We start from the raw sequence: 60,948 nt of genomic DNA on the forward strand, positions 1-60,948 counted from the left end.
ATACCTATCCCCTTTGTTGCTCTGCAAAAAGAAAATCCTAGTTAAATTTGATTCCTTATCTACTAAGGACCCATAATGGTTCAGTTGAAAACAGGGGCACATCAATTTCCTGGGTCAGGGCACTGAAGGAGGCCCTTTATCGTCTGCCTCACAGAGTTAGTCATTACCGTGTAGCCATTTATTTATATGAATTACTAGATTGCAAAGTCATCCTTTTAAGAGTAAAGATATTACTTATATATTAACGTAATTGAAAAACTTTTTGAACATACAAATGAACCAAATATATGTTCCGATATTCTATATTCTTTTTACAAATTACAGAAAACATCTGTGTTATATAAATATGGTAATGAATTGGCTCCAGGAATGAGCTTTGATCTCAGCTCAGTTGTCAGAAAGCCATTTAACATACAATTAGTTACCTAACTTCTTTAGATCTCAGTTTATAACTTTGTAAAATGAGAGAGATGGAATGGATGGAGTGGCTTTTTGAAGCCTGGCATTCTGTGACTATATGAGAAAGCTCTCATGCTTTTCTTGCTTTTTCATGATTGTTCTCAAACAAGTTGATATGGGAAAGAGCTTTCCAGAAGCTGACCTAAAGGCGTGATTTTTCTCAGACAGGGGCTATTCACATGGGCTGGGTACCTGTGGGAAGTAGGAGGCTGGAACCTTTTGCTAACAGCCCAGCTCCAGTTTATGCAAAGTCTCAGGCACCACTGGAGTCTTTCAGGAGTAGCCTGATCAGTGTGTCTGGTTTCCTTTCCCGGGTTGGCTCACTATTATGAATCAGAGAGCTTGATGCTAAGATGATGCCATCTCCTTTTCCAAACTGCAGTCTCTCCAGGTTAACTTGTTCATGATTTGAGCACCTTTTTCTACACTCTGCCTCTGTTCAAACTTCCTGGATATTGGTTCATCTTTCCTCTAACTGTGATACCTGTTTAAATTCAGGATTCATATGACTGCTCAGCCTCTTTCATATAAGAAATGATACCTCAGATATCATTTTAAACAGTTGTTCTTTTCCATGGGAGCTGGCCCATTCTGACATTTCTGCTCCCTTTCATCATGTCTTTGGCTCAGAAGATACAGTTACTGGGTCCCTCATACCATCTAGTGGCTGTCTCTAGGATGTGCTCATGTGAGTCTATTCCTTACAGACCACCTAAACTAATTATATAAGGCAAATGTGACTTGAATGTGTTAAGTTGAAAAAAAAAAAGATTTTTCTGAGTATTCCTGGCCTTCTATCAATGCACATTTATATTTTTAAGCCTTATGCAAGGTATTGTGTGTGAAAATATTTTCCCCAAACATTTACATGTGAGTGTGTATGATGGGATTTTTTTATTATATAGCTTTTGTAAAAAATATGCAGATTATACTATTTTGTTCTTTTCTAATATCCACTTGTTTTTCTTTCAGTGGATATCATTCTCAGAATAGATGGGGACTGGAAACTACACAACTGTAACAGAGTTCATTGTTTTGGGGTTAGCAGAGGATACTACAGCTTGTGCCATTTTATTTATTGTGTTTCTGGGAATCCACGTGGTCACCTTAATGGGCAATGTCAGCAAGAAGCAGCCCTCAGCTTCATACCCCAAAGTACCTTTTCCTCTGCCATTTGGCCTTTGTAGACATTGGGTGCTCCATCAGTCACACCTGTCATGCTCATGGGCTTCCTCAGGGAAGGAACCTCTATCCGTGTTGCTGGTTGTGTTGCTCAGCTCTGTTCTACGGTCACATTTGGGACGGCTGAGTGCTTCTTGCTGGCTGCCATGGCCTATGACTGCCATGTGGCCATCTGCTTGCCCCTGCTCTACTCCACCCACATGTCCCCCAGAGCCTGCATTCTCTTAGTGGGGGCTTCCTATTAAGGTGGGTGTGTGAATGCTTGGACATTTACTGGCTGTTTGTTAAGCCTGTCCTTCTGTGGACCATATAAAGTCAATCACTTTTTCTGTGATTATTCACCACTTCTGAAACTTTCTTGTTCTCATGATTTTACTTCTGAAATAATTCCCGCCATTCTTCTGGCTCCATCATTGTAGTTACTGTGTTTATCATCGCTTTCTCTTACATCTACATCCTTTTCTCAATCCTGAAGATGTGCTCTACTGAGGGGCGGCATAAAGCCTTCTCCGCTTGCACCTCCCACCTCACAGCAGTCACTCTGTTCTATGGGACCATTACCATCATTTATGTGATGCCCAAGTCCAGCTACTCAACTGAACAAAACAAAGTGGTGTCTGTGATCCCCTGTTGAGCCCCCTCATCTACAGTCTCAGGAACAAGGAGGTTAAAGAGGCCACGAGAAAATGAATGGCTAGAACACACTGGTAGTCCTACTAAAGTAATCTGATTTTTAATAATAAGCACTGTGGAATGAAGGCCTCTCCTGCAGATGAATAAATCACGTACTAAGTAAATTTCAGTGTATATTCATAGTATTCTAGACTCACAAATTTCATTTCTTTTTATTCTCAAGAAAATTTTCAGTGTAAAAAAACAAATGTGCATTCACCAAGATAGGAACATTAGCAAAAAAAAAATTTTATTCTCAGTTTACCCACCATTTCTTGCATCTACAAGTACAAATCTTTTCAAATAAGTTCTGTGCTCTTTGAACGCAGTCTTTGGAAATAACTGCTGGAAGCACCTGAAACTCCTTGAGTGGGAAATAGAGTAGTGTTGCCATCCATGATCTTGTCATCTGACAGAGATGGTGTCCATGATGTACAGATAATCTAAGGATTGAAATCACTGATGCTGGTAGTTGTAAAGCTTCTGCTGCTTTGTGGTCTGAGGCTGAGCAACAGGATTCCTTCCTCCCACAGTACTTCTGCAGGTGAGCCTCAGCAAGCCAAATCAGAAGATATCTGAAAGCTCCATTTATCTTGGCTCTTCCCTTTCAGGGATCTATTCTACAAAATACGTTCAAGAGTTTCCAGAAGAAAGACTATTGGGGGCTAATTGGCATGACCTGGCTCCTTTCTAGATAAAAAGAAGTAATTTTTGCGGTACATGGGCCTCTCACTGTTGTGGCCTCTCCCGTTGCGGAGCACAGGCTCCGGATGTGCGGGCTCAGCGGCCATGGCTCACGGGCCCAGCCGCTCCGCGGCATGTGGGATCTTCCCGGACCAGGGCACGAACCCATGTCCCCTCCATCGGCAGGCGGACTCTCAACCACTGCACCACCAGGGAAGCCCAGTAAGGTTCCTTTTTTAAAGGTTATTTCAATCTTATCAAATATGCGCTACATACTTCTGTAATGTGTGTTAAACCATTTCTTTCCCTCCTGTTCCTGTTGCCTCTGATACTGAAATTCTCAGATTTCTTGCACATAATTTCACTGGAACTTCTGTATTAGCCCTGAAAACTCTCTCTTTAAACCAGACGGTTTCACTTACAGAATTTAAAATTCTTTGTATTCTTATAGACCCCTTTGTGTTTTTCTCCCAGTTGTTTTATTCTGAGTGGATATTTTTTAATAAAAAGGGATAATATTTTTAAGGATCTCATTTTTCCTTTAATAAATGTAAATACCAGATTAATCTTAATATAATTATATCATGTGATTTTTCTATTTCGTCATCAGCAATGATTCTACTGTCCACAATATTAAGTCCAGAGTGAGATTAACTTCATGGCAGTGTGAGACATCTCTCCTTTCTGTTCCCGCTTTTAAACAACTAATTAGGCATCCATACATGAACAAAAGTGCCTCAGTGGGAATTGTGGGATCCAGACCATACACTAAGGGATCCAGGAGGAGTCTTGCCTACCTGTGCATCTAGTAATAGGCAGAAAGACCTTAGTATGGGCATCAAAATCAGCAGGAACCAGTGAACCTGCCCCAGTTCCTCTCGGCCCTGGCCAAGGAAGACCTGGAGAGTGCATACTTGGGCAGAAACCTATGGATTAGAGAGACTTTGTAGAAATTCAACCTTCCAGAGAAGTGATTCCAGCATGCTGTTGGAGCAAAATAATAATAGTAATAATAATAGTAATAATAGTAATAATAAAACATGAGTTTGGAAGACTGTAACTTTGCCAGTGCCATTGCTTCCCCAAGGAAACACTGCCTGGGGCAGAACTAGCAGGTGGTGTCCTCTCCTGCATAGGAAAAGGATAGCAGTGAGTGAGTGCTTGGGTCCCCTGGCATTTCAAGACACTGCTGGAGAAGCCCATTTAAAGAAGTGTTACTGAGGCAGGACCTTCATGATGGGCAGGGGAGGGAAAAGATCAGAAAAGAAGCAGATAAGAATGTTAAAGGGCATTAAAGGGATGCAATTAAGCTGGCTGTAATTCAGCAAGAAGTTCACCCATCAGCCTCTGGGAGCAGGTGTGTCCATACAAGGTCAGGGAAAAATCCCAGATATAATAGGACCAATGAAGACTATACCCCACTTAAAGGCAAATAGTAAAGGTGTGGGGGGGAGGTGTCTGCTACTTCAAATGCAAAACTATCACTGTAAAATTACAAGGAATGTGAAGAATCAAGAAAATATACCATCGCCAAAAGATAACAATAATCCTCCAGTAACTGAACTCAATGGCACAAAATATTGCAATCTGACAAAGAATTTAAAATAGCTGTTTTGGGGAAACTCAACAAGCTACAAGAAAACACAGAAGGACAATATATGAAAAGATGAGAAATTTAACAAAGAGATAGAAATTATAAAAAAAAAGGAATCCAACAGAAATTCTGGAGCTGAAGAATGCAATAAATGAAATGAAAAATGCTATAGAGGGCATCTGTAGTAGAGTAGACCAAATGAGAGCTAGAATAAGTGATCTAGATAACAGAACTTTGAAATAACCCATTCAGAGGAGAAGAAAGAGAAAAGCATGAAAAAGAACAAAGAAAGACTATATGATCTTTGGGATGTCATCAAATGTACAAATATTAAAATAATTGGTGTTCCAGAAGGAGAACAGAGGGAGAAGGGGGCAGAAGGTTAGCTAAGAACTTCCCAAATCTGAGGAGAGACATGGACATCCAAGTTGACAAAGCTAATAGATCACCCTATTATCTCAATGCAAAAAGACCTTGTCCAAGGCATATTATAATGAAACTGTCAAAAATCAAAGATAAAAAGAGAATGCTAAAAACAGAGAAAAAAGATTGTAACCTACAAAGGAACCTTCATTCCAATAGATTTCTCGGCAGAAACCGTACAGTCCAGGAGAGAATGGAATGATATATTCAAGGTGTTGAAAAAATTGGCAGTCAAGAATACTCTATCCACTGAAGTTATCCTTCAGAAATGAAGGAGAGGGACTTCCCTCGTGGCACAGTGGTTAAGTATCTGCCTGTCAATGCAAGGGACATGGGTTCGAGCCCTGGTCTGGTAAGATTCCACATGCCACGGAGCAACTAAACCCGCCGTACCATACGACTGAGCCTGCGCTCTAGAGCCTGCAAGCCACAACTACTGAGCCCGTGTGCCACAGCTACTGAAACCCATGTGCCTGAGCCTGTGCTCTGCAACAAAGAGAAGCCACCGCAATGAGAAGCCCGTGCACCGCAACAAAGAGTAGCGCCTGCTCGCAGCAACTAGAGAAAGCCCGCGTGCAGTAACAAAGACCCACACAGCCAAAAAAAACCAAAAAAACAAAACTGTTCTGAGATTAAAAGTTTATTTAAAAAACAAGAAAGAAATGAAGGAGAGACGATTTCCCAAACAGAAGATGAACGAGTTCATAACCACTAGATGTGCCTTGCAAGTAATGCCAAGAGGAGTTCTTCAAGCTAAAATGAAAAAGTATTAACCAATGACATGAAAACATATGGAAATATACAAAGGTAAATATACAGTCATATTTAGAAAACTCTAACTCTGTAATATGATAGTGTGTTAACCATTCAACTATAGGATAAAGGAAAAGAGTATTAAAAATAAATAGAGTACTACCACCAACCCCATTCTCTTGATTGGCTCCTGGGTTTCTGGAAGCCAGGCCTCTGCCTAACACCCTGGTAGGAGATTGGAAAGTTCCTTTCAAGGGAAACTGACCTAAGAGAAAAGACCTAAATATTTGGATATTTGGGGTATTTTCTAGTGGAAGAGCAGACCTGCATCATCCTGTAGGGATGCCCGTGGTGGATGAGCACTACACATGCACGCAGACATTCATTCAGTAGTAAGGCACCTCACTGTAGAAAGCTTTAAGCTGTAGTGTTGCTGAAACTGGATCTTTCCTTGTTATCAAACAAGCATATGCTAAATATATTCTTATGTATGACATGATTATAATGGAATTCACCTATAAAGATATAACTATTTACAGGTGAGATCTATTATAAGCTTCTCCATTTCTGTTCTATTGGTACATGTGCCCAACAAAGAATGTGTCACTTTTCCTTAGGAATAAAATCATATTATTTGTAAAAAAAATAATAAATATAGCACTATAATTTGTTAGTGAATACACAATATAAAAAGAGGTAAACTGTAACATCAAACAAGGAGGGAATAAATGATGGAGCTTATGTATGTGAAAAAATTTAAGTTGCTAACAGCTTAAAAAGGATTGTTATATCTATAAGATGTTTTATTAAGCCTCATGATAACCTAAAAAGCAGAAACCTAGAGTAGGTTCACAAAAGGTAAAGAAAGGGGGAATAGAGCATACCACCATGGAAAACCACCAATTTATAAATGAAAGCAGAAACAAAGGAAAAAAGTAATAACTGAACTACAAGACTGCCAGTAAACAATAAGATGGCATTACTAAGTCCTTATGTATCAATAATTGCTCTAAATGTAAATGGATTGAATTCACCAACGAAAGGCACAGAGTGACTAGATGGATTAAAAAAATAAACAAGAGCCAACTATATGCTGCCTATAAGAGACATTACAGATTTAAGGACACACATAGGCTCAAAGTGAAGGGATGAAAAAAAATACTCCATGCAAGAAGAAGCAGGGGTAGCTATGCTTATATCAGACAAAATAGACTTCCAGCCAAAATGGTAACAAGAGACAAAGTCATTATATAGTGATAGTGGGGTCAATTCATCAAGAAGATATAACAATCATAAGTATATATGTATCCAACATTGTAGCACCTAAATATATTAAGCAAGTACTAACCGATCTGAAGGGAGAAATAGACAACCATACAATACTAGTACAAGACAAGTACTCCACTTAAGCAATGGATGGATCATTCAGACAGAAAATCAACAAGGAAACATTGGACTTGAACCATATGTTAGACCAAACATATATAGACCAACAGACATATATAGAATATTCCATCCTACAGTAGCAGAATAACATTCTTCTCAAATGCACACAGAATAATTTCCAGGATAGATAATTTGGTGGGCCACAAAACAATTCTCAGTATCTTTTCTGACTACAATGGTGTAAAACTAGAAATCAACAAGAGGAAAGCTAGAAAATCTATACGCATATGAAAACTAAATAACATACTCCAGAACAAACAATGGCTCAAAGAAGAAATTCAAAGAGAAATTTTAAAATCTCATAACAAATGAAAATAGAAACACAACCCACCCAAACCAATGGGATACTGCAAAAGCAGTTCTGAGAGGAAATTTTACAGCAATATATGCATTTTTAAGAAAATAGAAAGCTCTCTATAAAATAGATAACTAATAAGAACCTGCTGTATAGCACAGGGAACTCTACTTCTCTTCGCTGTACAGTAGAAACTAACACAACATTGTAAAACAACTATACCTCAATAAAAAAATTTTTTAAAAAAGAAAGAAAATAGGAAGCTCTCAAATAAAAAACTTAACATTAAACCTCAAGGAACTAGCAAAGGAAGAGCAAACTAAACCAAAAGTTAATAGAATAAAGGAAATAACAAAGATCAGACTGGAATAAATGAAATAGAGAACAGGAAAGCAATACAAAATATTAACAAAACTAAGAGCTGATTTTACAAAAAGGTAAACAAAATTGACAAACCTTTAGCTAGACCAACAAAGAAAAAGGAGAGAAGGCTCAAATAAATAAAATCGGAAATTAAAGGGGAAACATTACAACTGATACCACAGAAATACATAGGATCATGAGAAACTTACTAGAAACAATTATATGCCAACGAATTGGATAACCTAGAAGAAATGGATAAATTCCTAGAAAAGCCCAACATGCTAAGACTTAATCAGGGAGATATATTAAATCTGAATAGACCAAAAACAAGTGTAAGGAGATTGAATCAGTAATCAAAAGCCTGCCAACAAAGAAAAGCCCAGGACCAGATGACTTCATTTGTGAATTCTACTGAATATTTAAAGGCGATTTAGGATTTTCTATATAATCATGTCATCTGAAAACAGTGAGTGTTTTACTTCTTCTCCTTCCAATTTGGATGCCTCCCCCCTCTTCTTTTTCTTGTCAGATTGCTGTGGCTAGTACTTCTAATGCTATGTTAAATAGAAGTGGCAAGAGTGGGCATCACTGTGTTGCTCCTGAGTATGATGTTAGCTGTGGGTTTGTCATAAATGGCCTTTATGTTTTTAGGTATGTTCCCTCTATAACAAATTTGTTGGGAGTTTTAATCATGAATGGATGTTGAATCTTGTCAAATGCTTTTTCTACATCTGAGACGATCGTGTGATTTTTATCCTTCATTTTGTTAATGTGGTGTATTATGTTGTTTGATTTGCAGATACTGAGCCAATCTTGTATCCCTGGATAAATCCTACTTGATCGTGAAGCATGATCCTTTTTATGTATTGTTGAATTCATTTTGCTAATATTTTGTTGTGAATTTTTGCATCTATCTTCATCAGAGATATTGGCCTGTAACTTTCTTTCTTTGTAATATCATTGTCTGGTTTTGGTGTCAGGGCAATCTTGGCCTTGTAGAATGAATTTAGAAATGTTCCCTTTTCAATTTTTTGGAATAGTTTGAATAAGATTGGTATTAACTCTTCATTGTTTAGTAGAATTCCTCTGTTAAGTTGTCTGGTCCTGGATGTTCGATTGTTGGGAGTTTTTTGATTACTGATTCAATTTCATTACTAGTAATCATTCTTTTTGGATTTTCTGTTTCTTCCTGATTCACTCTTAGAAGATTGTATGTTTCTAGGAATTTATCCATTTCTCCTAGGTTGTCCAATTTTGGGTGTATAAATGTTTGTAGTATTCTATTATGAGTGTATTTCTGTAATATTGGTTGTAACTTCTTTATCAAATCCAATTTTATTTATTTTGGCTCTTTTGTTTCTTGATGAGCCTGGCTAAATTAGGTTTATCAATTTAGTTTATCTTTTCAAAAACCAACTCTTAGTTTCATTGATCTTTTCTGTTTTTTGTCTCTATTTTATTTCCAATTGTTTCCTTCCTTCCATTTACTTTGAGCTTTGTTTCTTCTGCTTTTTCTAATTTCTTTAGGCAGAAAGTTTGTTCATTTGAGGTTTTTTTTGTTTCTTGAAGTATGCCTGTATCGCTATAAATTCCCTCTTAGAACTGCTTTTACTGTGTCCCATAGATTTTGGAAAGTTGTGTTTCTATTTTCAGTTGTCTCAGGGTATTTTTTGATGTCCTCTTTGATTTCTTCATTGACCCATTGGTTTTTCAGTAGTATGTTGTTTAACCTTCACTTGTTCATGTTTTTTGCAGTTTTGTTCTTATAGTTGATTTCTAATCTCATAGTGTCATTGTTGGAAAAGATGCTTGATGATGATTTCAGTCTTCTAAAATATTGAGACTCGTTTTGTAGCCTAGCATGTGATCTATTCTGGAGAAAGTTCCATGTGCACTTGAGAAGAATGCTATTTTTGGATGAAGTGTTCTGTAGGTATCTATCAAGTCCATCTGATCCAGCCTATCATTTGGCCACTCTTTTCCGATTGATTTTCTGTCTGGATGATCTATCCATTGATGTAAGTGGGGTATTAAAGTCCTCTACTACTATTGTATTACTGTCAACTTCTTTCTTTATGTCATGTCTCTTAATACTTGCTTTGTATGTTTAGGTGTTCCTCTATTAGGTGCATATATGTTTATGAATGTTGTATCTTTGTCTTTTGCTATAGACTTTATTTTAAAGCCTATTTTGTCTGATATAAGTATTGCTCCCCCAGTTTTTTTTTCATTTTTATTTGCATAGACTCTCTTTTTCCATCCTTTCACTTTCAACCTTTGCGTGTCTTCAGCTGTAAAGTTTTGAAAAGTTTTTTCCTTTTTTGTTCTGATTGGCTGATTCCAACCATTCTGTCTTCCAGGTTGTTTATGTGTTCTGTATCACCTAATCTGCCATTAATTCCTTCTAGTGTATTTTTCATTTCAGTTATTGTATTCTTCAACTTTCAACAGTTCTTTTTATATTTTCTAGTCCTTTGTTGAAATTCTCACTATGTTCCCCTATTCTTTTCAAAGTTCAGTGATTATTTTAATAACCATTGCTTTGAACTCTTTATCAGGTAAGTTACTTACCCGCATTTCATTAAGTTTTTTTTCTGGTGTTTTATCTCATTCTCTCATTTGGAGCATATTCCTCTGTCTTCTCATTTTGTCTGACTTTCTCTCTTTGTCTATGAAATTAGGTGAAACAGTTACCTATCCTGGTCTTGAAGGTGTGTGTGCTTGTGGGGAAGCATCCCTTTGCAGTCTGTGTGTGCTCAGTGGCTTTGGTGGGAGATCTAGATCTGAAATGAGCAAGGGTCATGACTTCTCCTGGTTTGAGCTGGCAGCCACCACCTTAGTGGGGATTAGGGCTGGAGACAGAGTGGCTAGAGTCAGAGCCTGGTGTAAACTGTGGATTCTCCTGTGGCATGATGGCAGTTTCTGCCTTGGTGGGGGTATGGCTGGAGCCAGAGGGGCTTGAACTACAGCCTGGAGCAAGCTGCAGCTAGTCTTGAGACATGCTGGCAGTCACACCTTGGTGGGGCTTTGGCAGAGAGGCTGCAGCTGGCGACTGGTGCAGGCTGGGGTGGGGTGTTCTGGGGCAAGCCAGAAGGTTAGCCAGAGCACCAGAAACTTTTCAGTCTTCTGCCTCTGCACTGATATTGAGAGCAAGCAAGTCTGTGAGTGTGCTTTTGAAGAGCAGAGTCTGTTTCCTAGAGCCTTCTGGTAAGCCCCACTGGTTTTCAAAACCAGGAAATGGGGCTTATCTTCCTGGCGCTTGACCCCAGGGTTGGGGTGCCCAATGTGGGGCTGAAACCTCTCTCTTCTTAGGGAGTATCCCTGAGCCTGTGATTTCTCCTCCTCTGGGTTGCCCACTGACGGTGTGGGTCCCAACTCAATCACTTCTCCTCTGCTACTAGACTCCGTGTGGTTCTTTCTTTGGTTGTAGAAGAGTCATTTGTCTAGTTTTCAGGTTATCCTCAGAGAAAGTCGCTGTATATATATTTGTAATTTTGATGTGTTTGTAGGAGGCGAGCTCAGGGTCCTCCTAATCTGCTATCTTGATCGCACATTCTTCTAACATTTTATATTTGTAGTGTAGTCCTTAACCTGATGTATTAAACAGAACAAATGTTTAGCTATGAGATAATTTATTATATTCTACTTCCAATAATTATAAAATGGAAGTGCACAAACAAGTAGAAAAAGAAAGAAACTGGTCGCTTGAGAATTGACAGAATCCTTAAATATTAGTTATATTTGTGTGAGGTGCACTGCTCAATATTCACTTGAGAATGTGGTAACGACCCCTGGTGCTTTTTAATTCACATTTGAATCTCAAGAATCTTCAGAGATTTATCCTCAAAGGCAAACAATAAAATAGCACAGCTCTTATATTACAACAATGACTTCGAATTTATTACTGTAAGATGAATGAATTCTCATTTTTAGAAGATATTTGGCTTTTGTGAGTTAATCAGTTGTCCTGATTTTCAGTAACCATTTGAGAACACTTTACTCTCTAAAGTTGTATCTGTTCTCACAAGCCAGGAGAAACAGGGCAGATGCTATCCAGCAGTCAGCTAGCAAGTAACCTTAGCTGAATTAACCTGTTTCTATAGTCTACTTAGTGTATAAATAGGCATAATTCAAGTTACCATGATTCCTCATTTTTCCACCCATAAGACCAGAAACTCACATGGTCTTTCAACGATATTAAACTTGGTACTCAGCCAATAAGTATTATACTATAAAATTATTATACTATAAAATTCGCTACATTTAAGGTGCTTTGGGGACTTACTGTTTGTAAATATCTTGGAAAGACTTCCTTTGTTTATTGTTCTGAAGGCTTAGGCTTACAGGCAACCAGAGGCTTTTGGGCAAAGTTGAGAATACAAAGCCAGAAAACTTGGAGATGAGTTTCAACCTGGCAACTTGCTGGGTGAACCTGGGTACACTTCTTCACTTTTTAAGCTGGAACTTTATTCACCCGTATATTATGTTGAAACGAATACTATTTTGTTCTATATTACTCCAATTTGAAAACATAATTACATTAGGAAATGATCAGATTTGAGTGAATGTAGTTTAATTATGTCCTAGATATTAAACATGTGAGATTTTGCACAGTAATTATATTGATATTTCAAACTAATTGAGAAAACAATATTTAATTGTAAATGTTAAATAAACATAATACATTTATAATAGCTGACTTCATTTATAACCTTAATTCGAACTTTCTTTCCCTTTCTTCTTTGTCCAATTAAGAAAATTGTATTTCTCCTCTTAAAAATGGTCTTGTTTTATTGAGAGAATTTGTAACCTTTGTGATTAACTAGGCACCTCTTTTATACTTTAGCTGTCAGAAAGTAGCAATGTAATTTGTTATCCACCCATTTCCAAGAGACTTGACTTCATCATAAGTATTCTTTAATTTCATTTATAGCATAGTTACTAAAGGAATGGACTGTATTCAAACTACCTGAGATTCACATCGATTCTACAATTTGCTATGTAAACTTAGCTCAGTTACATTGTCTACAAATGAGATAAAATACTTAATATTATTTCATACAAATTAAAATAGAACTATATAGAAAATTCTTAACCCAAGGCTTGCCATTTAGTAAATATTCAATAACTGTTAGGTATTATATAATATAAAGAGGAAAAGATATACATTATTTGAAGCAGGTTTTCCCGTGTTTGTGCTGAAAACAATTTTTAAAATATAGAATACTCATTATATAAATAAATAAAATTTTCTACTCTAAAATATATATAAAAATAAAAGAATTTAAGTTTTTTACTCTAAAGTAAAAAAAAATTAGTCCAAACCTAACTTGAATAATTTACTTGTTTATAATAAACTCTATGTGTATTAATAAAAAGAAAACCATCAAATTCAAAACTTCTTTAATGTAATGTCTCATCACAGGTTCATTTTGGTAGCAGCTACCCGATCTCATGGATTCCCAGGGGCATTGGAACAATACTGCAATGACAGGGTTCATTTTACTGGGCTTAACAAATGATCCAATTCTTCGAGTCATCCTCTTCACGATCATCCTTTGTATCTACCTGGTGACCATATGTGGCAATCTCAGCACAGTCATTCTTATCAGAATCTCCTCTCAGCTCCATCATCCTATGTTTTTTTTTCTGAGCCACCTGGCCTTTGCTGACATAGGCTATTCATCTTCTGTTACACCCAATATGCTTGCAAATTTCCTGGTGGAGAGAAATACCATCTCCTATCTTGGATGTGCCATTCAACTTGGTTCAGTTGTTTTCTTTGGGTCAACTGAGTGCTTCCTTCTGGCTGCCATGGCATATGATCGCTTCGTGGCAATCTGCAGCCCACTGCTTTATTCCACCAGAATGTCCACACGAGTTTATGTTCAGTTACTCACAGTGGCTTATGTAGGTGGTTTTCTCAATGCTTGCTCTTTTACTATTTGCTTCTATTATTTACTTTTCTGTGGACCAAATCGAGTCAATCATTTTTTTCTGTGATTTTGCTCCTTTGGTTGAACTCTCCTGTTCTGATATCAGCATCCCCGCAGTTGTCCCCTCATTTACAGCTGGCTCCATCATTGTGGTCACGGTGATTGTCATAGCCATCTCCTACATCTACATCCTCATCACCATTCTGAAGATGCGCTCCACCGAGGGGCACCACAAGGCCTTCTCCACCTGCACGTCTCACCTCACAGCAGTCACTCTGTTCTATGGGACCATCACATTCATTTATGTGATGCCCAAGTCCAGCTTCTCAACTGATCAGAACAAGGTGGTGTCTGTGTTCTCTACACGGTGGTGATCCCCATGTTGAACCCCCTCATCTACAGCTTAAGAAACAGTGAGATTAATGAGGCTCTGAAGAGAGAGCTTTGTTAAAAACTTAACTTCTTGATCTGTGCATCCATTCTCCTCCTAAGTTCTTTGATCATCTTCACGACATTACTCTGAACTCTTTCTCAGGTAGATTGCCTATCTCCATACCTCTTAGTTCTTCTGGGGTTTTACCTTGTTCCTTTGTCTGGAACATGTTCCTCTGCAGCCTCGTTTTTTCTAAGTTGCTCTTTTTATTTTTATATCTGTGGTAGGTTAGTTATATTTCTCAACCTTGGAGAAGTGGCCCTCTGTAGAAGGCATCCTATGCGTCCCAGCAGTGCACTCCCCTCTCGTCACCCAAGCTATATGTTCTAGGGGTTCCCCCTAAGAGGGCTGCATGGGTCCTTCTGTTGTGGTGGGCATGTGGCTGGTCTGGTGGGCTTGGATGGCTCCTAGTCTGGTTGGTTGCCAGGCCCTCCCTCGTGCGGATGCTGCTGGCTGCTGCTTAGTGGGTCCTGGTCACGAGGTGGCTGGTTGCAGAACTCTAGGGGGTCCCGGGACTCATGCTGGCTAGTGGTGGGTGGAGTCAGGGCCCCAAAGATTCTGAGGCTGCTGCCCACCCACTGGCAGTTGAAGATAAGTCCTGGGGTTAGTGCCAGATACTGGCAGGAAGAGCTGATTCCTGGAGCTGGCTGCAGGGCTCAGAGATCCTGGAGCTCGTTTCAGATCATCGGTGTGGGGGCTGGTTCCTGACACAGTTGGGTATGGGGTCCGGGAGGTCCTGAAGGTTGCATTGGCCGGCTAGTGGGCGTGGCCAGGGCCCAGCTGGTCCCAGGGTAGGGTCTGGCCTCCGTTCTGGTGTCTACTTCTGGTGTTTCCCCCCTGGTGGGTGAGGTTGGTCTAGAGGCAGGCTTCCTGGTGGGACTTGCTGGTGTCTGCCCCCTGGTGGGTAGAGCTGGGGTTTGGCCCTCTGGTGGGCAGGGCATTGTCTAGGGCTGCGGCTAAAGGCAGCTGGGGGCTCTTTAGTCTTTAGGCAGCCTGTCTGCAGAAGGCTGGGGCTGTGTCCTCGCCCACTTAGTTGCTTGGCCTCAGGCGTCCCAGCGCCGGCACCTGCAGGCTGTTGGGCTAATGAGCTGGAGGAAGACTTTAAAAATGGCGCCCGCCAGCAGCGGCGTCCACGCAGCAGAAGTAGCTCCTAAGAAAAGCTGCTGCCAGTGACTTTGTCCCCAGGGCGAGCCGCAGCCATGCCCCCTGCCTCTCCGGGAGACTCTCCAAGACCGGCAGGTAGGTCTGGCCCAGGCTCCTATCAAATTATTGCTTTTGCCCAGGTGTGCGTGGGACTTCGTGTGCGCCCTCTAAGAGTGGAGTGTCTATTTCCCCCTGCAGAGGGGCTCCTGCAGTTAAGCCCCACTGGCCTTCAATGCCAAATGCTCGGGGGGTCGTCTTCCTGGTGCTGAACCCCCGCCTGGGCTGGGGGCCTGACGTGGGGCTCAGAACTTTTGCTCCTGTGGGAGGACCTCTGCACTATAATTATTCTCCAGTCTGAGGGTCGCCCACCCGGGGGTAATAGGGTTTGATTATATCGCGAGTCCGCCATTTTCACCTGTTTTGTTGTGGTTCCTTCTTTGTATATTTAGTTGTAGAAGATCTTTTCTGGTAGGTTCCAGCCTTTTTCATCGATGGTTGTTGTGCATATAGTTGTGATTTTGGTGTGCTCCCTAGAGGAGGTGAGCTCAGTGTCCTTGTACTCCGACGTCTTGGCCACTCTCCCTAATCTTGCAATGACCTTTAAAATCGCCTCTTCCTATTCGATGAAGACTGCTTTGTTTTTCCTTTGTGCTTAGTCTAGCTTCACTTGCTCACCTCAGCTTGGGGGTAAAGAGAGAGCTTGCTAGAAAAATATTTTCTTAATTCATTTGTAATTTTTTTAGTATTTGATCTAATGATAGACCATAAAATAACAATAAAAGGACAAAGAGTGTCTGTGGTCAAAATATATTGGTCTGTATGTTATTAGACAAAGGGAAGGCTCTTAGTAAAGGTCAGGGTTAGATTTTCTGATATGAGAAAGTAAATTAGAAGCCCATAGTGAGCTACCATTAATTAAATGAAATTTAATTATTAATTAGTAACACAAATTGGTTAACATGAAAAAATAATCTGCAGAAAATTCTATAAAATTTTATTCACATCTTTTCCAAAGTTGTACTCTGCTATAAGTTAAGGTTTTTGGACCTCCAAACTTTTGAGACTGTGTCCATTTCAACAGCAGCTTGTCCTGGAATGAGTGTGATAATTATAGTTATGACTGAGTACGTTCTGAGGGGAGATGACCAAGTGGAACCAGACAGTAAAATTACTGGACACCTTCTTTTTGCATGGTTGTCTGTAGATGATGGGCTTTTTGGACGCATAAATGCTGGCCTGTGTTCCTAGTCTGGCTCTAGCCTAGTTACAGGAGACTTCATAAAAGAACAGGATGAGATGCCCCTGACCAAACCAGCTGTGAATGCTTATGTCAGGTCAAAACTGGTGACTTCTCTGTGGAAATAAGCAGGGTTCCTGAATTCCTAGGGAGTGAGTAAACAAGCTCTTTAAGTGATTTTTCGTGGTCAGATGCAGCCTGTTAAGGAAGATTGAGGGAACTAGATTGTGTTTCCCCTTTGAAGTTTAATTTATCTGTATACACTGATGACTGCCATATTTATTTCTGTTTCCCTGTCCTGTATTTAGTGCCTTAGACAAAAATATTTTTGTCTATTGAGTCTCAAGCACAAATTGTCTAAAGTAATTATCTCCTTCCACGCCCAACTTGCTCCCCTCCAATGTTCCATAGCCTAATAAGAGGCACCGTCATTCAATCAACATATTGATTAGAAACCTGAGGGTAATTTATTTTTCTCCCTCCACATGTTTGCACTCAGTGACAAAGTCTTGTACATTCTGAGTACAATATTTATCTCCCATTGCTCTTCATTTTCATTGTCAGCACTTTTTTCCCCAGCTACCACCTTATATATTTCTTTTACAGTAGTACTCCTGTAATATTTGATTTTATGTGTCAATTTGGCTAGGCTACAGTGACCAGGTGTTTGGTCAAACATGAGTCTAGATGTTGCTGCAAAGGTGTTTTTTTAGATGTGATTAACATTTAAATCGGTAGACTTTGAATAAAGCAGATTACTGTCCATAATGTGGGTGGCCCTCATCCAATCAGTTGAAAGCCTTAGGAGAAAAGACTTAAGTCCCCTTAAAAAGAAGGATTCTGTCTCCAGGGTGCCTTTGGACTCAAAACTGTGACATCAGCTCTTACTGGAATTTCCAATCTCCTGGACCGCCCTGTGCATTTTGGAATTGCCGGCTCCCATAAATGTGTGAGCCAATTCCTTTAAAATAACAACAACAACAACATTATAGTGGTTCTGTTTCTCTGGAGAATCCTAGCTAATAGAACTCTAACCAGCTTTCCTCTCCCCTCTCTTACTGTCTTACAACTCATTCTCCATATACCAACCATGGCATAAATCTAAATACATTGCTTTCCGGGCGGCGGGGACGGAGGTGGGCCTGGCGGGTCCGCGCGGCCTCGGGGCCGGAGCCCGGGTCCCCGCCCACCCCAGCGCCCGCCGCCGGCCGAGCTCCGCGCCTCCGTCCTGGGTCGCGGTGGTCGGAGGTGCGCCCGGGTCCACGGGACAGGCGGGCGCAGAGTGGGAGGTTCCGACGCCTCCGCGGAGCATCGCGGGTCCGGGGCTGGGGGCGCCGCGGCTTGCCATGCTCTCCGCCCTTTCCCGGCTCTCAAGCCTCGAGAACAAGGCTAGGCAGCAGTAGTTTAATGGGGAGTTTGCCTGCTGGGAACTAGGGGCCTGCTGGGGTCTCAGTTCTTGGCTGGTCCCGGAACACGAGGTTGCTAGGCGCGTGAGGGCAGCAGGTAGGAGTGAGCCGCTGGTGCAGTGATGAGCAGGGAAGGAAGGACACTGGCTGTTGGCCTGTGAACGTAGGCAAGAAGGACCAGCCAACACAATCCAGACCAAGGTCCGTGGGCCCAGCTCGGTCCTGGGCGGCTGGTCAGTGGAATCGACCTGCAGGTTTGGCTCTTGTCACTCCTGGCTTCAGGACAGATCCTGCTTATGAGCCCAGGGCAGCGCCCTCAGTCCTCCAGGAGAGTGCGCCTGAGTGGAGCCGAGGGGTGTGCCCGACTCAGCATGGTGGCCACGCATGTCTAGTGTGCCTGAGAGGGCAGTGGGGAGCAGGGGGAAGTCATGGCCTTGGGAATGTCCTCTGATGAAAAAAGAACCCGCAGGCTTATAAAGTAACTTTTGTGTGGAACGTTGGTGTGTTGAAAAGCAGTTCTGTGTGCTTTTCCCCCTTGGTGTGGATCAGCAGTGCTGAGGCAGCAGGCGTGATACAGAAGTGTGAGCAGAGACCGTCTGGAATCACCAAACTCCAGGGAAACTAGAGGTGGCAGCAAGCCAGTGAAGAGGACAGGAGCTGGGGGCGGTGGCGCTGGCGGCAGCCCAGCAGGCGCCCCTCATCTCAGGGCCCTAATCCTGGCTCCAGCTGGGTGGTCAGGGCAGCTGCAAGGTCTTCTGCGCGAGCAGAGCTCACAGTCCTGAGCGGTTCTTCGCTGTGTTTCGGCCCTCTCCCCCCATCCAAGGGGAGAAATCTAGATGAGGTTTAAGAATTAGTGCTTTAGGGCTTCCCTGGTGCGCAGTGGTTGAGAGTCCGCCTGCCGATGCAGGGGACACGGGTTGGTGCTCCGGTCCGGGAAGATCCCACATTCTGTGGAGCGGCTAGGCCCGTGAGCCATGGCCGCTGAGCCTGTGCGTCCGGAGCCTGTGCTCTGCAATGGGAGAGGCCCGCGTACCGCAAAAAAAAAAAAAAAAAAAGAATTAGTGCTTTAAGAATGTGGATCTCATAGTTGAAACCTCGGAACACGTGTTTTCAGCACAAGGTGTTAAAGTGAAGGGACGCCTTTTCAAGGAGAGTGTCTCCATGTGGGCAGAACTAGAGAATAAATGGGTCTTGAATAAACAATACAAAACAAACAAAAAAATCTAAATAGATTAATTGCTTTGTTAATATCCCCCAGACTTTGAATAAAGGCAACAATTCTTAACATGTTTCAAAGTCCTGAATGTGTCCCTATTATGTTTCTATCTCTCAGCACTCTTCCCTCATTCCCCAAACATTCAGACTCTAGGTATCATTGGTATTCTTTTAAAACCACAAGTATGTCCATATTCTTTGCCACCTTAGGACACTGTCACATGCAGTACCTCTGCCTGAATGCATTTTCCCTCTCACCTTTGTAACACCAACTTATGCTATATGTATGCACTTAAATGTTGTTTCCCATCCTCTTGGAAGCCTTCTTCAGGCACCAGACCAAATTAAGTACACCTGTTATCCCCCGTAGACCACCCCCCCCCCCCCACACGCACACATTATTTTTCAGAATACTCAGTGCACTTGCAACTACAGATTCAGTATTTGTTTTCTCCAGAATGCTGGGCTCTTCACATTTAATGTCTTTCTTTTCCTGTGTGTCTAATTTTTACACACTTCCTGCAACACAGTAAGCATAAATGTATATTTAAAATGTATGAATGAAAAATTAATAAATGAGTGGATGTATGAAAGTTTTGCTCTAGCATGAACCCCTGACTTGGCGGCCTTTGAATCTGTTGAATGTCAGCCTGATTCAAGTGATGGAACGTTTGTGTCAGATCCTGCTACACCTGTGATAGGCTTTTACACAAACCCATGCTCACCACACTTACACCACTGCCATGACACTGTTTAACTCAGATTGGTAAATAGCATCTCAGCCTGGTTTAGTAAAAGCTATGTAATCGCTCTCTGCTGAATAATGGGTCCCTCACGCCTTGGAATGGTTGGAGAGCTAGAACACGTACAAGTCAAATGTTAGTAAGAGTAGTAGCAGCAGTAGCAAGAGAATTAGCAAAGGAGCTAACAATAGGAGATAGTTTACTACTTTCCAGTTACTGTTCCCAGTAATTACAAGTAGTGACCCAATGAATCCTCAGAATAACCCCCAAAGGTGTTTTTTAATTCATACTTTACAGAAGATGTAACTGAGGCATATAAAGGTTAAGCAAAAGTTCAAGGTCACAAGTATCCTCTTAATACTCGGACTTCTTTTAAGGCACATACTCTCTGTGGAGGGGCAGAATGAGGGGCTCTTTCATACTTCACCACTAGAGGACTTTCATTTGTCTGTGACACATTTCTTTCTAGCCAGCCCTTTCTGTTCAGAGTAAGTATGCAGACTCCTACATCTGGATATGTCAGGCAAACTTGTATTAGATCAACTTTCTGTCACAAAGTAAATAAGAAGCAGGAAAAATACTGTTAAATGTTTGAAGGCATAGACTTCTGGTTTCATTGAAGATGAAGTTGCTCCATACCTTTCAGGTCCTCCCTTTTACTACTAAAAACATTCCTAGATGAAGCAACAAACAAGCATAGGAAGATTCTAAACGGGACAGAGAAGAAGGCAAACCCCTAGGGACTTTGGACCTGAGGAAATCACATGGTGCTCAATCCCTGCATTTTCTTATTGCTTCCATATATCCTGTACAGATTGCTGCACGAACCTCCAACTCAGAACCATCAAGAGACACAGACCAAAAAAAGCTTTAAGAAAAGTCTGTTCTTGTTAGCCAAAGAACTGGGAAAAGGGTGACCTTAACAGAATAGAAAACATTTTTGCAATACCTGTCTTACTCCAGACAAATACCAGTGGAAAAATCGTACCTGTCTCCCACTGGCAGGATTCAATGGGGCCAAGCAGGGAGGTATTCTTCACCCCACCCACCCTTTGATTCCCCTGCCAGGGTATTGTCAGTGGGGTCCAGCAGGGAAATGAACCTCCTCTGTGATGTGGCAGCAATGAGACAATGAGGAAGTGTGAGGTGGTACTAGTTGGTACTCTGCTCCCCTGTAACCGCACCCCCCTTGTGAGTAGGGGTCCAGTGGGGACCTGAGTTTCCCCCTCCACCTGCAACAACAGAGCAGTGTGAGCCAGCTCTGCAGGTCCCCCCTCCCTAGTGGCAGTGGGGCCCAACAAGGAGCTGACCTTACTTGGAAGGAAGGAGGTGTGCAAATTGGCATCACACTATAACTGGGAAGGAGATGACAGGGTGGTGGCGGGAGCTGCATTTGCATCTCATTCATCTGCAAGGAGGCAGTGGGTGTCAGCGCTCCATTTTCCCAGAGCTGTGTCACTAGTGCTCAGCAGGAAGCTGAAGAGACACACATTCACCTAGTAGTTGCAGTGACAGGGGACATCCTCCTAAAAAAGGATTGAATCTGATCCAGAGTCTCATAATATCCTAAATGTCTCTGCTGCAGTAAAAATCACTGTCATACCAAGAACCAGAAAAATCACAATTCAATGAGAAAAGACAATATATGTGTACATCAAGATGGAAAGGATGTTAAAATTATCTGGTAAGGATTTTAAGGCAGCCATCAAATGCTTCAATAAGCAATCATTGAAATTCTATTTCTTTGAAACAGAAAAGTTTCAGCAAAGAAATAGAATTATGAAATATAACCAAGGGAAATTTCTAGATCTGAAAAATATAATCACTGACGTTAAAAAGAAACAATGGGATTAAGCAGAGGTGTTGGCACCGTACGTGTCACAGCCATCAGCATATCTTCAGGGAACGAGTCGCTGTGCTTGGGCCTCAAATAGACATAGCGAGCAAATCCAATAGTGTATGCACACTACAGTGAGGTGGAAGGAGCAAGTTGAGAAGGCCTCATACCTCCCCTGGGCAGAGGGTATCCTCATAACCATGAACCCATCGAAGACACAGGAAATCATAATGAAAATAAAGCTGCCCACCAACACAATGGCAGAGAACAGAAAAATAGCCGTTTCATGCTAGGGAGTATAGTCACAAGCAAGGCAGACCACAGGTGAGATGTCGCAAAAGAAGTGTTGGAAGGTGTTGGAGTCACAGAAAGACAAGTTGAATACTTTGAGGACAGTGCACACAGAAACCAGGAACCCAGCCACCCGAGCAGCCATCATCCACTGAAAGCAGATCTTATGGGTCATCAGGATGGAGTAGTGCAGTGGGTTGTGAATAGCAGTGTAACGGTCATAGGACATGGCAGCCATGATGAAGCAGTTATTGCCTGCCAAGCCAAAGAAGAAAAACATCTGTGTGGCACACTTGAGAAGAGAAATGGTCTTACTGTCTGATAGTAAGTCCACGAATACGTGGGGGATGATTACCATGGTGGTACAGGTTTCTGAAAAGGAGAGACCACAGAGGAAAAACTACATGGGGTTGTGAAGGTTGTGACTGAGGTTGATGGCCACCACTATGGACACATTTGCAGCTAGGATGGTAGCTTGGGAGAAGAAAATCTTCACAAAGAGGAGACTCTGTAGGTCTGGGAAACTGGAAAATCCCCACAGAAGGAATGTGCTCACTGTGGTATAATTGCCTATCTTCTTGGTGCACTTCTTGGTAGCAGCTCTCTTCCAAAGGTGCAGGGTTATTGAAGTCAAGACTCTGAGATGATTGTAAAATATCCTTGTGCACCAGTGTCACCTGGACTTTAATCAGGGGGACCTGAGCTACCAGGCACCTCTTCATGGGAGAGCCTGAGAAAGTGATGCTAAATGCATTTGACTGAACTAAAGTTCAGGAGTCCGAGTTATGAGAATAATTCTAGTATGAAAATCTGTATAAATAACATGGAGTGGGCCCAAGCATCTTCTTGGATTATACTCACAAAAGCATTCTTATCTCTCTCTTTTCCAACCTGGATCTGCATGTAAGAGGGAAATATGAATAAAATTGCTTTGTTCTCATCCACCAGATTTTGTGATGCTGCATTTTTCAAATGCTCTTTTAGATATAATGGTAACTTGGTACTCAGGAGTGCTTCATAAACTATTGACTGAATGAATAAAATAATCAAATAATTTAAATAAAATGAAAATAACATTTTTTTTTAAATTAGGGAGATCAGTAAAATTTTCCAAAAGAACTTTAACTTTCCTTCAATGAAATCCTCTCTCCATCAGTGTTTCACCATGTACTGGCTCTAAAAGTAATAATTGTGACAATGACCTGACCACATAAATGAATTTAACTTGTTGTAACTTCTACTGGGTTCCTATCCATGGTAATAATTAAAGCTTGAGATTTAAAATATCATTAGTTCTTAATATATGTCAATAATTTTAAGTTCTTAATAATTTCTCATTGAAGGTCTTTTCAGATGCCTAATATAATGTTAATGGATTAGCTTGGCGTCAAAATGATTTTGAAGGCACTGTCTCATTTAGAGTGGCATATTCTGGTCATGATGTTCTAATCAAATTTTGGACTTTTTAGCAAAACCTCCAGGACATTTTCTAGCAGGTATACTTGTTATGTGGTTTGCTTTGAAGTGCAGACCTGAATGGAATAAACTCCAATTCCTCAGATCAGTTTTGTAAATCATATTTTTATTTCAACTATTATTCCAATCTTGAAGAGGTAAGGGCAGAAAAATGACATGAAGACACTCCATGGAATTTTGATTTTAACTTCAGTCATTGTTAAAGGTGAAGGGGAAGAAAAATAGTAAGGAATCAGCAGTGGAAAATGAAGGAGTATGCAAGAGAAAGAAACATAGGCTGGAAATTATTCTGTAGGACTAACAAATATATTGTGATGTGAAGGGTTGCTGTTTTCTCTTTGCATTGTAGTTATGGGCAAAGAATACAAGAGGATTCAGGCCAGGTAACCAGCACCCACCTAATACCTATAATGTGCCAGACAATATGCTGGGGTTAGACAGAGATGTTTCATGTCATCCTCACAAGTCTATGTGCTTGGAATTTCATTTCGATTTTATAAAACATAAAGTGAGTTATAGAGTGCTTAAGTGACTATAAAAGTCGTGAATTTATTCAACACATACTGACTAAATGCATGTGATGGGCCAGGCAGTTTTATACATGGGAAACACAAAATGTGACCAGACACATAGGATCTCTGTGATGAAAGAGTGAATGACTACTTTGGTTTGTGGAGTCAAGGAAGCCCTCTCTGAGGAGGCAATGTGCTTAAATGGAAAACAATGGCAAAAGCAACCAACAGGTGAAGATTAGGGGAGAGGGCATTACTGGCATGTTTCACAGCTAACTCAAAGATGCTAAGGTGGGACAGTCATCTGCCTAAGCAATCTTCAGGCTAGACCCAAATGGCTTGTCTTTGAGACCACTCCACTCTCTTTCCTCTGGAGGTTTTCCAGTCTATTTCCTCTAAAGGAAACATTTTTCCATTCTTACTGCTTTAGCTATCACTCACCTTGTATAACTCTGCGATTCTAACCTCTACCGTAAAGGAATCTCCAATTTTCTTTGGCACATTTCCGGGCCAAAATGTCCTCCTAGTATTGAATGTAAGATTTTCAGAGCAGAATTGGTCATATTTCCCCCACATGTCAGACTTTTCTCCTGTACTTCCTATTTGATTTAGTTGCAGTCATTAGAGAGCTACCGTCAGACCCCAATTTTGATTTCTTCCTCGCCTTTATACACATAAATTCACTTCCAAAATTCCAGATGTCCTTTTGCCATCATCTTTTTTGTTGTTTGTTTTTTTCTCTCTGCCATTGTCCTTGACCTATCCAATAGGGTGAATACGGTGCCTCTGTAGTTTTCTATTAGTCACAAATCCGTTGCATTTTTATTCACTACATCGTAACCAGATATTGGATTCCTGAACAGAGGATATATTAAGTCACTAATAGTGTCAAAAACAGTGAATGACTATACACTGCTTATAGGAGGAAATCCAAATACCCCAGCATGATATTTGATGCTCATCGCAAATGGATCCCTAGATGCTGCTCCTGGCTCAGTTTCCACCACATCCCTCTAAGTAACCCTACACTCAAAGCAGACAGTAGTGCCCTCTCTTTTCCAAACACATCATGATCCTTCATGCTGCTGTGCCCTTGCATGTGGGGTTCCCTCTGCCCCAACTTCTCCTCCTCCATTTTGTTTCCTATAGACTTTTACTCATTTTTCAGGACCCAGCTTGGATTACTTTGATTCCTCATCCTCTCTTGTTGTCCACACTTTCTAGATTCCAGGATCCTGAATAAGAAATGTCTCCTGCATTCTACTTTCTCATTCGTGGGTTTTTGCCACAGCCTCTACTTTTTCCCTCTCCCAGTCCTTTCCTTCATCTGCTACCAGCTTTTCTACGTCCAATCTACAATCACTGTACATTCCATTTTAGATTTTTAGGTACCTTTTGCTTACAAAGTAGATAATTCTAATAATTTCTAGGCTTCGTTGCATGCTTCAGTTACACCATCTCATATCCTCATGGCTATCCCAAGAGATAAGTGCCATTATCACGACCATGTTTGTAGTGAGGAACCTATGGCCTAGAGAGTTACTTAGTCTGCCAGAAGTGATATAGCTGGTAAGTGTACATGTATAACATATACACAGCAAGGCAGTCAGAGTCTAGAGAGCCAGTTGCTTGGCTAGTTGATTATAAGGCTTCCCTCAGTGCAACTGCACTAACCGTATTTCCTGCCTCAAACCTCCCCTATATGGGGACCATCCCACTGTTTCCAAAAAACAGTTTATCCTTTGTGACTCTTCTACTTTGTACATGTTGTTTTCTATAAGTTGTAGCGTTCTTCTTCCCCTTTTATGACTGCTAAAAACAGCATTCTTAGAAAGACAATTCAACTGTCTTGTCCCTCGGAATTCTCCTCCAACCTCCCTACATGTGTTAGTCATTTCTTCTTTTAGGTTTACATCGTTTTATTGTGAGGAGGTTGGTTTTTTTTTTTTTTTTCCTGCCATGTGGCATGTGGGATGTTAGTTCCCAAACCACGGATCGAACCCTTGCCCCCTGCAGTGGAAGCGTGGAGTCCTAACCACTGGACTGCCAGGGAATTCCCAGGAGGTTGGGTTTTTGTTGTTTGGGTTGTTTTGTGTGTGTGTGTGTGTGTGGGTGTGCTTGACTCCTGGACTACACAGAGCAGAGACTTGTTTGAAAATTTTGTATGCCCCAACTTGCATCCTGAGCCTAGTGATTGTAGAATTTTCACTAAGGTTAGTTGAGAGGCTATAGGGAAAAAAATCCATATTCTCCAGAAAGCGTCCATGCTTATACTTCAGTGCATTTGTTAACCCCTCTTCAATATGCCACTTGTTCTCCTTAGTATTTATTTTGTTTGATGTAAACATAGTTGGTTTCTCTCTAAATAGTTTTAAGAATAATGTCATGTAGCATTGCCAACGCATATATAGATGCTTTCTACATTTTCTTTTTTTAATTTTTTTAATTTTATTTTTTTATACAGCAGGTTCTTATTAGTTATCCATTTTATACATATTAGTGTATACATGTCAATCCCAATCTCCCAATTCATCACACCACCACCACCCACCCCCCGCTGCTTTCCCCCCTTGGTGTCCATACGTTTGTTCTCTACATCTGTGTCTCAATTTCTCCCTGCAAACCGGTTCATCTGTACCATTTTTCTAGGTTCCACATATATGCGTTAATATACGATATTTGCTTTTCTCTTTCTGACTTACTTCACTCTGTATGACAGTCTCTAGATTCATCCACGTCTCAACAAATGACCCAATTTCATTCCTTTTTATGGCTGAGTAATATTCCATCATGTATATGTACCACAACTTCTTAATCCATTCGTCTGTCGATGAGCATTTAGGTTGCTTCCATGACCTGGCTATTGTAAATAGTGCTGCAATGAACATTGGGGTACATGTGTCTTTTTGAATTATGGTTCTCTCTGGGTATATGCCCAGTAGTGGGATTGCTGGGTCATATGGTAGTTCTATCTGTAGTTTTTTAAGGAACCTCCATACTGTTCTCCATAGTGGCTATATCAGTTTATGTTCCCACCAACAGTGCAAGAGGATTCCCTTTTCTCCACACCCACTCCAGCATTTGTTGTTTGTAGATTTTCTGATGGTGCCCATTCTAACTGGTGTGAGGTGACACCTCATTGTAGTTTTGATTTGCATTTCTCTAATAATCAGTGATGTTGAGCAGCTTTTCATGTGCTTCTTGGACATATGTATGTCTTTTTGGAGAAATGTCTACTTAGATCTTCTGCCCATTTTTGGATTGGGTTGTTTGTTTTTTATTTTATTTATTATTTTTTATACAGCAGGTTCTTATTAGTCATCAATTTTATACACATCAGTGTATACATGTCAATCCCAATTGCCCAATTAATCACACCCCCCGACACCCCGCCGTGGCTTTCACCCCTTGGTGTCTATACGTTTGTTCTCTACATCTGTGTCTCAATTTCTGCCCTGCAAACCGATTCATCTGTACCATTTATGCATTAACATACGATATTTGTTTTTCTCTTTTGGACTTATTTCACTCTGTATGACAAATTCTAGGTCCATCCACATCTCAACAAATGACTCAATTTTGTTCCTTTTTATGGCTGAGTAATATTCCATTGTATATATGTACCACAACTTCTTTATCTATTCGTCTGTCGATGGGCATTTAGGTTGCTTCCATGACCTGGCTATTGTAAATAGTGTTGCATTGAGCATTGGGGTGCATGTATCTTTTTGAATTATGGTTATCTCTGGGTACATGCCTAGTCGTGGGATTGCTGGATCATATAGTAATTCTATTTTTAGTTTTTTAAGGAACCTCCATACTGTTCTCCATAGTGGATGTATCAGTTTACATTCCCACCAGCAGTGCAAGAGGGTTCCCTTTGCTCCACACTCTCTCCAGCATTTGTTGTTTGTAGATTTTCTGATGATGCCCATTCTAACTGGTGTGAGGTGACACCTCATTGTAGTTTTGATTTGCATTTCTCTAATAATTAGTGATGTTGAGCAGCTTTTCATGTGCCTCTTGCCATCTGTATGTCTTCTTTGGAGAAATGTCTACTTAGGTCTTCTGCCCATTTTTGGATTGGGTTGTTTGTTTCTTTAATATCGAGCTGCATGAGCTGTTTATATATTTTGGAGATTAATCCTTTGTCCATTGATTCGTTCTCCCATTCTGAGGGTTGTCTTTTTGTCTTATTTATGGTTTCCTTTGCTCTGCAAAAGCTTTGAAGTTTCATTGGTCCCATTTGTTTATTTTTGTTTTTATTTCCATTACTCTAGGAGGCGGGTCAAAAAAGGTCTTGCTGTGATTTACGTCAAAGAGTGTTCTTCCTATGTTTTCCTCTAAGAGTTTTATAGTGTCTGGTCTTATATTTAGGTCTCGAATCCATGTTGAGTTTATTTTTGTGTATGGTGTTAGGGAGTGTTCTAACTTCATTCTTTTACATGTAGCTGTCCAGTTTTCCGAGCACCACTTATTGAAGAGACTGTCTTTTCTCCATTGTATATCTTTGCCTCCTTTGTCATAGATTAGTTGACCATAGGTGCGTGGGTTTACCTCTGGGCTTTCTGTCTTGTTCCATTGATCTATGTTTCTGTTTTTGTGCCAGTACCATATTGTCTTGATTACTGTAGCTTTATGGTATAGTCTGAAGTCAGGGAGTCTGATTCCTCCAGCTCTGTTTTTTTGCCTCAAGACTGCATTGGCCATTTGGGGTCTTTTGTGTCTCCATACAATTTTTAAGATTTTTTGTTCTAGTTCCGTAAAAAATGCCATTGGTAATTTGATAGGGATTGCATTGAATCTGTAGATTGCTTTGGGTAGTATAGTCATTTTCACAATGTTGATTCTTCCAATCCAAGAACATGGTGTATCTCTCCATCTGTTGATATCATCTTTAATTTCTTTCATCAGTGTCTCATAGTTTTCTGCATACAGGTCTTTTTTCTCCCTAGGTAGGTTTATTCCTAGGTATTGTATTCTTTTTGTTGCAGTGGTAAATGGGAGTGTTTCCTTAATTTCATTTTCAGATTTTTCATCATTAGTATATAGGAACGCAAGAGATTTCTGTGCATTAATTTTGTATCCTGTCACTTTACCAAATTCATTGATTAGCTCTAGTAGTGTTCTGGTGGCATCTTTAGGATTCTCTATGTATAGTATCATGTCATCTGCAAACAGTGACAGTTTTACTTCTCCTTTTCCAAATTGTATTCCTTTTCTTTTTCTTCTCTGATTGCCATGGCTAGGACTTCCAAAATTATGTTGAATAATAGTGGTGAGAGTGGACATCCTTGTCTTTTTCCTGATCTTAGAGGAAATGCTTTCAGTTTTTCACCATTGAGAATGATGTTTGCTGTGGGTTTGTCATATATGGCCTTTATTATGTTGACGTAGGTTCCCTCTATGTCCACTTTCTGGAGAGTTTTTATGATAAATGGGTGTTGAATTTTCTCAAAAGCTTTTTCTGCATCTATTAAGATGATCATATGGTTTTTATTCTTCAATTTGTTAATATGGTGTATCACATTGATTGATTTGCGTATATTGAAGGATCCCTGCATCCCTGGGATAAATCCCACTTGATCATGGTGTATGATCCTTTTAATGTGTTGTTGCATTCTGTTTGCTAGTATTGTGTTGAGGATTTTTGCATCTATATTCATGAGTGATAGTGGTCTGTAAATTTGTTTTTTTGTAGTATCTTTGTCTGGTTTTGGTATCAAGGTGATGGTGGCCTCATAGAATGAGTTTGGGAGTGTTCCTTCCTCTGCAAGTTTTTGGAAGAGTTTGAGAAGGATGGGTGTTAGCTCTTCTCTAAATGTTTGATAGAATTCACCTGTGAAGCCATCTGGTCCTAGACTTTTGTTTGTTGGAAGATTTTTTTTTTTTTTTTTTTTTTTGCGGTACACGGGCCTCTCACTGTTTTGGCCTCTCCTGTTGCGGAGCACAGGCTCCAGACACGCAGGTTCAGTTGCCATGGCTCACAGGCCTAGCCGCTCCGCAGCATGTGGGATCTTCCCATACTGGGGCACGAACCCGTGTCCCCTGCATTTGCAGGTGGACTCTCAACCACTGCGCCACCAGGGAAGCCCTGTTGGAAAATTTTTAATCACAGTTTCAATTTTATTACTTGTGATTGGTCTGTTCATATTTTCTGTTTCTTCATGGTTCAGTCTTTGGAGGTTATATCTTTCTAAGAATTTGTCCATTTCTTCCAGGTTGTCCATATTATTGGCATAGAGTTGCTTGTAGTAGTCTCTTATGATACTTTGTATTTCTGCGGTGTCTGTTATAACTTCTCCTTTTTCTTTTCTAATTTTATTGATTTGAGTCCTCTTTTTCTTCATGAGTTTGGCTAACGGTTTATCAATTTTGTTTATCTTCTGAAAGAACCAGCTTTTAGTTTTATTGATTTTGCTATTGTTTTCTTTGTTTCTATTTCAGTTATTTCTGCTCTGATCATTATGATTTCTTTCCTTCTGCTAACTTTGGGTTTTGTTTGTTGTTCTTTCTCTAGTTCCTTTAGATGTAAGGTTAGATTATTTATTTGAGGTTTTTCTTGTTTCTTGAGGCAGGCTTGTATAGCTGTAAACTTTCTTCTTAGAACTGCTTTTGCTGCATCCCATAGGTTTTGGATTGTCATGTTTTCATTGTCATTTGTCTCTAGGTATTTTTTGATGTCCTCTTTGATTTCTTCAGTGTTATCTTGGTTATTTAGTAACGTATTGTTTAGCCTCCATGTGTTTGTGTTTTTTATGTTTTTTTCCCTGTATTTCATTTTTAATCTCATAGCGTTGTGGTCAGAAAAGATGCTTGATATGATTTCAATTTTCTTAAATTTACTGAGGCTTGATTTGTGACCCAAGATTTGATCTATCCTGGAGAATGTTCCGTGCGCACTTGAGAAGAAAGTGTAATCTGCTGTTTTTGGATGGAATGTCCTATAAATATCAATTAAATCTGTGTCGTCTATTGTGTCTTTTAAAGCTTCTCTTTCCTTATTTATTTTCATTTTGGATGATCTGTCCATTGTTGTAAGTGAGGTGTTAAAGTCCCCCACTATTATTGTGTTACTGTCGATTTCCTCTTTTATAGCTGTTAGCAGTTGCCTTATGTATTGAGGTGCTCCTATGTTGGGTGCATATATATTTATAATTGCTATATCTTCTTCTTGGATTGATCCTTTGATCATTATGTAGTGTCCTTCCTTGTCTCTTGTAACATTCTTTCTTTTAAAGTCTATTTTATCTGATATGAGAATTGCTACTCCAGCTTTCTTTTGATTTCCATTTGCATGGAATATCTTTTTCCATCCCCTCATGTTCAGTCTGTATGTGTCCCTAGGTCTGAAGTGGGTCTCTTGTAGACAGCATATATATGGATCTTGTTTTTGTATCCATTCAGCAAGCCTGTGGCTTTTGGTTGAAGTGTTTAATCCATTCACATTTAAGGTAATTAACGATATGTATGTTCCTATGACCATTTTCTTAATTGTTTTGGGTTTGTTTTTATAGATCCTTTTCTTCTCTAGTGTTTCCCACTTAGAGAAGTTCCTTTAGCATTTGCTGTAGTGCTGGTTTGCTGGTGCTGGATTCTCTTAGCCTTTGCTTGTCTGTAAAGCTTCTTTTTTTTTTTTTTTTTCTGTAAAGCTTTTGATTTCTCCATCGAATCTGAATGAGATCCTTGCCGGGTAGAGTAATCTTGGTTGTAGGTTCTTCCCTTTCATCACTTTAATTATATCATGCCACTCCTTTCTGGCTTGTAGAGTTTCTGCTGAGAAATCAGCTGTTAACCTTATGGGAGTTCCCTTGTATGTTATTTTTCGTTTTTCCCTTGCTGCTTTCAATAATTTTTGTTTGTCTTTAATTTTTGCCAATTCGATTACTTTGTGTCTCGGCGTGTTTCTCCTTGGGTTTATCCTATATGGGACTCACTGCGCTTCCTGGACTTGTGTGGCTATTTCCTTTCCCATGTTAGGGAAGTTTTCGACTATAATCTCTTCACATATTTTCTCAGGTCCTTTCTCTGTCTCTTCTCCTTCCTTTATAATGCGAATCTTGTTGCGTTTAATGTTGTCCCAGAGGTCTCTTGGGCTGTCTTCATTTCTTTTCATTCTGTTTTCTTTATTCTGTTCCGCAGCAGTGAATTCCACCATTCTGTCTTCCAGGTCACTTATCAGTTCTTCTGCCTCAGTTATTCTGCTATTGATTCCTTCTAGTGTAGTTTTCATTTCATTTATTGTATTGTTCATCTCTGTTTGTTTGTTCTTTAATTCTTCTAGTTCTTTGTTAAACATTTCTTGCGTCTTCTCGATCTTTGCCTCCATTCTTTTTCCGAGGTCCTGGATCATCTTCACTATCATTATTCTGAATTCTTTTTCTGGAAGGTTGCCTATCTCCACTTCATTTAATTGTTTTTCTGCGGTTTATCTTGTTCCTTCATCTGGTACATGGCCCTCTGCCTTTTCATCTTGTCTGTCTTTCTGTGGATGTGGTTTTTGTTCCACAGGCTGCAGGATTGTAGCTCTTCTTGCTTCTGCTCTCTGCCCTCTGGTGGATGAGGCTATCTAAGAGGCTTGATGGGAGGGACTGGTGGTGGGTAGAGCTGACTGTTGCTCTGGTGGGCAGAGCTCAGTAAAACTTTAATCCACTTGACTGTTGATGGGTGGGGCTGGGTTCCCTCCCCATTGGTTGTTTGGCCTAGGCAACCCAACACTGGAGCCTATCTGGGCTCTTTGGTGGGGCTAATGACAGACTCTGGGAGTGCTTATGCCAAGGAGTACTTCCCAGAACTTCTGCTGCTGGTGTCCTTGTCCCCACGGTGAGCCACAGCGCCCCCCCCCTCTCTGCAGGAGATCCTCCAACACTAGTAGGTAGGTCTGTTTCAGTCTCTCCTGGGGTCACTGCTCCTTCCCCTGGGTCCCGATGCGCACACTACTTTGTGTGTGCCCTCCAAGAGTGGAGTCTCTGTTTTCCCCAGTCCCGTCAAAGTCCTGCAATCAATTCTCACTAGGCTTCAATGTTTGATTCTCTAGGAATTCCTCCTCCCGTTGCTGGACCCCCAGGTTGGGAAGCCTGATGTGGGGCTCAGAACCTTCACTCCAGTGGGTGGACTTCTGTGGTATAAGTGTTCTCCAGTTTGTGAGTCACCCACCCAGCAGTTATGGGATTTGATTTTACTGTGATTGCGCCCCTCCTACCGTCTCATTGTGGCTTCTCCTTTGTCTTTGGATGTGGGGTATCTTTTTTGGTGAGTTCCAGTGTCTTCCTGTAAATGATTGTCCAGCAGCTAGTTGTGATTCTGGTGTTCTTTCAAGAGGGAGTGAGAGCACGTCCTTCTACTCCGCCATCTTGGTTCCTTCTCTATGCTCCCTATTATAGCAGCAGTTATGGCAATTGTGTCTTATTTGATGCCACAGAAAGTGAAGCATATTGTCCAGGCCGGAAAGTAATAGTCCTCTTTTCTTTGTTCTAAGTTTAGAGGGGGAGAGGGGAAATACACTTTATTCATTAAACAAACATGTATTAAATACTGGTATGTATTTACTGTTTTTCTTTGCTGAGTCATGCATTTATTCATTTATTTTAAGTAATTTCATCCCTAGTTTCCTATTCTTTTGCCTGTCTTTTTTTATTGTTAAACTGTAGTTGATTTACAACATTGTATTAGTTTCAGGTGTACAGCTTCAGATTCTTTTCCATTATAGGTTATTACAAGATATTGAATATAGTTCCATGTGCTATAAGGTAAATCCTTGTTGTTTTCTATTTTATATATAGTAGTATGTATCTTTTAACCCCATACTCCTAATTTATCCCTTCCCTTCCCCTTTCCTCTTTGGTAACCATAAGTTTGATTTCTGTCTGTGAGTCTGCTTCTGTTTTGTAAATAAGTTGATGTGTATTTTTTTTAGATTCTACATATGTGATATCATATAATATTTGTCTTTCTCTTTCTGACTTACTTCACTTAGTATGATAATCTCTAGGTCCATCCATGTTGCTGCAAATGGCGTTATTTCTTTCTTTTTTAGGTCTGAATAATATTCCATTGTGTGTGTGTGTGTGTATAATATATATATATATACACACACACACACACACATATATATATATATATATATCACATCTTCCTTATCCATTCATCTGTCAGTGGACATTTAGGTTGCTTCCATGTCTTGGCTATTGTGAATAGTGCTGCTATGAACATAAGGGTGCATGTATCTTTTCGAATTAGAGTTTTCATCTTTTCCCAATATTGCGCAGGACTGGAATTGCTGGATCATATGGTAACTCAATTTTTACTTTTTTAAGGAACTTCCCAGCTATTTTCCATAGTGGCTGCACCAATTTACATTCCCACCAACAGTGTAGGAGGGTCCCCTTTTCTCCACCACCTCTCCAGTGTTTATTATTTGTGGACTTTTAAATGACAGCCATTCTGATTGCCGTGAGGTGATATCTCATTGTAGTTTTGATTTGCATTTCTTTAATAATTAGCTAATGTGGAGCTGTTTTTCATGTGCCTGTTGGCCATCTGTATGTCTTTGGAGAAATGTCTCTTTGGGTCTTCTATCCATTTTTGATTGGGTTATTTGGTTTTTTGATATTGAGTTGCATAAGCTGTCTGTATATTTTGGAAATTAAGCTCTTGTTGGTAGCATCATTTGCAAATATTTCCTCCCATTCCATAGGTTGTCTTTTCATTTTGTTTGGTTTCTTTTGCTGTACAAAAGCATAATTTTGTTTACATGCCATTTGTTTATTTTTGCTTTTATCTCTATTACCTTGGGAGACTGAACTAAGAAAATATTACTGCAATTTATGTTTCAGAATGCTTCACCTATGTTCTATCTAGGATTTTTATGGTGTCATGTCTTATATTTAAACCTTTAAGCCATTTTGAGTTTGTGTGTGTGTGTATGGTGTGAGAGAGTGTTCTAACTTCAGTGATTTACATGGGGCTACCCAGCTTTCCCAGTACCACTTGCTGAAGAGACTGTCTTTTCTCCATTGTACCATCTTGCCTCCTTTGTCAAAGATTAATTGATTGTAGGTGTGTGGGCTTATTTTTGGGCTGTCTATGTTTGTTCCATTGATCATATGGCTGTTTTTGTGCCCAAACCATGTGGTTTTGATTACTGTAGCTTTGTAGTATTGTCTAAAGTCTGCGAGGGATGTGCCTCCAGGTTTGTTCTTTTTCCTCAGAGTTGCTTTGTTAATTCTGGGTCTTTTGTGGTTCCATATAAATTTTATGATTATTTGTTCTAGCTCTGTGAAAAATGTCATGGGTAATTTGATAGGGATCACATTAAATCTGTAGATTGCCTTGGTAGTATGGCCATTTTAACAATATTAATTATTGCAATCCAAGAGCATGGGATATCTTTCCATTTCTTTGTATCATCTTCAATTTCCTTTATCAATGTTTTAGTTCTCAGCATATAGGTCTTTCATATCCTTGGTTAGGTTTATTCCTAATTATTTTTTTTTGCCGCAATTTTAAATGGGATTTTTTTTTTTACTTTCTGATATTTCATTGTTAGTATAAAGAAATGCAAGTTTTCTGCATATTAATCTTGTTCCTGCTACCTTGCTGAATTCATTTATTAGTTCTAATAGTTTTTATGTGGAGTCTTTAGGATTTCTATAGAGTATCATGTCATCTGCATACAATGACAGTTTTACCTCTTCCCTTCCAATTGGGGTACCTTTTATTTCTTTTTCTAATTGCTGTGGTTAGAACTTCCAATACTATGTTGAATAGAAGAGATGAGAGTGGGCATCGTTGTTTTGTTATAGAATTTAGTGGGAAGGCTTTCAGCTTTTCAGCCTTGAGTATTATATTAGCTGTGGGTTTGTTGTAAGTGCTGTTGGTATGTATTGATACTATCACATTGCTAGGTGATGTGGCTATATCTTAATGGGTCTTGAAATGTATTGAAAGAGACAGTGAACAACATTTAGTACATGTCCCATTTAACTAAATGACAGAGAAAACAATTTAATTGGAAATAATTAGTCAGTGCATCTAGAAAGAAGACAAGGGAAGCTTCCTGGGGGAAGATGGCACTCCATTTACTCACTGAACTCTCATGACATAAACCTTTATATTTACCATATTTTGCTGCAGGTAGGATACGAAATGGTAAAATAGCCCTCTGCTCTGACTAGTATAGAAGTCAGATAGATATGTTAAAATGTCATCCTAATACAATCAGATATGAACACAGAACTCATTAACTCAATCAGAGTGATTGAAGATGATTTTTTAGGAAGATGACTTTTTTTGGGTAGAATTTCATTTTAATAAAATTCAAAAGCAATCAAGATGAAACTGTATTTTTTCTGTAACATATATATGTGTAATGAAATTATTTTATTGAATGAAAGATTCTTTAAATTCTATAGTGCTTTTCAATTTTAAAAGTTTCACACACGTGATTTTGTATAATCCTATAATAAGCCTTTTTCCCCCCTTACCCCTTTATTGCCCCGCCTCCCTTCCCTCTCTGCACTGGTAACCACTAGTTTGTTCTCTATATCTGTAAGTCAGCTTCTTTTTTGTTTTATTCACTACTTTGTTGTATTTTCAGATTCCACATATAAGTAATATCATACAGTATTTGTCTTTCTCTGTCTGAATTATTTCAGTTAACATAACGTTCTCAAAATCCATCCATGTTGCTGCAGATGGCAAAATTTCATTCTTTTTTGGGATGAGTAGTATTCCATTTGTGTGTGTGTGTGTGTGTGTGTGTGTGTGTGTGTATATATATATATATATATATATGGTGTGTATACATGTGTGTTTCCATTCATCTGTTGACGGATACTTAGCTTTCTTCCATACCTTGGGAATAGTAAATAATACTATGAACACTGGAGTGCATGTGTCTTTTTGAATTAGCGTTTTTGAGGTTTTTTGGGTTTTATACCCAGGAGTGGAATTGTTGGGTCATATGGCTGTTCTATTTTTAGTCTTTTGAGAAACTTCTATACTGTTTTCCCCAGTGGTTGCACCAATTTACATTTAGGGAGGTGACATTTAAACTGGGTTTGAAACAAAGACTGTGGTTTAAGAAGCAGGGGGAAGAACACTGCAAATAGAGAAACAATGTGTGCACAGTAGGAGAGCCACCAAGGGGCATTCCATGCTTGGGAGATGATGGGATGCTTTCCATGTAGAGATTGGTGGCAGAAGATGAGATGGACAGGTAAACCTTGAATGCCATGCTAGGGCACTTGCAGGGACACTTTAACTTTACTAGTTAAGAAGGTCTTCTTCCAAGTGATTCTGCCTGGGTATAAATACCAGCTCCTCCTTTAACAAACTTTATCACCTTCACAAATTAAGTAACTCCCTAAGCCATAGTTTCCTTATTTCAAACATGAACACAATACTACTATTTATCTCATAAGGTATTTAAGAGAATAAATGAGAGAGATGGGCTGATTACAGTGGCTATCTTGATATTCTTTAAATATGTCAAGCTCATTCACACCATGGGGTCTTTGCAGTAGTGTTTCCTGCGAGTGTCATGTTTTACCCCTAGATCTTATATGGTGCATGCTTATCAATTCTAGTCGCAAAGTAAGTATCAGTTCCATAGAAAAGGCTTTCCTGACTCTACAGTTGGAAGTAGCCACCTAGTCCCACACTGCCATATCACTTTCCTTTAATTCTCTTCATGGCATTTTTCTCAGTCTGAGATAGGAGAGGTCATATGTGTCTTATCACATGTTATATTTCCCATCAGAGAATTGACTAATACATCATAGACATTAACTAAATATTTTTCGAATTAATTCATTGACTTTGCATAGTCAGTTAAGCAACCTGTACCTTGGTTTCAATTTTTGTAATATCAGGATTGAAATACCTACCACACAGAATTGTTGGGAGAAACCTAGTGAGAAAATTCTATCAAACACACAGCGTATTGTCCAGTATATTTCAGATTTTGAATAAATACTGGTTACCTGCATCACTGCCTTGTAAATTTTTTCCAGTATTTCAGTACATAAAGAACACACAGACTTTCCAGATAAAGGTATATTTTCTCTTTTCTTCAAGCTTTGTGGATCCTACAAAATACTTTCCAGTGTTGTCTTTACCAGTCTTTCCCCAACCTACAACTCCACACCAATGTCTTCTCACTGTTTTCCTTTCATTCCCTAGTGCCTGAAACCAAGTTATGTATTGTTTGGAAACTCTGTATGTTACTTTCATGCTGTCATCTCAAACACAGAGTGGATATTTTAACAATGGATGAAAATGACCTGAGGAAGTTGAGTTCTTAAAGAGCTGTGCTGCAAAGAAGTCTTGTCCACCAGTATATCAGCTAGATTTATCCTGGAAGTTTTCCTGAAAGCTCAGGAATTGATCATAACATCATGAACCAAATGAGCCATCCAGGATGAGAATAGTCTATCCATAACCATTTTGCTTCCAAGATCTGCCTGAATGACAGACAATTATTGAAAAACTCCACTTCAACTCATTGTTATGTACAGAAAATAGTACAAATTTCAAAATGGTAAATTCTCTTATTAAGTCATTGGCATAATTGTCAGCCAAGCAGCCACTGCCTTCTGGAGAGCACCTCTGAGGATAGAATTATTTTCCAAGAATGTTTGGAAGCCATTCGAAAAATTTTCCTTACTTCTCCTTAAGTTAGTATTGATTCAGTCAACATTGTTAAGTACTTATGTATGCCAGGCTGTGATTAGACCACACATAAACATTGTATACCCTTTACTCCTCATACTCCTGTAGGTGAGAAAATGAACTTTTTTTTTTCATATTTCCCTCATTCATTCATATTCTGACTGTAGAAGATAGAAAGGGGTGATAAATTAGGGGGTTCCCAGAATATATTGGGGGCTACTGTATGGCATTTACATACATTCTCCTATGAGCATCTTTTTCTTCATCACTCTTGAGTCCTGACCTGGAATTCAGCCAGGTACATTTAACTTTCATTTCTCAGGCTTTCTCATTAAGAGTTGTCTGTCAATGTCCTTGATTAAAGGCCAGGTGACATCAGTGCTTTCTACAATCTTATCAGAGTCTTGACCCCAAGAACCTCTGCACCTTTGGAGGAGACTTGTTATGTGCACCAGGAGGATGGACAGTCATACCACAGTGAGCACATTCCTTCTGTGGGGATTTTCCAGTTTCCCAGACGGGCAAGATCTCTCCTTCGTGATGATTTTCTTCTCCCATGTGACCATCCTAGTTGCAAATGTGTCCATAATGGTGGCCATCAAGCTCAATCACAATCTTCACACCCCCACGTACTTTTTCCTCTGTGGTTTGTCCTTTTCAGAAACCTGTACCACTATGGTAATCACCCCCCGCATGCTAGTGGACTTGCTATCAGAAAGCAAGACCATTTCTCTTCCTGAGCGTGCCACACAGATGTTTCTCTTCTTTGTCTTGGGAGCTAACAACTGCTTACTCTTGGCTGCCATGTCCTATGACCATTACACTGCTATTCACAGCCCGCTGCACTACACCATCTTGATGACCCAAAAGATCTGCTCTCAGCTCATGACAGCTTCTTGTGTTACTGGGATTGTGGTGTCACTGTGCATTGTCCTTGTAATATTCAACTTGTCGTTCTGTGATTCCAGCACCGTCAAGCACTTTTTTGGTGACATTACATCTGTAGTCTCCCTTGCCTGGGATTACACCTTTTTTCAGAAAATGGTTCTTCTTGCCTTCTCTGCCTTTGTTTTGGTGGGGAGCTTTATTTTCATTATGATTTCCTGTGTCTTCATTGGGTCCATAGTTATGAGGTTGCCATCTGCCCAGGGGAGGTATGAGGCCTTCTCAACTTGCTCCTTCCACCTCACTGTGGTGTGCATACACTATGGATTTGCTGGCTTTGTCTATCTGAGACCCAAGGACAGTGACTCATTCCGTGAAGATATGCTGATGGCTGTGACATATACAGTACTGACACCTCTGCTTAATCCCATTGTTTACAGTCTAAGAAACAAAGAAATGAAAATATCCCTAAAGAAAGTACTAGGCAATATATGTAGGTTTTCCCCTAGATGGTAAATAAAAGAGCTCTGAACACTTTTTAAAATTTTTACAGAGCATTGATAAAGTGGAGAAAGTAGAGTACTTCCAATAAAAATCATCACTTTGAAAAAAAAAAATCATCACTTTGTATACAAAGCAATTAAAGTGTGTTCTAACGGCCTGATATGCTCTGGTCTCACTTCTTTCTTACAATGAAACCAGATGTAGTTTTAAAATATTTTAAAACGAAATAAAATATTCTAAAATATTATTACATATATATGTACATATACAGATATACACATACATGCATACACACATGCACATATGTATGTAGTAAATGTATCAAAAATGTTTTAGAATACTCAATTTTCATAATTTTGGTTTCCTTTGGAGAAGGAAGAAAATTGTATTAAAAAGGAAAAGAAGAAAGAAGGAAAGAGAGAGAGGGAGAGAGAGAGAAAGAGAAGGAGGGGAAAGAGAAAGATCACTGTTTTACTTAATCAAAAAAAGAGAAAGCACAAACACAAATTTAGCATTGAAATGAGTGAAAGACCACAATGCAGAGAAATTTCAAAACGTTTTTTTTAATTTAAAAAAATTTTTTAACATCTTTATTGGAGTATAATTGCTTTACAATGGTGTGTTAGTTTCTGCTTTATAACAAAGTGAATCAGCTATACATATACATATGTTCCCATATCTCTTCCCTCTTGCGTCTCCCTCCCTCCCACCCTCCCTATCCCACCCTCAAAACATTTCAAGAAAATACCTGTTTAACTCTATTCAAAGAAACATGGAAACTAGATGGGAATGGATGAATTTCTGAAAAAAAAATGATGAAAGTTACTGCAGAAGAAATATGCATTTTTAACATACCAAATTCCAGGAATGATATAGATGTCTGTCAAAGAGCTATTCTTTCCAACCCCCAACAAAGGAGTAGACTAGATGGTTTCAAAATGAACTTCCACAAAAAGCAAATAATTCAAATGCTGTTTGAGTTACAGCATAGACAAAGATAAATAGCTTGGAATTTATGAAAACCACAGAGGTGGAAGGTGCTATAAATAACTGAATCTAATCGAGGCCATTGTCGTAAGGCTCTCACGTGGATACTTAGGGAGATGCTGTAGGGAGGGCTTGGCATTTTGAGGTCACATTGTCTAATGGCAAATCCATATGGTGAGTGATGTTACCAATGCTGTGGCAGGAGTGAGGGACCGAGATGGGAGAAAGAATCAAGGGGCTGGTGGCAAAGTCTTTAATAAATGAGAAGAAACTGGGTGGTCAGTAAAAGACTCTGAAAACAATAGTATATTGTTTCATATCTGGATAGTATTTGTGTCAATGAGTAAGATGTTTTGTCATGCAGATTGCCAGTAAATGATTTAGAAATATGGTAAGGAGCTAGGAGAATGTCGACATTGTGTGCAGATATCTGTAGAATAGAAGTGAGCAGCTTCTCTTCAATATTGCTGAGAAGCGTATGTGCCCTCCTCGGACAACTAGGTTTGGTTAAGATGGAGAGGTGGAGCATGTACTCTGGGAAAAGTTGATGGGTGGAATAGAAAGGAGATTTCCAGAATGAACATGAGATTTCCAGAATGAACATAAAACATATAGGAGAAACCCCAGCAAACAAAGAGTATTTCAAAGAGATGAAGCCGAGAGTTGTGAATAAGTGAGTACTGGTGAGGAGAGCTCCCAAAAGGCTTGCAGCTGAGACTCAAATCATAGCTCCATTGACTCTAGGTGGTGTCGGAGCCTATTGGGTCTACAGTTCTCATTCTTTGCTCAACATTGAATTAAAGTTGGGCTAGAGGTTCTCTGATCAACCATTTCATAAACTTCACCATTCCATTTTCACAAATGTCCTTGTTTAGTGTAAAAGTCTCTGCCTCCTCATGTAATTATCTAAACTTTTAATTTCATTCATTATTTTAAGACTCAAAATTTTGACCAAATGGTATTTATCCTTGCGATGCAAGGTTGGTTTAACATATGAAAATCAATCAGTGTGATACACCATATTAATAGAATGAAAAATAACAACCACATGATTGTGTCAATAGATGTAGAATATATACACTATGAAATATTATTCACCCATTAAGAAAGAAGGAACTCTTGCCATTTGTGACATCATAGGTGTACTTGGAGACATTGTGCTAAATGAAATAAGCCAGACACAGAAGGGAAAATACTGCATGAGCTCACTTATAAGTGAAATCTAAGAAAGTCAAATTCATAGAAGCAGAGAATAGAATGGTAGTTACCAGAGTTGGGGAAATGGAGGGAATGGGGAGATGCTGGTCAAAGGGTACAAAGTTAGTTATATAGGATGAATAAGTTCTAGAGATCAAATGTAGAGCATTATAACTGTAGTTAATAATACTGTATTTTATACTGGATATTTTCTAAGAGTAAACTTAAGTTACTCTTATCACACCTAAAAATGATAGAGATGTGAGTAGATGGGTATGTTAGCTTGGTTATATTTATCACTTCACTATGTATATGTATGTCAAAACATCATGCTGGGGCTTCCCTGGTGGCGCAGTGGTTGAGAGTCCACCTCCTGATGCAGGGGACACGGGTTCGTGACCTGGTCTGGGAAGATCCCAAATGCCGCGGAGCGGCTGAGCCCGTGAGCCATGGCCACTGAGCCTGCGCGTCTGGAGCCTGTGCTCCGCAACGGGAGAGGCCACAACAGTGAGAGGCCCACGTACCGAAAAAAAAAAAAAAAATCATGCTGAACACTTTAAATCATAAATTTTATTAAAAAAATAAAAACATCTTAAAATTGTTTTAAAGGTTAAAAGAACATGTCAACTAGCACTTTATTCATACCGCTTGAATGGAAACCATTGTATTTTCAAGAAACATTTCTTTGTTGTGAACTTCTTGAAAGAAAAGCACATAACCTATTTAACTTTGTTTCCTCAGTTCATAACTCGTGCTAGAAATAAAAGAGACACTAAATAAATATTCATTGAATTAGAGTTAATGTTTAACCAACAGACATTTGTTGAATGCTTGCTGTGTACCAGACACTGTACTTTGAGCTAAGGATAATTAGTTCAACCTCCCACATCACTACTTTTACCCACCCACCAAAGTTTCTGCAACTGCATTACCAGCTCTCAATGACCAGTTAACTCTTTTTTTCCTTATGTCTCAGTTTAAATGTCATTTCTCTGGTAAAGCCTTTCTTGAGCCTCACAAATAAATGCATTTGCCAAATGATATTATGAGGAATAGAGACTGAGCAAAAAGACACAGCCTGGGGCTTTTGGCAGTGAGGTAGGGTAAGTACATAGAACTTTGAGGTCAGCGATACCTAAGACTTGTGAGGCCAAGATCCTGTAGAGGAAAAAGCTATAGAGAAGTGAGCCTGAAATTCTACATATAATTCCTCATTATGGAATTTGACTACTCCCAAGTTGCACTTGGGCTGGTGAGATATCAAACACCAAGTGGAAATCAGCCTATGAGAGCCTGATGATCTTAGCAGAGATTTTGGCATTTTGCATTGCTGGTTTGTTAGATAGGCTGTTTAAGGTAGACGGCCTCACAACACCTTATGCTTTTACTTGAGAGTCCTGAAGTACTACACCTTAGGAATTGCTGCATCCTAGAAATAAGGTCAAACCAGAAATAGATTATCCCCAACAAAGTACAACACCCAACCACCACATTCTATTAGGATGCAAGTTTAGGCGTTATACTGTACATGGAGGCATCCGTTCTTTTTTTATGTGAATGACCCCTTTGGGCACTCTATTTTCATTTCCTCAAAGGGATCAAGCCAGTGCTTTATTTTTCTGCTAGAATAAAATTGAAAACAGTGCGGAAGAAGATAATCTCATCTAGAACCTCTAAAATTTTTTATCCACATTGCTCATCAATTAAAAAAAAGATAAGATATGCCACAAGATAGGACCAAATGCATAAAAACCAGGTACTTAAATATTAAATAAATATTAATAATACATCTAAGAAAAATAGGGGAATAATATGAAGAGTCACACCACAGAAATGAATACAAAAAGAAAAAGAAAAGGAATCAAGTTTAAATCCTAAACATGAAAAACAAAATAAATTAGGAATTCAGCTGTTGGGTTAATAGTAGATTGGACACAGCAGAAAAGATGATTAGTAAACTGAAAGGTAGGTTAGTAGAAAACATACACATTACAAGACAAAGAAAAAATCATCAAAAATACAAAAAGAGTGTGAGAGCTGCATAAGAAATTATGAAAAGATCTAACGTATGGGTAATGAACTTCTAGAAGAAAGTAGAGAAATTTCTGAACAAATATTCAATGATAATTTTCCAAACTGATGAAGGACCATGAGCTACAAATTCAAGAAACTTTGCAGATTCCAAACATGATAAGTATAAGAAAAACCACACTCAAGGAAATCATAAAAAGACTACAGGAAGCCCAAAACAAAACAAAAATGTTAAAAGCTTCCAGAGGAGAAGTAAAAGACCTATTCCCTTCAAAAAAAATCAAATGACTAATAGCTGAGTTTTGGAAGGTATTGATGGAAGCAAGAAAATTAAATCTTAAAAGTGCTCAAAGATTTTTTTTTACTAGTAACCTAGAATTCTACCTAAAAGAGAAATATCTCTCAAAAATGAAGGTGCAATGAAGACCTTTTTAGAAGAACCTAGGGGTAAGACGGGAATGGAGACGAAGACCTACTACAGAATGGACTTGAGGATGTGGGGAGGGGGAAGGGTAGGCTGTGACAAAGTGAGAGAGTGGCATGGACAGATATACACTACCAAACATAGAATAGATAGCTAGTGGGAAGCAGCCGCATAGCACAGGGAGATCAGCTCGATGCTTTGTGACCACCTAGAGGGGTGGGATAGGGAGGGTGGGAGGGAGGGAGAAGCAAGAGGGAAGAGATATGGGAACATATGTATATGTATAACTGATTCACTTTGTTATAAAGCAGAAACTAACACACCATTGTAAAGCAATTATACTCCAATAAAGATGTTAAAAATAAATAAATAAAGACTTTTTTTTTTTTTTTTTTTTTTTTTTGCGGTATGCGGGCCTCTCACCGCTGTGGCCTCTCCCGTTGCGGAGCACAGGCTCCGGACACGCAGGCTCAGCGGCCGTGGCTCACGGGCCCAGACGCTCCGCGTCGTGTGGGATCTTCCCGGACCGGGGCACGAACCCGTGTCCCCTGCATTGGCAGGTGGACTTTCAACCACTGCGCCACCAGGGAAGCCCAAGACCTTTTTTATGATTGAAAGAATCTGTTAAAATGCATCACAAGCAAATCTGCGTTAAAAGAAGAAGTAATAAAGTGTTTTTTAAAGCAGAAGTAAAATTAATGCTGATATAGGTATAAGGTTTAAAGAAAGGAATGAAGGTCAGCAAAAAGAATATATAGGAAGCTAGAGCAGGTACACTAGGTAAGGGAACATCTTTGAGAAACAATTAGGAAACTCTATTGGCTTACATGGGTAGGTGGATAATGGCACCATCACCGCTTCCTATAGCCTCAGATTAAAATGGGAACAGGAAAGAGTACTCTCTTGTAATACCTTCTAAAATAGCAACTTTACTGAAGTGTAATTTACATATGAACAGTTTAAATATACAGGTTGATGACTTTTGACAAGTATAACCACCAGCCGAATCACAATATGCAATGATTTCCTCGCCCCCAAGAAATTACCTCTTGCCCCTTTGCTTTCAGTCTTCTCCAGCACCACTACAGAGTGAGTATTTTAGAGAATCTGGGAAATGTCAATGACTTCATAAGTCCCAGTCCATTTCAGAAGAAGAAAAGCTTCCTGAAATTTATATAGACTAAGAATCTTTTAATATCACAACAGTTCAGGATCTTTTAAAATTTCCCCAATCAAATCCTACCTTCTATGTAACAATCTATAATCCATAGTAAGTAGGGAACTTCCCAAAAGAAATCTTACAAAGGGAGTTTTTTATTGTCCCCACAGTGGTGTTCTTGATCCTTAGTTTTTGACACACTGTTTAGGGAAGATGCTTTGTACCACTCCTAATATTCTTTTTTCCCTTTTTGGAGTGACATCCGTTAGCATAACATTCCTGACATCTTTCTAAGCCTTCACTTCCTCTTCCTCTAGGATTAAATTAGTTGATGGTAGATTTTGAAGGGAAAACTAGATATGCAATTGTATTAGTTTGTGAGGGCAGCTGTAACAAAAGTACCACAAAGTAGGTGGCTTAAACAACAGAAATGTATTGTCTCACAGCTCTGGAGGCTAAAAGTTAAGATGAAGTTGTCGGCCGGTTGGTTCTCTCTGAGGGCTGTGGGATCTACTCTATGCTTCTTGCTTAGATTCTAGTGGTTTGCTGGCAATCTTAGAAGTTCTAGAAAAAGAATGGCAATGTATATCCTCTCCAATAAAGACCATAATAGTGCCACACCTCACTCCCTACATCTGGGTGATTGAATTATTTGAATTCCCTTAGAGTGGAAATAAAAAGGAAAAATGCATGGATTTATCACAATCAATCAGGGACTGTTTATGTGCCTGCACAAAATAGATAAGGAGGAGGTCAACATGTGACATGTATTTCATCTGAGAGAAGGAAAGGGATGGAGGGGAGTAGACCATTTTGATGGGTGTGCAGTGAGGGTCACCCTAAATTTGTTGGAGTACTAAACCTCACAAAGATTTGCCATTTATTGGGACTTCCCTGGTGGTGCAGTGGTTAAGAATCCGCCTGCCAATGCAGGGGACATGGGTTCAATCCCTGGTCCGGGAAGATCCCACATGCCACGGAGCAACTAAGCCCGTGCACCACAACTACTAAGCCTGCGCTCCAGAGCCTGTGCTCCACAACAAGAGAAGACACTGCAATGAGAAGCACACGCACCACAACAAAGAGTAGCCCCCGCTCGCCACAACTAGAGAAAGCCCACGCACAGCAACAAAGACCCAACACAGCCAAAAATAAATAAATAAAAATAAATGTATTTTTTTAAAAAAGAGTTGCAATTTATTGAGAAAGGAACAGAAGGGAAGGAATAGTTTGGGGAGAAATATAAAAAATTCAGTGACGGTACAACGAGTTTGAGAGTCTTGAGGAAAAGGCCAGTGAAGAAGTTCATCTGTCCTACAAGGAAGGTTGTATTTGGAGATAGGGATACTGTCACCTTACAGGTGGTAGCTGAGCTCATGGGAGAAGATGAGCTCACCCAAGAAGACCATGGGGGTTGGAGAGAAAGGCAGAGGGCTAAGGATAAACTCGTGAAAAGCAAGAAATAATGGGAAATGTAAAGAGGAAGACTGCCAGAAACAGTCAATATAAAACATCAACCACCAGAGTGCAGAGCACCCACCACAACTCTAAGATGGCCCTTTCCAAGACTGAAGTCATACCTTTGAGTTCCTTCTCTTTGCAGGGGACAATGTCTGTGCTGGCTGTTGCCCCAGAATTATTGCACTGGTGGGGGTATAGGCCTGTAATTGATGTAAGAAGTATGAATGGGGAAACGGGACCAGAGAAATCCCACAAAGAGGCTTCCAGGCAGAAAGTTCCCTTGATCTGGTCAGTGAAGAGCCCAGGAATAGGAAGTCAGCTTGTAAAGTGATCCCTCCAAACTGTCTCAGAATTTGTCTGACATTATTAATATGCTAGAAATAAAATATACTAGCTAAAATATTAATCATAAGCGTTGTGAAAGGAGCACAGGAGGAAGGGAATCAATTTAGAGACAATTGCTATAACCAAATTGGATCATAAGCACCTTCAAAAAGGACAGTGGAAGAAGTAGTGACAGTGGACAACTCCTTGAGAAATAGTACAAAGTGTGTGGTGGATATTCTTTGCCTAAAACAAAATTTCATATTTCCTACCTTTCGACTGTTAAAAGAAAGTCCCAACATCCCAGTCTCCCACTCCAAAGAAATGTCAGTGTCCAAAATCCTACTCTAGTATTCATCTGGTAAGACCACCTATGAGAGGAGTCAGCTGAAATTTATACAGCTTCTTCTGTGTTATCTGGGTTGGATCTTTTAATTGTCAAACAGAGGAATCATAATCTTTGCTTTGGCTTAAATAAAGTAAAAATAAATAAAAGCTTTTCTGAGACACTAACACCTATGTTTCCAAAAGTTGAAATATCCATTGACCAAGGGAGGGCAGTACCTTTAAAGGAAGTACCCTTAACTGCTGACCTGTCAATATCGTCACCTATTATACATTGTTGGGGAGAAGTTTCTTTCCTGAATGTTATTTTACAAGATGGTATTCAAGTAAATTTGATCTTTGGTTGAGATCTTTCTCCATTTAAATAGGACTCTATCATTGGTAAATGGAATTTTAAGCAGAAATTATTTTCCAAAGGTATTCTTAACTTGAAAATTCTATATTTAATTTGAACCAAGCAGACATCCAAGTTAATGATACACTTAACTTTATAAATAGAAGTAAACATTGGATTTTTATATTTACGGGAGCTTATCACTATAAAAGTGGTAAAGTTAATGATAAATATCATTAAAATATCCATCAAAAATGTTCCCCAAATTAATGGTTTGTTTTTTATTTTCATTTTAACATCTTTATTGGACTATAATTGCTTTACAATGGTATGTTAGTTTCAGCTTCACAACAAAGTGAATCAGTTATACATATGTTCCCATATCTCTTCCCTCTTGCGTCTCCCTCCCTCCCACCCTCCCTACCCCACCCCTCCAGGCGGTCGCAAAGCACCGAGCTGATCTCCTTGTGCTATGCGGCTGCTTCCCACTAGCTACCTACCTTATGTTTGGTAGTGTATAGATTTATATCTGATTTAATTCAGGAAAACCAATGTGCTCTAGCCATTAGTTTTCTCATAGCCTCTTTCACCTCCTTGTTCCTCATACTGCAGATGAGGGGGTTCAGCATGGGAACCACCACTATGTAGGTTACAGATGCCACTTTGACCTGATCCGCTGAATAGCTCGATTTGGGCATTACGTAAACAAACAAAACTGTCCCGTGAAACAAAGTGACTGCAGTGTGGTGGGAAATGCAGGTAGAGAAGGCCTTCTTCCTCCCCTCAGTGGAGTGCATCTTCAGGATTGAGTGGAGGATGTAGCTGTAGGACACGATTACGGTTAATGGTGTGCTTATGAGGACCGATGCAGAAGAGATGGCAGGAGATGTTTCAGCAATAGAAACATGGCCGCAAGAAAGCTTCAAGAGTGGGAAGAGGTCACAGAAAAAATGGTTCGTTTTATTTGGTCCTCAGAAGGAGAGATTCATCAAACAGCCTGTAAGTGAAGAAGCATTTATGTCATCCACCCAAGTAGGAGGCCTCCAACAGGAAGAAGCAGACCACTAGGGACATGTGGGTGGAGTAGAGCAGGCGAGAGCAAATGGACCCATAGTGATTGTAGGCAATGGTGGCCAGCAGGAAGCACTCTGTAGTCCCAAAGGTGACATCAGAGCCAAGCTGAGCTATACAGCCAGTGACTGGGATGGCAGTTCTCTCTCTTCAGAAACCCATCGGCATGACGGGTGTGACTGATGTGGAATACCCAGTGTCTGCAAAGGCCAGATGGCCGAGGAAAAGGTACGTAGGCGCGGGAAGCTGAGGGCTACTTCGGATTAAGTAGATTATGCTAATATTTCCCACTACGGTAACTGTATAAACTCCTAGAAAAATCTCAGAAGAGATGGCACATAGTGTGGGATTATCTGTTAATCCCCAAATAATGAACTCTGTCACTGTTGTATGGTTTGCAGTCTCCATCTATTCATTTAACAGTGCCTACTGAAATCAGAACCAGAGGAGACTAAATTGACTGAAATGACCCTGCATTTATATACCTAAACATAACCTAAATATAACCTTATAAATAAGTTAAATGGTAAATTTGCCTCACTTATAGAATACTTTGTGCATATAAATTTTCTTTTCAATTTCCATGAAAATATTGAAACTGAAGACTTGATTACCTTAGGACTCAGCTATTTTACTCCTATTTACATACTCTTTATTTACTTTTACTTTATTTAAGCCAAAGCAAAGATTATGATTCCTCTGTTTGACAATTAGAAGATCCAACCCAGATAACACAGAAGAAGCTGTATAAATCTTACTCATGTGCATGGGCGATATGTAAAAGAATGTTTACAGCAGTATCGACTGTAATAACATGACCTGTAAATAACCTACATTTTCAAAGAAAGACCAGCTCTTGATTTTCCAGCCCCATCCCAAATGTGCCTCTATTCAGTAATGTCTGCCTTAGTAAATGCTGTCTCCATTTATGCAACTGATTGGGCCAAAAAATATGATGTTGACTTTGACATCTCTTTCTTACTTGATCTTTTTCCTGGAATAAAAAATATCACATCCTTAGTTATAATATTTGATAGCGAGGGCAAGAAGGTGTCCATGTTCAAGATGGAAGGCAAATCGAATTTTTACTGTGTTTATGAGATAAACATCGTGGATATTTTGCAGAATCTTCCAGGACTTACCTTCTATACCATACCTTTTCATACTTATGGGATTGTATGAAACAATAAGAAGAGTCTGCATATTTTTATGGGCGAGGATTAAATGCAAAGTGAACTGAAACATCTTGGGACTTGGGTTAGTTAAGTTTTGGTTTCTTCGGTTCTATTAAGCAACTGTATAGAAATAAGAAGTAGGGGCATATGATAGGATGGGAGGAAGGGGTAGTTACGGGGGTAGGAACAGAGGTAGCCAGCAAGGAAAGCTAGGAAATTAGACTGAAAGAAAGATTTAAAAAGATAAAATAAAATAAAATAAAAAATAAATAAAAAAAAAAAGAAAGATTAGTATTTCAGAATAATGCTCCCTTACTTCAAAATAGATCACATGATCAAGGGCAGGTGAGAATGTGTTAATTACCTTCAGTCATTCCGATGACTCCTCTAATTTAAAGATCAGCATATTCTTATGAATAATTTGTTTTTTCAAGAAACTCTAAAGAAGAATTAAGAAAACATACATACATACTATCAGCGACCACGCACATTCTACTCAGTGTTACATGTGAATCATGACAATGGTATGTTATAGTATGAATGGTACTAGGATTATGTATATGAATTATCAAGTTCTGGCTTTTTTAACTAGACAAAGACCCAAACCTGAAACGAATTTTATATCTTTAAAGAAAATAGATGTATGAAACACACAAATGTTTTCAAAGTTGGATATGAGTACCAGCGTGGAAGGCAAAGTGACATGCAGAATACCATGGACTTTGGAGCCATGCAGACCTAGGATCAGTTTCTAGCTCTGCTTCTTGCTGTCTATGAAATCATAGGCAAGTTACAAGAAATGTTTGCTCTTCTTTTTCCTTACCTTTAAAAAGGAGATAATACACACCTCATGTGATTCTTGGGTTAAATTGCATGATGTGGGTGATAACTCCAAGCACTGTTAACACAACAAATAAATGCTCAATTACTAATAGTTTGCTTGAAATAACCAACTTGTAATTTCTGGTACATAGAAGAGAAATATGTCTGTATCCTTAAAAATGAACAAGTATGAACTAGTGATACATCCACTGCAACACTAGTGATAGTCTCCAAGGAATTGTTGCTGTACAGCAAAGGCATATTTGGTGTCATTTAGGATAAGGCCCAAATCACCTATTTCACTTGTAATTACAAATTAATTACTTCACTTGTTTTGGAAAACTTCATTGAGAATCACTTGGGATAGAGAAATTACATGTGTACATCTACTGGGGCAGAGAAATAACATGTAAACATGATTATGTAAAAGTGTATAAGTAAAATATTTTCTAAATACCCTCAGGTTCCATTAATTTTTTTAGTTAAATGGAAAAAAATGAAAATTTCAGTTTAATTAAATTGTAAAACATAACATTTTACTATCCTTGAAGTTGATTATTAGATCAACATGACTAATATGGTTGTGAAAATTTGTGGCATTTCTGAAATGTGGCTGTAGTCAGTGGTCCAGGTTTTCATATCACGTGTGTTTAGATTTGGATTCGCTAGTACAATTTAGTTTACAAATAGGCATCTAATGGAATTGCAGTATTATTATCAACATTCTAAGTGACATACATTTTTTTAAATTGTATAAATTTTCCATATGTATTATAGAATTGTACTAGGACACTTGAGATACACACCGGGCTTGTTGGCTGTAGACATTTCTCACATACATGGCCTTCCCTCTCCCCAGTGACCTACCAACATGTATGCGTTCTAATAAAACCATGAAGCTCACACTAACATTTTTCTTATCACCCTGCCATACACAGCTGCCACGTTCACTAGCAGGTTGTCCAAGATACATGGCCACAGTTGATTCTGATTCTGGCTGTGTTCTTAGACCATGGCCACATAGCAGAACACTCTCTAGGTTGAAGGTCAGGCTCCTTTGATTCTGGGCTTGAAGGAGCCTATAGATCAATAACCTTCAGAACAAAGTTAAGCCTGATAATCCACATAATGAGGGTCTGACAGCTCAAAGACCTCAACTCCAACAAGTTAGGAAATGGACATGCTGCGAGGTTCCATCTCTCCTGGAAAGACACAGCTCCTTTAGGCTTTAAGGAAACCCAACTGTGGCTGATGAGTGATACAACAAACATTCCAGATGACATCTGGGAGAATTAAATTCCCTTCACCCCTGCCCTCCTCCTAACATTTTGTTCACACCATTTAATTATTACCCATTATAGTTGAAGATCTTGCTCTTTCCCTGGAGTGAAGATGTAGTGTCCGTGACAAATTATTCTGTATCCCTTTTTAAATGGTGCGATATTGGGAATATAGATGGCAGTAAATGGATGTTTGTTAAATTAGTGTTAAACAACTTTTAAAAAGTCTTTCTACGTATCAGACATTGTGTTATGACCTCGAGATAAATAGATACTCCCACATCTCTATCTTTACCCAACTACAAACCATTTTATAATTGTATTCATCACTCAACAGCCCCTTCTAATGGAAGAGTAACTTCTAGTCACCTTTACGCTCTCAGGTTTAAATTTCACTGTGGAAACCTCCCCTGACACCGTAGACTAAGTCATAGTCTCCTGGCGAGCAATTTCAGAGAATCCTGAAATATGTTTTGCACTTACACACTTTTAATTTTATAGGTACTGGAGCAAATAATGGCATTTGTCTTTTTTATCTACTATCCTACAACTCCCATGAGGGAGGGGGTCATGTCTGCCTTGTTCAACAGTTTATTGTTAGAACATTGCAGAGTGCCTGGTACATAGCAGTACTAAATGAATGAATGGGTGAGTGGATAAATTAATCATTTTTTCATGTTTATTCTGTTGTGGTAAGAATACTTAGCATGAGGGACTTCGCTGGTGGTCCAGTGGTAAAGAATCTGCCTTCCAATGCAGGGGATGCAGGTTTGATCCCTGGTCAGGGAACTCAGATCTCACATGCCATGGGGCAACTAAGCTCGTGAGCCACAACAGCTGAGCTCACATGCCTCAACTAGAGCCCACGTGCTGCAGCTAACACACAGCGCAGCGCAAAAATAAATAAAACGCTTAAAGGAAAAAAAAGCCTTTGCTTTAAAAAAAAAAAAAAACTTAGCATGAGACTTATTCTCTTAGTAGGTTTTTAAGTATACAATACAGTATTGTTAACTATAGGTACAATGTTCTACAGCAGATCTCTAGAACTTACTCATCTTGCTTAATTCAAACTTTATGTGTATTGATTAGCTACTCCTCATTTCGCTCCATCCTCAGCCCCTGGCAACCATCATTCCACTCTTGATTCTATGAACGTGACTCTTTTAGATATCTTATAAAGTAAAATCATGCAGTACTGTCCTTCTGTGACCAGCTTATTTCACTTAGCATAGTGTTCTCCAGGTTCATGTATATTGTCACATATTATAGAATTTCTTTCTTTTTTTAAGACTATAATATTCCATTGTATGTGTTTACCAAAATGCGTTTATCCATTTCTTTGTTGATGGACATTTACATTGCTTTCATATCTTGGCTAGTATGAATAATGCTGCAGTGAACAAGGGAGTCCTAATATCTCTTTGAGATACTAATTTCAGTTCTTTTAGGTAAATATCTAGAGCTGAGATTAGTGAATTATATGGCAGTTCTACTTTTAATTATTTGAGGGACCTCCCTACAGTTTTCCATAACAACTGCACCATTTTGCCTTCCCAGCAAAACGGTACAAGAGCTTCCTCTTTCTCTACATCCTGGCCCACACTTGTCTTTTTTTTTTTTTTTTTGGCAATAACCATCCAGACACACGTGAGGTGATATCTCATTGTGGTTTTGATTTGCATTTACTTGCTGATTAGTGATGTTGAGCACCTTTTCATATCCCTGTTGGCCATTTCTGTGTATTCTTTGGGAAAAAGTCTATTTAAGTCTTTAGCTCATTTTTTAATCAAGTTATTAGTTTTTATGCTGTAGAGTTTTATGAGTTCCTTATATATTTTGGAAATTAACCCCTTATCAGATATATAGTTTGCAAATATTTTCTCCTAGTCTGTAGTTGCCTTTTCACTCTGTTGATTATTTCCATGCTGTGCAGAAGCTTTTTAGTTCGATGCAGTCTCACGAGTCTATTTTTGTTTTTGTTGCCTGTGCTTTTGGTTTGGTATCAAAGAAATCATTGCCAAAACCAATGACATGAATCCTTTTCCCTATGTTTTCTTCCAGGAGTTTTACTTTTACAGTTTTAGGTCTTACGTTTAAGTCTTTATTCCATTTTGAGTTGATTTTTTTGTATAGTGTAAGATAATTGTCAATTTTATTCTCTAGGGATATCCAGTATTCCCAGCACTATTTATTGAAGAGGCTATCCTTTGCCCACTGGGTATTCTTGAAGCCCTCGTCAAAAATTAGTTGACTGTATATGCATGCGTTTATTTTTGGTTCACTATTCTATTCATTGGTCTGTATTGTGTCTTTATGCCAGTACCATACTGTTTTAATTACTGTAACTTTGTAATATATTTTGGAATCAGGAAGTGTGAGGACTACAGCTTTGTCCTTTTTTCTCAAGGTTATTTTGGCTATTTGGAGTTCTTTGTGGTTCCATATGAATTTTAGAATTGTTTTTTCTATTTCTGTAAAAAGTTCTATTGGGACTTTGATACAGATGTATTGAATCTGCTTTGGGTAGAATGGATATTTTAGCAATATTAAGTCTTCCAACCCAAGAACACAGGATGTTTTAATGTTTGAGTCTTGTTTAATTTCTTTTACCAATATTTTGCAGTTTTCAGTATACACGTCTTTCATTTCCTTAGTTAAGTTTATTCCTAGGTATTTTCTTCTCTTTGGTATTATAGTAAATGAGATTGTTTCCTCATTTCCTTTTCAGATAGTTCACTGTTATTGTAGAGTAATGAAAATGATTTTTATGTGTTGATTTTGTATCTTGCAACTTTATTGAATTTATTAGTTCAAACAATTTTTTGATGGACTTTCCAGTTTTCTCTATATAAAATTATGTTGTGTGCAAACAGGGACAATTTTTCCTGATTTGTACACCCTTTTTTTTTTTTTTCTTGCCTAATTGCCCTGGCTAAGGACAAGCTTACTCTGAGATTTCCAGATATGGTCATTAGGATGATCATGAAGAAGATGACTCCTGTAGTGTCTTTGTATGGCTTTGCTATTGAGGTGATGCTGAACTTATAAAATGAGTTTGAAGGTGGTCACACTGCTTCTATTTTTGGAAGAGTTTAAGAAGAATTAGTATAATTCTTCTTTGAATGTGTGGTAGAATTCACCCATGAAGCCAAATTATCTTTGGCTTTTCTTTGTTGGAAGGTTCTTGATTACTGATTTAATCTCTTTATATGTCATTGGTGTGTTCAGGCTTTCTTTTTCTCTTTTTTTCCCCCCCAAATTTATTGAGATATTATTGACCTGTAACATAATTAACTTTAAGGAATACAATGTGATGTTTTGATGCACATATATATTGCAAAATGATTACCACAATATGGTTAATTAGCACCTCCCTCCCCGTACATAATTATCTTTTTGTGTGTGTATGTGATGAGAACATTTAAGATCTCCCTTCTTGACAAGTTTCAAGTATATAATACAGTATTGTTTACTAAAATCACTATGCTCCACATTAGATCCCCAGAACTTATTCATCTTATAGGTGGAAGTTTGTACCCTTTGACAAACATCTCACTGTTTCCCCACTCGCAGAGCCTGACAGCCTCTATTGTACCCTCTATTTCTATGATTTTGGATTTTTAAGATTCCACATATAAGTGAGAACATACAGTACTTGCCTTTCTCTGCCTGACTTATTTCACTTAGCTTAATGCCCTCAAAGTCCATCCATGTTGTCACATAAGGCAGGATAGCTTTTTTATGGCTGAATAATATTCCATTGTGTGTGTGTGTGTGTATACATTATGATATATGTGTGTGTGTGTGTATATATATAATATTCATTCATCTGTTGATGGACACTTATGTTATTTCCATGTCTTAGATATTGTGAGTAATGCTGCAGTAAACATGGGAGTGCATGTATCTCTTTGAGATGATGTTTTCATTTCCTTCAGGTATATATCCAGAAATGGGATTGCTAGATCATATGATAGTTCTATTTTAACTTTATTCTTGATTCCGTCTTGATAAGTTGTATGTTTCTAGCATTTATGTATTTTTTCTAGGTTATCCAGTTTGTTCACACATAATTGTTTGTGTAATCCCTTATAATACTTTTTATTTCTGAGGCATCCACTTTTTTTTAAATAAATTCATTTATTTTTGGCTGCATTGGGTCTTCGTTGCTGTGCATGGGCTTTCTCTAGTTCGGCGAGCGGGGCTACTCTTAGTTGCAGTGTGCGGGCTTCTCATTGCAGTGGCTTCTCTTGTTGTGGAGCACAGGCTCTAGGCATGTGGGCTTCAGTAGTTGTGGCTTGTGGGCTCTAGAGCACAGGCTCAGTAGTTGTGGTGCACGGGCTTAGTTGCTCCGCTGCATGTGGGATCTTCCTGGACCAGGGATCAAACCCGTGTCCCCTGCATCGGCAGGCGGATTCTTAACCACTGCACCACCAGGGAAGTTTCTTCTTTCATTTATGATTTTATTTATTGAGCCCTCATTTTTCCCTAGTCTAGCTACAGATTTCTCTATTTTGTTTATTTTTTAAAGTACAACTCTTAGTTTTGTAGATTTTAAAAATTATTTTTCTATTCTCTATTTCTGCTATGATCTTTATTTAATTAATTATTTTTTTTTGAGTTATGAGTTATGTTTTATTTGGGACAAAGTGAGGACTATGGCCCAGGAAACAGCATTCCAGATAGCTCTGAGAAACTGCTCCAAGGAGACTGGGGGGAAAGGTCAGTATATATGTGAATTTGGTGAAGGGGGAGTACATGCAATCACGCACACATTTTTTTGCAGAAGGTTTCTGCTAGTCATGAGGAGCAGACGTCACCATGAAGGATTTTAGTGCTTTTCTAGTTATGAAGAGATATAAGAATTGGGCTCATAAAATCGACTCCTGAAAATATCTAACTATCTGAAGACCTGTTCACCCAGTTCTTTCCAGAGCACAGAGTGCCTCATTTCTCCTCTCCACCCTGAACTCCTTTCAGGGAGTATTGAAAGTCATCTGCTATGATTTTTATTTTTTCCTGCCTTCTGCTTGGGTTTAGTTTTTTCTTCTTTTTCTAGTTCCATGGGATGTAAAGTCAGGTTGTTTATTTTTCTTCTTTTTTAATGTGATGTTTATCACTCTAAACTTCCTTTTTGGTACTGCTTTAGCTGGATATCCTAAGTTGCATTTCCCTTTTCATTTGTCTCAAGGGTTTTTTTTCACATCTTTATTGGAGTATAAATGCTTTACACTGTTCTGCTAGTTTCTCCTGTACAACAAAGTGAATCAGCTATATGTATGTATGTATGTGTGTGTGTATATATATATATATATCCCCATATCCCCTCCCTCTTGAGCCTCCTCCCACCCTCCCTATCCCATCCCTCTAGGTCGTCAGAAAGCATAAAGTTGATCTCCTTGTGCTATGCAGCAGCTTCCCACTAGCCATCTATTTTACATTGGGTAGTGTATATATGTCAGTGCTACTCTCTCACTTCATCCCAGCTTCCCCTTCCCCCGCTGTGCCCTCAAGTCCATTCTCTACGTCTGCATCTTTATTCCTGCCCAGCCACTAGGTTTGTCAGTACCGTTTTTTAAAATTCCATATATATGTGTTAGCATACAGTATTTGTTTTTCTCTTTCTGACCTAACTTCTCTCTGTATGACAAATTCTAGGTCCATCCACCTCACTACAAATAACTCAATTTCATTCCTTTTTATGGTTGAGTAATATTCCATTGCATATATGTGCAACATCTTCTTTATCCATTCATCTGTTGATGGACATTTAGGTTGCTTTTATGTCCTGGCTATTATAAATAGTGCTGCAATGAACATTGGGGTGCATGTGTCTTTTTGAATTATGGTTTTCTCAGGGTATATGCTCAGTAGTGGGATTGCTGGGTCATATGGTAGTTCTATTTGTAGTTTTTTAAGGAACCTCCATACTGTTCTCCACAGTGGCCGTATCAATTTACATTCCCACCAACAGTGCAGGAGGGTTCCCTTTTCTCCACACCCTCTCCAGCATTTATTTGTAGATTTCTTGATGATGGCCATTCTGACTGGTGTGAGGTGATACCTCATTGTGGATTTGATATGCATTTCTCTAATGATTAGTGATGTTGAGCATCTTTTCATGTGCCTCTTGGCCATCTGTATGTCTTCTTTGGAGAAATGTCTATTTAGGTCTTCCTACCATTTTTGGATTGGATTGTTTGTTTTTTTGATATTGACCTGCATGAACTGCTTGTATATTTTGGAGATTAGTCCTTTGTCAGTTGCTTCATTTGCAGATATTTTCTCCCAATCTGAGGGTTGTCTTTTTGTCTTGTTCATGGTTTCCTTTGCTGTGCAAAAGCTTTTAAGTTACATTAGGTCCCATTTGTTTATTTTTGTTTCTATTTCCCTTACTCTAGGAGGTGGATCAAAAAGGATCTTGCTGTGTTTTATGTCATAGAGTGTTCTGCCTATGTCTTCCTCTAAGAGTTTTATACTGTCCAGTCTTACATTTACGTCTCGAACCCATTTTGAGTTTATTTTTGTGTATGGTGTTAGGGAGTGTTCTAATTTCATTCTTTTACATGTAGCTGTCCAGTTTTCCCAGCACCACTTATTGAAGAGACTGTATTTTCTCCATTGTATACTCTTGCCTCCTTTATCAAAGGTGACCATATGTACGTGGGTTTATCTTAGGGCTTTCTATCCTGTTCCATTGATCTATATTTTTGTGCTAGTACCATACTGTCTTGATTACTGTAGCTTTGTAGTATAGTCTGAAGGCAGGGAGCCTGATTCCTCCATCTCTGTTTTTCTTTTTTAAGAGTGCTTTGGCTATTCGGCGTCTTTTGTGTTTCCATACAAATTGCAAAATTTCTTGTTCTAGTTCTGTGAAAAATGCCATGGGTAATTTGACAGGGATTGCATTGAACCTGTAGATTGCTTTGGGTAGTATAGTCATTTTCACAATACTGATTCTTCCAATCCAGGAGCATGGTATATCTCTTCATCTGTTTATGTTATCTTTGATTTCTTTCGCCAGTATTTTATAGTTTTCTGAGTACAGGTCTTTTCCCTCCTTAGGTAGGTTTATTCCTAGGTATTTATTCTTTTTGTTGTGATGGTAAATGGGATTGTTTCCTTCATTTCTCTTTCTGATCTTTTGTTGGTAGTGTATAAGAATGCAAGAGATTTCTGTGCATTAATTTTGTATCCTGCAACCTTACTAAATTCATTGATTAGTTCTAGTAGTTTTCTGGTGATATCTTTAGGATTTTCTATGTATAGTATAATGTCATCATCAAACAGTGACAGTTTTACTTGTTTTCCTATTTGTATTCCTTTTATTTCTTTTTTGTCTCAGATTGCTATGGCTAGGACTTCCAATACTATGTTGAATAATTGTGGCAAGAGTGGACATCCTTGTCTTGTTCCTGATCTTAGAGGAAATGCTTTCAGTTTTTCACCATTGAGAGTGATGTTTGCTGTGGGTTTGTCATATATTTCTTTTATTATGTTGAAGTAGGTTCCCTCTATGCTCACTTTCTGGAGAGTTTTTATCATAAATGCGTGTTGAATTTTGTCAGAAGCTTTTTCTGCATCTGTTGAGATGATCATATGGTTTTTATTCTTCAATTTGTTAATATGGTGTATCACATTGATTGTTCTGCGTATATTGAAGAATCATTGCATCCCTGGGATAAATCCTACTTGATCATGATGTATGATCCTTTTAATGTGTTGTTGGATTCTGTTTGTTAGTATTCTGTTGAGGAGTTTTGCATCTATATTCATGAGTGATATTGGTCTGTAATTTTATTTTTTTGTAGTATCTCTGTCTGGTTTTGGTATCAGGGTGATGGTGGCCTCGTAGAATGAGTTTGGGAGTGTTCCTTCCTCTGCAGTTTTTGGAAGAGTTTGAGAATGATGGGTGTTAGCTCTTCTCTAAATGTTTGATAGAATTCACCTGTGAAGCCATCTGGTCCTGGACTTTTGTTTGTTGGAAGATTTTTAATCACAGTTTCAATTTCATTACTTGTGATTGGTCTGTTCATATTTTCTATTTCTTCCTGGTTCAGTCTTAGAAGGTTATATACCTCTCTAAGAATTTGTCCATTTCTTTCACGTTGTCCATTTTATTGGCGTAGAGTTGCTTGTAGTAGTCTCTTAGGATGTTTTGTATCTCTGCAGTGTC

The 60,948-nt window shown here is 39.1% G+C and overlaps 5 protein-coding genes across 5 annotated transcripts; 3 read left to right on the forward strand and 2 right to left on the reverse strand.

Annotated features, from left to right (window-relative positions):
* The first annotated feature begins 1,341 nt into the window (after positions 1–1,341).
* Positions 1,342–2,352, forward strand: OR5P3 (olfactory receptor family 5 subfamily P member 3). Its single transcript, XM_030762638.2, is given in 5 exon segments — positions 1,342–1,583; positions 1,585–1,659; positions 1,661–2,034; positions 2,037–2,261; positions 2,264–2,352. Coding segments are annotated over 5 exon segments (894 nt in total). The 5' UTR covers positions 1,342–1,452.
* A 10,973-nt stretch (positions 2,353–13,325) lies between these two features.
* Positions 13,326–14,427, forward strand: OR5P2 (olfactory receptor family 5 subfamily P member 2). The gene is given in 3 exon segments (XM_022563237.2): positions 13,326–13,862; positions 13,864–14,166; positions 14,169–14,427. Coding segments are annotated over 3 exon segments (930 nt in total). The 3' UTR covers positions 14,259–14,427.
* Positions 14,428–14,647: 220 nt separating this feature from the next.
* Positions 14,648–39,088, reverse strand: LOC111169205 (olfactory receptor 10Z1-like). The gene is given in 5 exon segments (XM_089915859.1): positions 14,648–14,838; positions 17,710–18,181; positions 21,828–21,935; positions 21,937–22,750; positions 39,012–39,088. Coding segments are annotated over 5 exon segments (1,662 nt in total).
* LOC111169204 (olfactory receptor 10T2-like) lies at positions 38,962–40,200 on the forward strand. The gene is given in 2 exon segments (XM_022563231.3): positions 38,962–40,163; positions 40,166–40,200. Coding segments are annotated over 2 exon segments (981 nt in total). The 5' UTR covers positions 38,962–39,217.
* Positions 40,201–48,354: 8,154 nt separating this feature from the next.
* Positions 48,355–50,610, reverse strand: LOC111169203 (olfactory receptor 5P4-like). Its single transcript, XM_022563230.2, is given in 2 exon segments — positions 48,355–49,446; positions 49,448–50,610. Coding segments are annotated over 2 exon segments (939 nt in total). The 5' UTR covers positions 49,904–50,610; the 3' UTR covers positions 48,355–48,963.
* Between the last annotated feature and the right edge of the window lie 10,338 nt (positions 50,611–60,948).

The sequence above is a fragment of the Delphinapterus leucas genome, chromosome 7 (genome assembly GCF_059928025.1).
Source record: "Delphinapterus leucas isolate spDelLeu-1000000601 "Yukka" chromosome 7, BTC_Dleu_Yukka2, whole genome shotgun sequence".
NCBI lineage: Eukaryota > Metazoa > Chordata > Mammalia > Artiodactyla > Monodontidae > Delphinapterus > Delphinapterus leucas.